This window comes from Anser brachyrhynchus (genome assembly GCF_964034855.1).
Source record: "Anser brachyrhynchus genome assembly, contig: SCAFFOLD_246, whole genome shotgun sequence".
NCBI lineage: Eukaryota > Metazoa > Chordata > Aves > Anseriformes > Anatidae > Anser > Anser brachyrhynchus.
In genome coordinates, this window is record NW_027663494.1 from 73,994 (window position 1) to 144,999 (window position 71,006).

The 71,006-nt window shown below is 50.3% G+C and overlaps 1 protein-coding gene and 1 long non-coding RNA gene across 8 annotated transcripts; one reads left to right on the forward strand and one right to left on the reverse strand.

Moving 5' to 3' along the window:
- The first annotated feature begins 5,506 nt into the window (after window positions 1–5,506).
- LOC308187387 lies at window positions 5,507–30,387 on the forward strand. 2 transcript variants are annotated; one of them, XR_013944650.1, is made up of 3 exons: window positions 5,507–6,667; window positions 17,933–18,281; window positions 29,997–30,387. It is a non-coding gene; the product is annotated as an uncharacterized lncRNA (long non-coding RNA). The 2 variants fall into 2 exon arrangements; XR_013944651.1 differs by lacking the exon at window positions 29,997–30,387 and adding an exon at window positions 29,628–29,644.
- A 13,581-nt stretch (window positions 30,388–43,968) lies between these two features.
- On the reverse strand, window positions 43,969–58,378 carry LOC308187388 (uncharacterized protein). 6 transcript variants are annotated; one of them, XM_080609545.1, is made up of 20 exons: window positions 56,714–56,848; window positions 56,230–56,462; window positions 55,966–56,053; window positions 53,295–53,581; window positions 53,059–53,193; window positions 52,925–52,975; window positions 52,736–52,795; window positions 52,582–52,635; window positions 51,127–52,097; window positions 50,932–50,986; window positions 50,480–50,580; window positions 49,171–49,238; window positions 48,953–49,005; window positions 48,801–48,853; window positions 48,644–48,700; window positions 48,466–48,559; window positions 48,202–48,289; window positions 46,614–46,846; window positions 46,350–46,437; window positions 43,969–44,337 (listed from the first exon to the last, which is right to left on the reverse strand). In XM_080609545.1, exons 11-16 carry the CDS (start codon window positions 50,523–50,525, stop codon window positions 48,519–48,521), a joined length of 318 nt encoding a protein of 105 aa, XP_080465671.1. In that variant the 5' UTR covers window positions 50,526–50,580; window positions 50,932–50,986; window positions 51,127–52,097; window positions 52,582–52,635; window positions 52,736–52,795; window positions 52,925–52,975; window positions 53,059–53,193; window positions 53,295–53,581; window positions 55,966–56,053; window positions 56,230–56,462; window positions 56,714–56,848; the 3' UTR covers window positions 43,969–44,337; window positions 46,350–46,437; window positions 46,614–46,846; window positions 48,202–48,289; window positions 48,466–48,518. The 6 variants fall into 6 exon arrangements, 5 of the variants coding, with proteins under 5 accessions (XP_080465671.1, XP_080465670.1, XP_080465674.1 ...); XM_080609544.1 differs by having other exon boundaries at window positions 48,466–48,700; XR_013944652.1 differs by adding exons at window positions 52,122–52,213; window positions 58,342–58,378 and having other exon boundaries at window positions 48,466–48,876; window positions 48,953–50,580; window positions 51,127–51,500; window positions 52,586–52,635; window positions 56,714–58,267.
- Between the last annotated feature and the right edge of the window lie 12,628 nt (window positions 58,379–71,006).

Below are 71,006 nucleotides of genomic sequence, written 5' to 3' on the forward strand. Positions count from 1 at the left end.
GAGGGACCCTTGAAATATAGGATAGGCCGTGAGGCAGGTGTGTCCAGGCTTAGATTGTGGGACCCCCGAGATCACTGGGAATAGCCACCTGTGAGGTAACCCCGGAAAAAATAAGAGGAACCAGAGGCGCCAAAAAGCTGGAACATGCCGCGATTACGCATTGAGAAGGTGAAAGTACTCACAGATGCCACTTTGAAGGGCAAGGAGGGGTGAGTGAACCCAATGGATGGCCCTGACCGAGGAACCAGAGGCGCAAAAATGTGAGGAGTTTTTTTGCCGAGTTCCTTTCACAGATTTTAATCGCTCTTATAGGCGCTCCTGAGTCGGGTTAACAGGGTTAGTTAATACGTGGTCTTGTAGGGGTTTTTGTATCTGTCTAGGTCTGTTAATAATGTTTCTATGTAAGCTTGCGCCGTTAGAGGGGTGTGGCCCTGTACATGAGGGGCCTAGGATGATTCCTAGGATTGTTATGAGGATGGCAGCGGTTTTGGTGATAAGGGGTATGGTTATTGGGGGGGTTTTGGTTGGTGTGATGAAAGAGGTAATGATTATTCCTGCTGTAATGCTGCCTAGGGCGAGTCGGGTTAGGGGGGCGGTGATTAGTGGGTTGTTTTCGTTTATTGATACTATTGGGGGGATTCGGGTTTGTCCAGCTTGGACTAGGATGGTTATGCGGATGCTGTAGGTTGCGGTGAATGCTGTGGCTATAAGGGTTAGGAGTAGGGCTCAAGTATTTAGGTATGATGTGTTTAAGCTTTCGATGATGAGGTCTTTTGAGTAGAATCCGGCTAGGAATGGGGTTCCTATCAGCGCCAGGTTTCCGATGGTTAGGCAGGAAGTAGTGACTGGGAGTATTTTCTGTAGGCCTCCTATCTTTCGGATATCTTGTTCTCCGTTTAGGTTGTGGATGATAGACCCTGAGCATAGGAATAGTATGGCTTTAAAGAAGGCATGGGTTGAGATGTGTAGGAAGGCTAGTTGTGGGAGGTTTAGTCCGATAGTGACTATTATTAGTCCTAGTTGGCTGGATGTTGAGAAAGCAATGATTTTTTTGATGTCATTTTGGGTTAGGGCGCATGTGGCAGCGAATAGGGTTGATAGAGCACCTAGGCATAGGCAGGCAGTTAGGGCTGTCTGGTTGGTGGCTAGCAGGGGGTGCATGCGGATGAGCAGGAAGATTCCGGCTACTACTATGGTACTGGAGTGCAGTAGGGCTGATACTGGGGTGGGGCCTTCTATTGCTGCGGGCAGTCATGGGTGGAGTCCAAATTGGGCGGATTTTCCTGCGGCTGCGAGGATTAATCCTATGAGGGGGAGGATTGGGGTTTGGTGGGGGTGTACGGCTTGTTGGATCTCTCAGGTGTTGAATGTTGAAGCTAGTCATGCTATGCTCAGGATCAGTCCGATGTCTCCGATTCGGTTGTAGATTACGGCTCGTAGGGCGGCGGTGTTGGCATCTGCTCGGCCTTGTCATCAGCCGATGAGAAGGAAGGACATGATTCGTACTCCTTCCCAGCCTACGAATAGGAGGAATATGTTGTTTGCGGTTGTTAGGAGGAGTATGGCGACTAGGAATGTCAGTAGGTAGGTGAAAAATTTTGTTACGTATGGCTCTGAGGCCATGTATCATATGGCGAATTGTAGGATTGATCATGTTACAAATAGGGCGATTGGAAGAAATGTTATTGAGTATTGGTCTATTTTTAGGCTCAGGGGGATTTTAAAGTTTATAATGAATTTTCACTCCCAGTGGCAGGTGACAGATTCTACTCCCGAGTAGATGAATGCGGTTGTAGGGGCTAGGCTAATTAGGAATGCGGTTTTAACAGCGCGGGTGGTGGCTTGTGGGGTGTTTTTAAAGTTTTTAAATAGAAATGGCAGGATGATTGGGGTTAGGAGGATTGTCAGCGTGAGTAGTGTGAGGGAGTTGATTAGTAGTGTGGGGTTCACTACTTTTACTTGGATTTGCACCAAGATGGGTGGTTCCTAAGACCAGTGGATTGCTGTTATCCTTTAAAAGTAAGGGGGCTGAGGTTTTAGGCTCAGATGTAAGAGTTAGCAGCTCTTGTTGGTTAAACCCTCCCCTCGGCAGGTAAGAAGGTTTGAACTTCTATTCTTAGAATCACAGTCTAATGTTTGGTTTAAACTATACTTGCATGAGGGGATTCCGGAGATCAGTTCGGGTTTGAGGATTAGGAGGAATATTGGGATAATGTGGAGTGTTATGAGCAGGTGTTCTCGCGTGGTTGAGTTTTGCATAGATGTGATGTGGGAGGGGATTGAGCCTCGTTGGGTCATTAGTAGTATGAATAAGGTGTAGGAGGCGGTTAGTAGGGTTGCGATTCCTGTTAGGATGATCGTGAAGGCAGATCAGTTGAATAAGGTGATTATAATGGTTAGCTCTGCTATGAGGTTTGTTGTTGGGGGTAAGGCTATGTTTGTTAGATTGGCCAGCAATCATCAGGTAGCTATGAGTGGTAGGAGAGGTTGTAGGCCTCGTGTGAGTAGTAGAATTCGGCTGTGCGTACGTTCATAGTTTGTGTTGGCTAGGCAGAATAGTATGGAGGAAGTTAGTCCATGGGAAATTATTAGGATCATTGCCCCTGAGAATGATCAGTGGGTTTGGATTATTCCTGCGGCGATAACTAGGCCTATGTGGCTAACGGATGAATAAGCGATTAGTGATTTTAGGTCTGTCTGTCGTAGGCAGATTGAGCTAGTCATTAGGGCGCCTCATAGGGCCAGGGTTAGGAAGGGGTAGTGCAGGAGGTTGGACAGTGGGCCCATAAATAGAGTGACTCGTATAATTCCGTATCCTCCTAGCTTTAGTAGTAGGGCGGCGAGGAGTATTGAGCCTGCGATGGGTGCTTCTACGTGGGCTTTTGGCAGTCAGAGGTGTAGGCCGTATAGTGGGGCTTTTACTATGAATGCTATGAGCAGTGCTAGACCTGATAGTATTCCTGTCCATGAGGTGGATAGGGTTGGGTGGGTTAGTTGTAGGGTTGGCAGGTGCAGGGTGCCAATTTTCACGTATAGGTGTATGATTGTGATTAGCAGGGGTAGAGAGCTTACTGGCGTGTAGAATAGCAGGTAGATGCCAGCGCTTAGGCGTTCTGGTTGGTTCCCCCATCGGGTGATTAAGATTAGGGTGGGAATGAGGGTTGCTTCAAATGAGATGTAAAATAGTGCTAGTTCTGTGGTGGAAAAGGCTAGTAGGATGAATGGCTGGACTGCGACTAAGGTTGAGATAAAGATTCGTTTGCGTTGTAGGGGTTCTTGTTGCAGGTGGTTTTGGCTTGCTATGATTATGAGTGGGAGTAGTCAGCAGGATAGTACTAGGAGGGGGGATGAGATTTGGTCAATTCCTGTTCAGTTGGATAAAAATTTGTAGGGGTAGTAGGTTGGGATTAATCACTGTAGGCTTAGGGCAGCGATTAGGAGGCTGTATAAGGTGGTGTTAGTCCATAGAAATTTTGGTGGAGACAGCAGGGCTGTTGGAAGAAGTATGATTGTGGGTAGGATGATTTTTAGCATTGCAGGAGGTTTAGGTTGTGTAGATGGTCGGAGCCATGTGTGCGGGTGGAGGCTACTAGGATGGCCAGGCCTGTGCCCGCCTCACACGCTGCGAAGGTTAGCATGAGAATTGGTACCATGGTGAATGAGGAGACTTGGTTTTCGATGGATCATATTGATAGGCCTACGAATATCGATAATATTATGCTTTCAAGGCATAGTAGGGCGGATACTAGGTGGGTTCGGTGGAAGGCTAGCCCTAGTCCGCTGAAAATGAAGGCTGAGTAGAAGCTTAAATGTAGGGGCGACATAAGAAAGTTACAGGGTTGGCTGTAATCTGCTGGGTCGAAACCAGCTATCTTTTAGGTTAGACTAACTTTCTGTTATTCTGCTCATTCTAGGCCCCCTTGAATTCACTCGTAGGCCAGTCCGAGTGTTAGGAGAAGGAGGATCACTACAGTTCAGGTGAGGGTCATTAGGGGGGATTGGAGTTGGACGGCTCATGGCAGGGGGAGTAGGAGGGCGATTTCTAGGTCGAATAGGACGAACAGGATGGCTACTGAGGAAGAATCGGACTGAGAATGGTAATCGAGCAGATCCAAGTGGGTCGAATCCACATTCGTACGGTGAGAGTTTCTCTGAGTCGGGGTTTATTTGGGCGAGTCAGAAGTTTAATGCGGTTAGGGCGGCGCTTAGGATTGATGATAGGGCAAATATGAACATGAGTGCGTTCATTGCTCTCCTCTGGGTTTATACCAGATTCTAGAGATTGGAAGTCAATTGTAATTAATATACTAGAAGAGCAAGATCCTCATCAGTAGATGGTTATGTAGAGGAATAGTCAGATGACGTCTACGAAGTGTCAGTATCAGGCTGCTGCCTCGAATCCGAAGTGGTGGTCTGATGTAAAGTGGAACTTGATCAGTCGGAAGAGGCAGACGGTCAGGAAGGAGGATCCGATGATTACGTGGAGTCCGTGGAATCCAGTGGCAACGAAGAAGGTAGATCCGTAGACGCTATCGGCGATTGAGAATGGGGCTTCGTGGTATTCTATTGCTTGTAGGGCTGTGAAGTAGAATCCCAAGAGGATCGTTAGGGTTAGGGCGTGGATGGCATGTTTTCGGTTTCCTTCTGTGATGCTGTGATGGGCTCACGTTACGGTAACGCCTGAGGCTAGTAGGATGGCTGTGTTTAGTAGGGGGACTTCTATCGGGTTGAGTGGTTTAATTCCTGTTGGGGGTCATTGGCCTCCTAGTTCTGGGGTTGGGGCCAGGCTCGAGTGGAAGAACGCTCAGAAGAACCCTAAGAAGAAGAATGCTTCGGATGTGATGAAAAGGATTATGCCGTATCGTAGGCCTTTTTGGACTGTGGGAGTGTGATGGCCTTGGAAGGTGCTTTCTCGTACAATGTCTCGTCATCATTGGAGTATTACTAGGAGTATTGAGATGAGGCCTAGGGTTAGTAGTATGGATGAGTTGTAGTGGAATCACATGATTAATCCTGAGGTTGTGAGTAGGGCGGCGGCTGCCCCAAAGATTGGTCAAGGGCTTGGGTCAACTATGTGGTATGAGTGTGCTTGGTGTGCCATTAGATGTTTTCTTGTAAGTATAGGCTTAGAAGGAGCACGAAGACGTAGGCCTGGATTATGGCTACTGCTACTTCTAGGATGGTTAGGAGTAGTAGGATGATTATTGTTAGGATGGATACTGCAGGAAGGGTGGGTATTAATGCAATGGAGGCTGTAGAGATGAGTTGGATGAGTAAGTGTCCTGCTGTAAGGTTGGCTGTAAGGCGGACTCCGAGGGCTAGGGGGCGGATTAGTAGGCTGGTTGTTTCGATCAGGATTAGTGCGGGGATTAGGGGTGTAGGGGTACCTTCGGGTAATAGGTGGGCTAAAGAGGCTGATGGTTGGTTTCGTAGGCCTGTTAGTAGTGTGGCGAGCCATAGTGGGAAGGCTAGGGCTATGTTCATAGATAGTTGGGTGGTTGGGGTGAATGTATATGGAAGGAGGCCTAGAAGGTTGATTGTAAGAAGTATGATTATTAGGGATGTAAATATTATGGCTCATTTGTGGCCATTTTTGTTGAGTGGGACTATTAGTTGTTTTGTGATTAGGTGAAGGAGTCATGTTTGGATAGTAGAAAGGCGGTTGTTGATTCATCGGTTGTTTGGGGACGGGAATAGTAGGGCTGGGAAGAGTAGGGATAGTAGGATTAAGGGGATGCCAAATAGATTGGGGCTGGAAAATTGGTCAAAGAAGCTTAGGTTCATGGTCAGGATCATGGTGTGGGTTTGGTAGTGAGGGAGGTCTTATTTGATGGGGGGTTGGTTGTGGTGAAGGCTAGTAGTTTTGGTTGGATGAGGAGTGCTAGGGTTAATCAGGTTATACTTATGATTGAAAATCATGGTGCGGGGTTAAGCTGTGGCATATCATTAAGGAGGGGGAAGTCCCTCTTTGGCTAGCTTAAAAGGCTAGTGCTGTTGCATAGCTTCTTAATGATTAGGATGATGATAGAAGGGACGATCAGGCCTCGAAATGTGGGAGTGGGGTTGATTCTACTACAATGGGTATGTAGCTGTGATTAGCCCCGCAAATTTCTGAGCATTGTCCGTAAAAAATCCCAGGCCGGGTGGTAATGAATGAAGTTTGGTTTAGTCGGCCTGGGATTGCGTCTGTTTTAACTCCGAGCGTTGGGACTGCTCAGGAGTGGAGTACGTCTCCTGCAGTAATGATCACGCGGATGGGGGATTCTATTGGGATAACTACGCGGTGGTCAACTTCTAGCAGTCGGAAGTGGCCGTTGGATAAGTCTGGGGTGGGCACTATGTAGGAGTCGAATGATAGGTCTTTGAAGTCTGTGTATTCGTAGCTTCAGTATCATTGGTGGCCGATGGCTTTTAGGGTGAGGTCTGGTTCATCGATTTTGTCCATTATGTAGAGGATTTGTAGGGATGGGAGGGCGAGGAGTACCAGGACGATAGCAGGTAGGATTGTCCAGATCAGCTCTACTTCTTGGGCGTCTACAGCATTGGACGAGAGTTTTTCTGTTAGTATGTGGGCTAAAAGGTAGAGAACTAGGCTGCAGATAGCTAGGGCAACGATTAGGGCGTGGTCGTGGAATTCAACGAGTTCTTCTATGATGGGTGATGAGGCGTCTTGGAATCCTAGTTGGGAGTGGTTGGCCGCATGAGATGTACAGGATTTTTACCTGTGATTTAGTCTTGACAAGGCTATGTAATTGGTTTACTAACGTCTCATAAGAAAGAAGCATGAGCAGTTAATGCAGTTGGCTTGAAACCAGCATGTGAGGGTTCGATTCCTTCCTTTCTTGTACTTGGACGAAGGCCGGTTCCTCGAAAGTATGGTATGGGGGAGGGCAGCCGTGGATTCATTCAACGTTTGTGGTAGTTAGTTCTGGTTGTAGGACTTTTCGTTTGGCCGGAAAGGCTTCTCAGATGATGAATATTAGTATGATTACGGCTACTATTGAGATTAGGGAGCCGATGGAGGAAATGGTGTTTCATAGTGTGTAGGCGTCGGGATAGTCCGAGTATCGTCGGGGTATTCCTGCTAGGCCTAGGAAGTGCTGGGGGAAGAACGTTAGGTTTACTCCTGTAAATATTACCCCGAAGTGGGCTTTTGCTCATGTTTGGTGTAGGGTAAACCCAGTGAGTAGTGGGAATCAGTGAGTAAATCCTGCTAGAATGGCAAAGACGGCGCCTATGGATAGGACGTAGTGGAAGTGGGCAACTACGTAGTACGTGTCGTGCAGGGCGATGTCTAGGGAAGAGTTTGCAAGAACGATTCCTGTTAATCCTCCGATGGTAAATAGGAAGATAAATCCTAGAGCTCATAGTATTGGGGGGGTCTCATTTGATTGTTCCTCCGTGCAGGGTGGCTAGTCAGCTAAATACTTTGATTCCGGTAGGGATGGCAATGATTATAGTGGCTGATGTAAAGTAGGCTCGGGTATCAACGTCTATTCCTACTGTAAACATGTGGTGAGCTCAGACGATGAATCCTAGGAAGCCGATGGATAGTATGGCTCAGACTATTCCCATGTAGCCGAAGGGCTCCTTTTTGCCTGAGTAGTACGTGGCTACGTGTGAGATGATTCCAAACCCCGGTAGGATCAGAATATAGACTTCTGGGTGTCCGAAGAATCAGAATAGGTGTTGGTACAGGATTGGGTCTCCTCCTCCAGCGGGGTCGAAGAATGTGGTGTTTAGGTTTCAATCAGTTAGTAATATTGTAATACCGGCGGCGAGTACGGGGAGTGATAGAAGGAGTAGGATGGCGGTAATTAGTACGGATCAGACAAATAGTGGGGTTTGGTATTGTGAGAGTGCGGGGGGTTTTATGTTGATGGCTGTGGTGATAAAGTTGATGGCCCCAAGGATGGAGGAGATACCGGCTAAGTGGAGTGAGAAGATAGCCAGGTCTACTGAAGCTCCGGCGTGGGCAAGGTCACCTGCTAGGGGAGGGTAGACAGTTCAGCCTGTGCCGGCGCCAGCTTCTACAGTGGATGAGGCTAGTAGGAGGAGGAATGATGGGGGGAGGAGTCAAAAGCTTATGTTGTTTATTCGCGGGAATGCTATGTCGGGGGCACCGATTATGAGGGGGACTAATCAGTTGCCGAATCCTCCGATCATGATGGGTATGACTATAAAGAAGCTTATTACAAAGGCGTGAGCGGTAACGATTACATTGTAAATTTGGTCGTCGCCTAGGAGAGTTCCTGGTTGTCCTAGTTCTGCGCGGATTAATAGGCTGAGTGCGGTGCCGACTATTCCTGCTCATGCCCCGAAGATGAGGTACAGGGTGCCAATATCCTTATGGTTAGTGGAAAATAGTCATCGGTTGATGAAGGTGACGGGTAAGATGGCTGAGTGTTGAAGCGTTAGGCTGTAGTCCTTTTTACAGAGGTTTAATTCCTCTTCTTATCGGCTCTGTAGTGAAATTCATGTTGAGTTGCAAGCTCATCGATGCGCACTAGGGTGCGTCAGGGTCTTTGTAGGCAGAAGCCAATTGGTTTAGGCATTTAGCTGTTAACTAGAGTTTTGTGGGATCGAAGCCCATCTGTCTAGGGAGGCTTTAGCTTAATTAAAGCGTCTGACTTGCATTCAGAAGATACAGGTTAATATTCTGTAAGTCTTAATGTGCAGAAACTAAGAGGGTTTAACTCTTATTTAAGGCTTTGAAGGCCTTCGGTTTGGGGTGTTATCCTAAGTTTCTAGACAATGGCATGTATTATTGGGGACAGGGGAAGTAAGAGGATTGATAGTGAGGCAAGGACCGCAGTAGGTGTGCTTGGGGCTTTGCTAGTGTATCATTGTTTTATGTGGTTAGAGGAGTTGGGGGGAAGGGTAATTGTTGAGTGGTATGCGAGGCGTAGGTAGAAGAAGAGGCTGAGCAGTGATAGCATGGCAATTGCCATGGCTGCTGGTGTTATTTCCTGTTTAGTTAGTTCTTGGATGATAAGTCACTTTGGTATAAAGCCTGTTAATGGGGGGAGGCCTGCTAGGGATAAAAGTACTAGTATTAGGGTGGCGTTTAGCACTGGGGTTTTTGTTCATGAGGTTGTGATCATGGATAGGTTAAGGGCTTTGATTTTGTTAAGGGCTAGGAATACGGCTGATGTTATGATTGTGTATAGGTAGAAGGTAAGTAAGGCCAATTTGGGGCTGTAAACTAGGATGATGGCGATTCAGCCTAAGTGGGAGATGGACGAGAAGGCTAGAATTTTGCGTGTTTGTGTTTGGTTCAGTCCTATTCAGCCTCCTAGTGCTGTTGAGGCTAGGGCCATGGCGGTGAGTAGAGCTGGGTCGAGGGATTTGGATGTTAGTAGGAGCAGGGTTAGTGGGGGGAATTTTATGAGGGTCGAGAGTAGCAGGGCTGTTATTAGTGGCGATCCTTGTAGTACTTCTGGGAATCAGAAGTGAAATGGCACTAGGCCCAGTTTAATAGCGATTGCTGCTGTCAGTAGTAGACAGGAGGTTGGGTGGTTTATTTGTGTGATGTCTCATTGGCCGGTGACTCAGGCATTGGTTATGCTAGAGAATAGGACCAGGGCGGAAGCAGCTGCTTGGGTTAGGAAGTATTTCGTTGCGGCTTCTACTGCTCGTGGGTGGTGGGATTTGGCAATTAGGGGAATGATGGCTAGTGCGTTGATCTCCAGTCCTGTCCAGGCCAGAACTCAGTGGTTGCTGGAAATTGTGATTGTGGTGCCCAAGATGAGGCTGAAGGTTATGATTGGGGTCGCGTAAGGGTTCATTAGTAGAGGAGGGGGTTAAACCATCATTTTCGGGGTATGGGCCCGATAGCTTGATTAGCTGACTCTACTAGAAAATAATATAAGGGAAGTATGGAGAATTTTGATTTCTCTTGTGTGGGTTCAATTCCTACTTTTCTAAGGTCAACAGGAAATGAGAGGGCTGTTATACCTCTATGTTCACTTTATCATAGTGACCCTTTGTAGTTCAGGCACATTTCCTTATGTAAGGAGGTAGGCCTGCATAGCAGATAGGTATGCTGATGTGTCAGAGGCACAGAGCTAGTGTGAGGGGTAGGAAGTTTTTTCATAGTAGGTGCATTAGTTGGTCATATCGGAATCGTGGGTATGAAGCTCGGACCCATAAGAAACCAGAAGATAGTAGGAGGACTTTTGTGGCTAGGATGACGGGGAATAGTTCTGTGGGTGGCCCTAGGGCGCTTGGGTTTAGGAATATGATGGCTGTAAGTGTATTTATTAGCATAATGTTCGCATATTCAGCTAGGAAGAATAAGGCGAAGGGTCCTGCGGCGTATTCAACGTTAAACCCTGAGACTAGCTCAGATTCACCCTCTGTGAGGTCAAAAGGAGCTCGGTTTGTCTCTGCTAGGGTGGATACGTATCATATTATTGCTAGGGGTCATGAGGAGAAAATGAAGTATAGAGGCTCCTGTGCGATGGCAAAGGAGCTGAGTGTGTAGCTTCCGCTTAGTATGATTATTGATAGCAGGATTATGGCCAGTGTCACTTCGTATGAAATGGTCTGTGCTACTGCCCGTAGGGCTCCGATTAGTGCGTATTTTGAGTTCGAGGCTCAGCCTGATCATAGGACTGAGTAGACGGCTAGGCTTGACATGGCTATTAGGAAGAGAACTCCGAGGTTTAGATCTGCTAGGGGAAATGGGAGTGGTAGTGGTGCTCAAGTGGTGAGGGCTAGGACAAGGGCTAGTATTGGTATCAGAATGAATAGAAGTGGGGAAGAGGTAGAGGGTCGGATGGGCTCTTTGGTAAATAGTTTCAGTCCGTCCGCAAATGGTTGAAGTAGGCCAAAAGGCCCGACAACGTTAGGGCCTTTGCGGGATTGTATGTAGCTTAGGATTTTCCGTTCTACTAGGGTTAGGAAGGCTACGGCAATCAGGATTGGGATGATGTATAGGAGGGATATAACGAGGCAGCTTAGTGTTGTTATTTGAATCATGGGTGAAGCTAGGGAGAGGATTTGAACCTCTGGGGAAAGGGCTTAAGCCTTCTGCACTTGCCGGGCTCTGCCACTCTAGCTGGTCCTTTTCTAGGATTGAAAGTGGTGGGGGAAGGCCCTCTTCACGGTTTAGTTGGTTTCACTGCTTAGAGGGGGGGGGCGTGCTTGTGGTATTGGCCCCACTTTCCCGGTCCTTTCGTACTGGGGAGAGTGTGTCATAGATAGAAACCGACCTGGATTGCTCCGGTCTGAACTCAGATCACGTAGGACTGTTAATCGTTGAACAAACGAACCCTTAATAGCGGCTGCACCATTAGGATGTCCTGATCCAACATCGAGGTCGTAAACCCCCCTGTCGATATGGGCTCTTGAGGGGGATTGCGCTGTTATCCCTGGGGTAGCTTGGTCCATTAATCAATTATATTGGGTCTGGTCACTGTTAGCACTTTGAGGGGTAGCTCTAGGTAAAGAGGTATGGTCTTGTTTTTGGAGGATTTGTTCTCCTCCAAGGTCGCCCCAACCGAAAAATATCGACCAGGCTCTGCGATGGTAGTGGCCCCAGTGGGGTTGATTGAGGATTCGCGGTGGTCGTTGATTTTTAAGTTCCACAGGGTCTTCTCGTCTTATGTTCACATCCCCGCTTTTGCACGGGGAGATCAATTTCACTGATTATCTGTGAGAGACAGTTAAGACCTCGTTTAGCCATTCATACAAGTCTCGATTTATGGGACAATTGATTGCGCTATCTTTGCACGGTTAGGATACCGCGGCCGTTAAACCTAAGTCACCGGGCAGGCATCACCTTCAATACTTGTTTAATTTGCTGAAGGCTATGTTTTTGGTAAACAGTCGGGCCTTATTAATTTGCCGAGTTCCTTTCACAGATTTTAATCGCTCTTATAGGCGCTCCTGAGTCGGGTTAACAGGGTTAGTTAATACGTGGTCTTGTAGGGGTTTTTGTATCTGTCTAGGTCTGTTAATAATGTTTCTATGTAAGCTTGCGCCGTTAGAGGGGTGTGGCCCTGTACATGAGGGGCCTAGGATGATTCCTAGGATTGTTATGAGGATGGCAGCGGTTTTGGTGATAAGGGGTATGGTTATTGGGGGGGTTTTGGTTGGTGTGATGAAAGAGGTAATGATTATTCCTGCTGTAATGCTGCCTAGGGCGAGTCGGGTTAGGGGGGCGGTGATTAGTGGGTTGTTTTCGTTTATTGATACTATTGGGGGGATTCGGGTTTGTCCAGCTTGGACTAGGATGGTTATGCGGATGCTGTAGGTTGCGGTGAATGCTGTGGCTATAAGGGTTAGGAGTAGGGCTCAAGTATTTAGGTATGATGTGTTTAAGCTTTCGATGATGAGGTCTTTTGAGTAGAATCCGGCTAGGAATGGGGTTCCTATCAGCGCCAGGTTTCCGATGGTTAGGCAGGAAGTAGTGACTGGGAGTATTTTCTGTAGGCCTCCTATCTTTCGGATATCTTGTTCTCCGTTTAGGTTGTGGATGATAGACCCTGAGCATAGGAATAGTATGGCTTTAAAGAAGGCATGGGTTGAGATGTGTAGGAAGGCTAGTTGTGGGAGGTTTAGTCCGATAGTGACTATTATTAGTCCTAGTTGGCTGGATGTTGAGAAAGCAATGATTTTTTTGATGTCATTTTGGGTTAGGGCGCATGTGGCAGCGAATAGGGTTGATAGAGCACCTAGGCATAGGCAGGCAGTTAGGGCTGTCTGGTTGGTGGCTAGCAGGGGGTGCATGCGGATGAGCAGGAAGATTCCGGCTACTACTATGGTACTGGAGTGCAGTAGGGCTGATACTGGGGTGGGGCCTTCTATTGCTGCGGGCAGTCATGGGTGGAGTCCAAATTGGGCGGATTTTCCTGCGGCTGCGAGGATTAATCCTATGAGGGGGAGGATTGGGGTTTGGTGGGGGTGTACGGCTTGTTGGATCTCTCAGGTGTTGAATGTTGAAGCTAGTCATGCTATGCTCAGGATCAGTCCGATGTCTCCGATTCGGTTGTAGATTACGGCTCGTAGGGCGGCGGTGTTGGCATCTGCTCGGCCTTGTCATCAGCCGATGAGAAGGAAGGACATGATTCGTACTCCTTCCCAGCCTACGAATAGGAGGAATATGTTGTTTGCGGTTGTTAGGAGGAGTATGGCGACTAGGAATGTCAGTAGGTAGGTGAAAAATTTTGTTACGTATGGCTCTGAGGCCATGTATCATATGGCGAATTGTAGGATTGATCATGTTACAAATAGGGCGATTGGAAGAAATGTTATTGAGTATTGGTCTATTTTTAGGCTCAGGGGGATTTTAAAGTTTATAATGAATTTTCACTCCCAGTGGCAGGTGACAGATTCTACTCCCGAGTAGATGAATGCGGTTGTAGGGGCTAGGCTAATTAGGAATGCGGTTTTAACAGCGCGGGTGGTGGCTTGTGGGGTGTTTTTAAAGTTTTTAAATAGAAATGGCAGGATGATTGGGGTTAGGAGGATTGTCAGCGTGAGTAGTGTGAGGGAGTTGATTAGTAGTGTGGGGTTCACTACTTTTACTTGGATTTGCACCAAGATGGGTGGTTCCTAAGACCAGTGGATTGCTGTTATCCTTTAAAAGTAAGGGGGCTGAGGTTTTAGGCTCAGATGTAAGAGTTAGCAGCTCTTGTTGGTTAAACCCTCCCCTCGGCAGGTAAGAAGGTTTGAACTTCTATTCTTAGAATCACAGTCTAATGTTTGGTTTAAACTATACTTGCATGAGGGGATTCCGGAGATCAGTTCGGGTTTGAGGATTAGGAGGAATATTGGGATAATGTGGAGTGTTATGAGCAGGTGTTCTCGCGTGGTTGAGTTTTGCATAGATGTGATGTGGGAGGGGATTGAGCCTCGTTGGGTCATTAGTAGTATGAATAAGGTGTAGGAGGCGGTTAGTAGGGTTGCGATTCCTGTTAGGATGATCGTGAAGGCAGATCAGTTGAATAAGGTGATTATAATGGTTAGCTCTGCTATGAGGTTTGTTGTTGGGGGTAAGGCTATGTTTGTTAGATTGGCCAGCAATCATCAGGTAGCTATGAGTGGTAGGAGAGGTTGTAGGCCTCGTGTGAGTAGTAGAATTCGGCTGTGCGTACGTTCATAGTTTGTGTTGGCTAGGCAGAATAGTATGGAGGAAGTTAGTCCATGGGAAATTATTAGGATCATTGCCCCTGAGAATGATCAGTGGGTTTGGATTATTCCTGCGGCGATAACTAGGCCTATGTGGCTAACGGATGAATAAGCGATTAGTGATTTTAGGTCTGTCTGTCGTAGGCAGATTGAGCTAGTCATTAGGGCGCCTCATAGGGCCAGGGTTAGGAAGGGGTAGTGCAGGAGGTTGGACAGTGGGCCCATAAATAGAGTGACTCGTATAATTCCGTATCCTCCTAGCTTTAGTAGTAGGGCGGCGAGGAGTATTGAGCCTGCGATGGGTGCTTCTACGTGGGCTTTTGGCAGTCAGAGGTGTAGGCCGTATAGTGGGGCTTTTACTATGAATGCTATGAGCAGTGCTAGACCTGATAGTATTCCTGTCCATGAGGTGGATAGGGTTGGGTGGGTTAGTTGTAGGGTTGGCAGGTGCAGGGTGCCAATTTTCACGTATAGGTGTATGATTGTGATTAGCAGGGGTAGAGAGCTTACTGGCGTGTAGAATAGCAGGTAGATGCCAGCGCTTAGGCGTTCTGGTTGGTTCCCCCATCGGGTGATTAAGATTAGGGTGGGAATGAGGGTTGCTTCAAATGAGATGTAAAATAGTGCTAGTTCTGTGGTGGAAAAGGCTAGTAGGATGAATGGCTGGACTGCGACTAAGGTTGAGATAAAGATTCGTTTGCGTTGTAGGGGTTCTTGTTGCAGGTGGTTTTGGCTTGCTATGATTATGAGTGGGAGTAGTCAGCAGGATAGTACTAGGAGGGGGGATGAGATTTGGTCAATTCCTGTTCAGTTGGATAAAAATTTGTAGGGGTAGTAGGTTGGGATTAATCACTGTAGGCTTAGGGCAGCGATTAGGAGGCTGTATAAGGTGGTGTTAGTCCATAGAAATTTTGGTGGAGACAGCAGGGCTGTTGGAAGAAGTATGATTGTGGGTAGGATGATTTTTAGCATTGCAGGAGGTTTAGGTTGTGTAGATGGTCGGAGCCATGTGTGCGGGTGGAGGCTACTAGGATGGCCAGGCCTGTGCCCGCCTCACACGCTGAGAAGGTTAGCATGAGAATTGGTACCATGGTGAATGAGGAGACTTGGTTTTCGATGGATCATATTGATAGGCCTACGAATATCGATAATATTATGCTTTCAAGGCATAGTAGGGCGGATACTAGGTGGGTTCGGTGGAAGGCTAGTCCTAGTCCGCTGAAAATGAAGGCTGAGTAGAAGCTTAAATGTAGGGGCGACATAAGAAAGTTACAGGGTTGGCTGTAATCTGCTGGGTCGAAACCAGCTATCTTTTTGGTTAGACTAACTTTCTGTTATTCTGCTCATTCTAGGCCCCCTTGAATTCACTCGTAGGCCAGTCCGAGTGTTAGGAGAAGGAGGATCACTACAGTTCAGGTGAGGGTCATTAGGGGGGATTGGAGTTGGACGGCTCATGGCAGGGGGAGTAGGAGGGCGATTTCTAGGTCGAATAGGACGAACAGGATGGCTACTGAGGAAGAATCGGACTGAGAATGGTAATCGAGCAGATCCAAGTGGGTCGAATCCACATTCGTACGGTGAGAGTTTCTCTGAGTCGGGGTTTATTTGGGCGAGTCAGAAGTTTAATGCGGTTAGGGCGGCGCTTAGGATTGATGATAGGGCAAATATGAACATGAGTGCGTTCATTGCTCTCCTCTGGGTTTATACCAGATTCTAGAGATTGGAAGTCAATTGTAATTAATATACTAGAAGAGCAAGATCCTCATCAGTAGATGGTTATGTAGAGGAATAGTCAGATGACGTCTACGAAGTGTCAGTATCAGGCTGCTGCCTCGAATCCGAAGTGGTGGTCTGATGTAAAGTGGAACTTGATCAGTCGGAAGAGGCAGACGGTCAGGAAGGAGGATCCGATGATTACGTGGAGTCCGTGGAATCCAGTGGCAACGAAGAAGGTAGATCCGTAGACGCTATCGGCGATTGAGAATGGGGCTTCGTGGTATTCTATTGCTTGTAGGGCTGTGAAGTAGAATCCCAGGAGGATCGTTAGGGTTAGGGCGTGGATGGCGTGTTTTCGGTTTCCTTCTGTGATGCTGTGATGGGCTCACGTTACGGTAACACCTGAGGCTAGTAGGATGGCTGTGTTTAGTAGGGGGACTTCTATCGGGTTGAGTGGTTTAATTCCTGTTGGGGGTCGTTGGCCTCCTAGTTCTGGGGTTGGGGCCAGGCTCGAGTGGAAGAACGCTCAGAAGAACCCTAAGAAGAAGAATGCTTCGGATGTGATGAAAAGGATTATGCCGTATCGTAGGCCTTTTTGGACTGTGGGAGTGTGATGGCCTTGGAAGGTGCTTTCTCGTACAATGTCTCGTCATCATTGGAGTATTACTAGGAGTATTGAGATGAGGCCTAGGGTTAGTAGTATGGATGAGTTGTAGTGGAATCACATGATTAATCCTGAGGTTGTGAGTAGGGCGGCAGCTGCCCCGAAGATTGGTCAAGGGCTTGGGTCAACTATGTGGTATGAGTGTGCTTGGTGTGCCATTAGATGTTTTCTTGTAAGTATAGGCTTAGAAGGAGCACGAAGACGTAGGCCTGGATTATGGCTACTGCTACTTCTAGGATGGTTAGGAGTAGTAGGATGATTATTGTTAGGATGGATACTGCAGGAAGGGTGGGTATTAATGCAATGGAGGCTGTAGAGATGAGTTGGATGAGTAAGTGTCCTGCTGTAAGGTTGGCTGTAAGGCGGACTCCGAGGGCTAGGGGGCGGATTAGTAGGCTGGTTGTTTCGATCAGGATTAGTGCGGGGATTAGGGGTGTAGGGGTACCTTCGGGTAATAGGTGGGCTAAAGAGGCTGATGGTTGGTTTCGTAGGCCTGTTAGTAGTGTGGCGAGCCATAGTGGGAAGGCTAGGGCTATGTTCATAGATAGTTGGGTGGTTGGGGTGAATGTATATGGAAGGAGGCCTAGAAGGTTGATTGTAAGAAGTATGATTATTAGGGATGTAAATATTATGGCTCATTTGTGGCCATTTTTGTTGAGTGGGACTATTAGTTGTTTTGTGATTAGGTGAAGGAGTCATGTTTGGATAGTAGAAAGGCGGTTGTTGATTCATCGGTTGTTTGGGGACGGGAATAGTAGGGCTGGGAAGAGTAGGGATAGTAGGATTAAGGGGATGCCGAATAGATTGGGGCTGGAAAATTGGTCAAAGAAGCTTAGGTTCATGGTCAGGATCATGGTGTGGGTTTGGTAGTGAGGGAGGTCTTATTTGATGGGGGGTTGGTTGTGGTGAAGGCTAGTAGTTTTGGTTGGATGAGGAGTGCTAGGGTTAATCAGGTTATAATTATGATTGAAAATCATGGTGCGGGGTTAAGCTGTGGCATATCATTAAGGAGGGGGAAGTCCCTCTTTGGCTAGCTTAAAAGGCTAGTGCTGTTGCATAGCTTCTTAATGATTAGGATGATGATAGAAGGGACGATCAGGCCTCGAAATGTGGGAGTGGGGTTGATTCTACTACAATGGGTATGTAGCTGTGATTAGCCCCGCAAATTTCTGAGCATTGTCCGTAAAAAATCCCAGGCCGGGTGGTAATGAATGAAGTTTGGTTTAGTCGGCCTGGGATTGCGTCTGTTTTAACTCCGAGCGTTGGGACTGCTCAGGAGTGGAGTACGTCTCCTGCAGTAATGATCACGCGGATGGGGGATTCTATTGGGATAACTACGCGGTGGTCAACTTCTAGCAGTCGGAAGTGGCCGTTGGGTAAGTCTGGGGTGGGCACTATGTAGGAGTCGAATGATAGGTCTTTGAAGTCTGTGTATTCGTAGCTTCAGTATCATTGGTGGCCGATGGCTTTTAGGGTGAGGTCTGGTTCATCGATTTTGTCCATTATGTAGAGGATTTGTAGGGATGGGAGGGCGAGGAGTACCAGGACGATAGCAGGTAGGATTGTCCAGATCAGCTCTACTTCTTGGGCGTCTACAGCATTGGACGAGAGTTTTTCTGTTAGTATGTGGGCTAAAAGGTAGAGAACTAGGCTGCAGATAGCTAGGGCAACGATTAGGGCGTGGTCGTGGAATTCAACGAGTTCTTCTATGATGGGTGATGAGGCGTCTTGGAATCCTAGTTGGGAGTGGTTGGCCACATGAGATGTACAGGATTTTTACCTGTGATTTAGTCTTGACAAGGCTATGTAATTGGTTTACTAACGTCTCATAAGAAAGAAGCATGAGCGGTTAATGCAGTTGGCTTGAAACCAGCATGTGAGGGTTCGATTCCTTCCTTTCTTGTACTTGGACGAAGGCCGGTTCCTCGAAAGTATGGTATGGGGGAGGGCAGCCGTGGATTCATTCAACGTTTGTGGTAGTTAGTTCTGGTTGTAGGACTTTTCGTTTGGCCGGAAAGGCTTCTCAGATGATGAATATTAGTATGATTACGGCTACTATTGAGATTAGGGAGCCGATGGAGGAAATGGTGTTTCATAGTGTGTAGGCGTCGGGATAGTCCGAGTATCGTCGGGGTATTCCTGCTAGGCCTAGGAAGTGCTGGGGGAAGAACGTTAGGTTTACTCCTGTAAATATTACCCCGAAGTGGGCTTTTGCTCATGTTTGGTGTAGGGTAAACCCAGTGAGTAGTGGGAATCAGTGAGTAAATCCTGCTAGAATGGCAAAGACGGCGCCTATGGATAGGACGTAGTGGAAGTGGGCAACTACGTAGTACGTGTCGTGCAGGGCGATGTCTAGGGAAGAGTTTGCAAGAACGATTCCTGTTAATCCTCCGATGGTAAATAGGAAGATAAATCCTAGAGCTCATAGTATTGGGGGGGTCTCATTTGATTGTTCCTCCGTGCAGGGTGGCTAGTCAGCTAAATACTTTGATTCCGGTAGGGATGGCAATGATTATAGTGGCTGATGTAAAGTAGGCTCGGGTATCAACGTCTATTCCTACTGTAAACATGTGGTGAGCTCAGACGATGAATCCTAGGAAGCCGATGGATAGTATGGCTCAGACTATTCCCATGTAGCCGAAGGGCTCCTTTTTGCCTGAGTAGTACGTGACTACGTGTGAGATGATTCCAAACCCCGGTAGGATCAGAATATAGACTTCTGGGTGTCCGAAGAATCAGAATAGGTGTTGGTACAGGATTGGGTCTCCTCCTCCAGCGGGGTCGAAGAATGTGGTGTTTAGGTTTCAATCAGTTAGTAATATTGTAATACCGGCGGCGAGTACGGGGAGTGATAGAAGGAGTAGGATGGCGGTAATTAGTACGGATCAGACAAATAGTGGGGTTTGGTATTGTGAGAGTGCGGGGGGTTTTATGTTGATGGCTGTGGTGATAAAGTTGATGGCCCCAAGGATGGAGGAGATACCGGCTAAGTGGAGTGAGAAGATAGCCAGGTCTACTGAAGCTCCGGCGTGGGCAAGGTTACCTGCTAGGGGAGGGTAGACAGTTCAGCCTGTGCCGGCGCCAGCTTCTACAGTGGATGAGGCTAGTAGGAGGAGGAATGATGGGGGGAGGAGTCAAAAGCTTATGTTGTTTATTCGCGGGAATGCTATGTCGGGGGCACCGATTATGAGGGGGACTAATCAGTTGCCGAATCCTCCGATCATGATGGGTATGACTATAAAGAAGCTTATTACAAAGGCGTGAGCGGTAACGATTACATTGTAAATTTGGTCGTCGCCTAGGAGAGTTCCTGGTTGTCCTAGTTCTGCGCGGATTAATAGGCTGAGTGCGGTGCCGACTATTCCTGCTCATGCCCCGAAGATGAGGTACAGGGTGCCAATATCCTTATGGTTAGTGGAAAATAGTCATCGGTTGATGAAGGTGACGGGTAAGATGGCTGAGTGTTGAAGCGTTAGGCTGTAGTCCTTTTTAGAGAGGTTTAATTCCTCTTCTTATCGGCTCTGTAGTGAAATTCATGTTGAGTTGCAAGCTCATCGATGCGCACTAGGGTGCGTCAGGGTCTTTGTAGGCAGAAGCCAATTGGTTTAGGCATTTAGCTGTTAACTAGAGTTTTGTGGGATCGAAGCCCATCTGTCTAGGGAGGCTTTAGCTTAATTAAAGCGTCTGACTTGCATTCAGAAGATACAGGTTAATATTCTGTAAGTCTTAATGTGCAGAAACTAAGAGGGTTTAACTCTTATTTAAGGCTTTGAAGGCCTTCGGTTTGGGGTGTTATCCTAAGTTTCTAGACAATGGCATGTATTATTGGGGACAGGGGAAGTAAGAGGATTGATAGTGAGGCAAGGACCGCAGTAGGTGTGCTTGGGGCTTTGCTAGTGTATCATTGTTTTATGTGGTTAGAGGAGTTGGGGGGAAGGGTAATTGTTGAGTGGTATGCGAGGCGTAGGTAGAAGAAGAGGCTGAGCAGTGATAGCATGGCAATTGCCATGGCTGCTGGTGTTATTTCCTGTTTAGTTAGTTCTTGGATGATAAGTCACTTTGGTATAAAGCCTGTTAATGGGGGGAGGCCTGCTAGGGATAAAAGTACTAGTATTAGGGTGGCGTTTAGCACTGGGGTTTTTGTTCATGAGGTTGTGATCATGGATAGGTTAAGGGCTTTGATTTTGTTAAGGGCTAGGAATACGGCTGATGTTATGATTGTGTATAGGTAGAAGGTAAGTAAGGCCAATTTGGGGCTGTAAACTAGGATGATGGCGATTCAGCCTAAGTGGGAGATGGACGAGAAGGCTAGGATTTTGCGTGTTTGTGTTTGGTTCAGTCCTATTCAGCCTCCTAGTGCTGTTGAGGCTAGGGCCATGGCGGTGAGTAGAGCTGGGTCGAGGGATTTGGATGTTAGTAGGAGCAGGGTTAGTGGGGGGAATTTTATGAGGGTCGAGAGTAGCAGGGCTGTTATTAGTGGCGATCCTTGTAGTACTTCTGGGAATCAGAAGTGAAATGGCACTAGGCCCAGTTTAATAGCGATTGCTGCTGTCAGTAGTAGACAGGAGGTTGGGTGGTTTATTTGTGTGATGTCTCATTGGCCGGTGACTCAGGCATTGGTTATGCTAGAGAATAGGACCAGGGCGGAAGCAGCTGCTTGGGTTAGGAAGTATTTCGTTGCAGCTTCTACTGCTCGTGGGTGGTGGGATTTGGCAATTAGGGGAATGATGGCTAGTGCGTTGATCTCCAGTCCTGTCCAGGCCAGAACTCAGTGGTTGCTGGAAATTGTGATTGTGGTGCCCAAGATGAGGCTGAAGGTTATGATTGGGGTCGCGTAAGGGTTCATTAGTAGAGGAGGGGGTTAAACCATCATTTTCGGGGTATGGGCCCGATAGCTTGATTAGCTGACTCTACTAGAAAATAATATAAGGGAAGTATGGAGAATTTTGATTTCTCTTGTGTGGGTTCAATTCCTACTTTTCTAAGGTCAACAGGAAATGAGAGGGCTGTTATACCTCTATGTTCACTTTATCATAGTGACCCTTTGTAGTTCAGGCACATTTCCTTATGTAAGGAGGTAGGCCTGCATAGCAGATAGGTATGCTGATGTGTCAGAGGCACAGAGCTAGTGTGAGGGGTAGGAAGTTTTTTCATAGTAGGTGCATTAGTTGGTCATATCGGAATCGTGGGTATGAAGCTCGGACCCATAAGAAACCAGAAGATAGTAGGAGGACTTTTGTGGCTAGGATGACGGGGAATAGTTCTGTGGGTGGCCCTAGGGCGCTTGGGTTTAGGAATATGATGGCTGTAAGTGTATTTATTAGCATAATGTTCGCATATTCAGCTAGGAAGAATAAGGCGAAGGGTCCTGCGGCGTATTCAACGTTAAACCCTGAGACTAGCTCAGATTCACCCTCTGTGAGGTCAAAAGGAGCTCGGTTTGTCTCTGCTAGGGTGGATACGTATCATATTATTGCTAGGGGTCATGAGGAGAAAATGAAGTATAGAGGCTCCTGTGCGATGGCAAAGGAGCTGAGTGTGTAGCTTCCGCTTAGTATGATTATTGATAGCAGGATTATGGCCAGTGTCACTTCGTATGAAATGGTCTGTGCTACTGCCCGTAGGGCTCCGATTAGTGCGTATTTTGAGTTCGAGGCTCAGCCCGATCATAGGACTGAGTAGACGGCTAGGCTTGACATGGCTATTAGGAAGAGAACTCCGAGGTTTAGATCTGCTAGGGGAAATGGGAGTGGTAGTGGTGCTCAAGTGGTGAGGGCTAGGACAAGGGCTAGTATTGGTATCAGAATGAATAGAAGTGGGGAAGAGGTAGAGGGTCGGATGGGCTCTTTGGTAAATAGTTTCAGTCCGTCCGCAAATGGTTGAAGTAGGCCAAAAGGCCCGACAACGTTAGGGCCTTTGCGGGATTGTATGTAGCTTAGGATTTTCCGTTCTACTAGGGTTAGGAAGGCTACGGCAATCAGGATTGGGATGATGTATAGGAGGGATATAACGAGGCAGCTTAGTGTTGTTATTTGAATCATGGGTGAAGCTAGGGAGAGGATTTGAACCTCTGGGGAAAGGGCTTAAGCCTTCTGCACTTGCCGGGCTCTGCCACTCTAGCTGGTCCTTTTCTAGGATTGAAAGTGGTGGGGGAAGGCCCTCTTCACGGTTTAGTTGGTTTCACTGCTTAGAGGGGGGGGGCGTGCTTGTGGTATTGGCCCCACTTTCCCGGTCCTTTCGTACTGGGGAGAGTGTGTCATAGATAGAAACCGACCTGGATTGCTCCGGTCTGAACTCAGATCACGTAGGACTGTTAATCGTTGAACAAACGAACCCTTAATAGCGGCTGCACCATTAGGATGTCCTGATCCAACATCGAGGTCGTAAACCCCCCTGTCGATATGGGCTCTTGATGGGGATTGCGCTGTTATCCCTGGGGTAGCTTGGTCCATTAATCAATTATATTGGGTCTGGTCACTGTTAGCACTTTGAGGGGTAGCTCTAGGTAAAGAGGTATGGTCTTGTTTTTGGAGGATTTGTTCTCCTCCAAGGTCGCCCCAACCGAAAAATATCGACCAGGCTCTGCGATGGTAGTGGCCCCAGTGGGGTTGATTGAGGATTCGCGGTGGTCGTTGATTTTTAAGTTCCACAGGGTCTTCTCGTCTTATGTTCACATCCCCGCTTTTGCACGGGGAGATCAATTTCACTGATTATCTGTGAGAGACAGTTAAGACCTCGTTTAGCCATTCATACAAGTCTCGATTTATGGGACAATTGATTGCGCTATCTTTGCACGGTTAGGATACCGCGGCCGTTAAACCTAAGTCACCGGGCAGGCATCACCTTCAATACTTGTTTAATTTGCTGAAGGCTATGTTTTTGGTAAACAGTCGGGCCTTATTAATTTGCCGAGTTCCTTTCACAGATTTTAATCGCTCTTATAGGCGCTCCTGAGTCGGGTTAACAGGGTTAGTTAATACGTGGTCTTGTAGGGGTTTTTGTATCTGTCTAGGTCTGTTAATAATGTTTCTATGTAAGCTTGCGCCGTTAGAGGGGTGTGGCCCTGTACATGAGGGGCCTAGGATGATTCCTAGGATTGTTATGAGGATGGCAGCGGTTTTGGTGATAAGGGGTATGGTTATTGGGGGGGTTTTGGTTGGTGTGATGAAAGAGGTAATGATTATTCCTGCTGTAATGCTGCCTAGGGCGAGTCGGGTTAGGGGGGCGGTGATTAGTGGGTTGTTTTCGTTTATTGATACTATTGGGGGGATTCGGGTTTGTCCAGCTTGGACTAGGATGGTTATGCGGATGCTGTAGGTTGCGGTGAATGCTGTGGCTATAAGGGTTAGGAGTAGGGCTCAAGTATTTAGGTATGATGTGTTTAAGCTTTCGATGATGAGGTCTTTTGAGTAGAATCCGGCTAGGAATGGGGTTCCTATCAGCGCCAGGTTTCCGATGGTTAGGCAGGAAGTAGTGACTGGGAGTATTTTCTGTAGGCCTCCTATCTTTCGGATATCTTGTTCTCCGTTTAGGTTGTGGATGATAGACCCTGAGCATAGGAATAGTATGGCTTTAAAGAAGGCATGGGTTGAGATGTGTAGGAAGGCTAGTTGTGGGAGGTTTAGTCCGATAGTGACTATTATTAGTCCTAGTTGGCTGGATGTTGAGAAAGCAATGATTTTTTTGATGTCATTTTGGGTTAGGGCGCATGTGGCAGCGAATAGGGTTGATAGAGCACCTAGGCATAGGCAGGCAGTTAGGGCTGTCTGGTTGGTGGCTAGCAGGGGGTGCATGCGGATGAGCAGGAAGATTCCGGCTACTACTATGGTACTGGAGTGCAGTAGGGCTGATACTGGGGTGGGGCCTTCTATTGCTGCGGGCAGTCATGGGTGGAGTCCAAATTGGGCGGATTTTCCTGCGGCTGCGAGGATTAATCCTATGAGGGGGAGGATTGGGGTTTGGTGGGGGTGTACGGCTTGTTGGATCTCTCAGGTGTTGAATGTTGAAGCTAGTCATGCTATGCTCAGGATCAGTCCGACGTCTCCGATTCGGTTGTAGATTACGGCTCGTAGGGCGGCGGTGTTGGCATCTGCTCGGCCTTGTCATCAGCCGATGAGAAGGAAGGACATGATTCGTACTCCTTCCCAGCCTACGAATAGGAGGAATATGTTGTTTGCGGTTGTTAGGAGGAGTATGGCGACTAGGAATGTCAGTAGGTAGGTGAAAAATTTTGTTACGTATGGCTCTGAGGCCATGTATCATATGGCGAATTGTAGGATTGATCATGTTACAAATAGGGCGATTGGAAGAAATGTTATTGAGTATTGGTCTATTTTTAGGCTCAGGGGGATTTTAAAGTTTATAATGAATATTCACTCCCAGTGGCAGGTGACAGATTCTACTCCCGAGTAGATGAATGCGGTTGTAGGGGCTAGGCTAATTAGGAATGCGGTTTTAACAGCGCGGGTGGTGGCTTGTGGGGTGTTTTTAAAGTTTTTAAATAGAAATGGCAGGATGATTGGGGTTAGGAGGATTGTCAGCGTGAGTAGTGTGAGGGAGTTGATTAGTAGTGTGGGGTTCACTATTTTTACTTGGATTTGCACCAAGATGGGTGGTTCCTAAGACCAGTGGATTGCTGTTATCCTTTAAAAGTAAGGGGGCTGAGGTTTTAGGCTCAGATGTAAGAGTTAGCAGCTCTTGTTGGTTAAACCCTCCCCTCGGCAGGTAAGAAGGTTTGAACTTCTATTCTTAGAATCACAGTCTAATGTTTGGTTTAAACTATACTTGCATGAGGGGATTCCGGAGATCAGTTCGGGTTTGAGGATTAGGAGGAATATTGGGATAATGTGGAGTGTTATGAGCAGGTGTTCTCGCGTGGTTGAGTTTTGCATAGATGTGATGTGGGAGGGGATTGAGCCTCGTTGGGTCATTAGTAGTATGAATAAGGTGTAGGAGGCGGTTAGTAGGGTTGCGATTCCTGTTAGGATGATCGTGAAGGCAGATCAGTTGAATAAGGTGATTATAATGGTTAGCTCTGCTATGAGGTTTGTTGTTGGGGGTAAGGCTATGTTTGTTAGATTGGCCAGCAATCATCAGGTAGCTATGAGTGGTAGGAGAGGTTGTAGGCCTCGTGTGAGTAGTAGAATTCGGCTGTGCGTACGTTCATAGTTTGTGTTGGCTAGGCAGAATAGTATGGAGGAAGTTAGTCCATGGGAAATTATTAGGATCATTGCCCCTGAGAATGATCAGTGGGTTTGGATTATTCCTGCGGCGATAACTAGGCCTATGTGGCTAACGGATGAATAAGCGATTAGTGATTTTAGGTCTGTCTGTCGTAGGCAGATTGAGCTAGTCATTAGGGCGCCTCATAGGGCCAGGGTTAGGAAGGGGTAGTGCAGGAGGTTGGACAGTGGGCCCATAAATAGAGTGACTCGTATAATTCCGTATCCTCCTAGCTTTAGTAGTAGGGCGGCGAGGAGTATTGAGCCTGCGATGGGTGCTTCTACGTGGGCTTTTGGCAGTCAGAGGTGTAGGCCGTATAGTGGGGCTTTTACTATGAATGCTATGAGCAGTGCTAGACCTGATAGTATTCCTGTCCATGAGGTGGATAGGGTTGGGTGGGTTACTTGTAGGGTTGGCAGGTGCAGGGTGCCAATTTTCACGTATAGGTGTATGATTGTGATTAGCAGGGGTAGAGAGCTTACTGGCGTGTAGAATAGCAGGTAGATGCCAGCGCTTAGGCGTTCTGGTTGGTTCCCCCATCGGGTGATTAAGATTAGGGTGGGAATGAGGGTTGCTTCAAATGAGATGTAAAATAGTGCTAGTTCTGTGGTGGAAAAGGCTAGTAGGATGAATGGCTGGACTGCGACTAAGGTTGAGATAAAGATTCGTTTGCGTTGTAGGGGTTCTTGTTGCAGGTGGTTTTGGCTTGCTATGATTATGAGTGGGAGTAGTCAGCAGGATAGTACTAGGAGGGGGGATGAGATTTGGTCAATTCCTGTTCAGTTGGATAAAAATTTGTAGGGGTAGTAGGTTGGGATTAATCACTGTAGGAGGCGATTAGGAGGCTGTATAAGGTGGTGTTAGTCCATAGAAATTTTGGTGGAGACAGCAGGGCTGTTGGAAGAAGTATGATTGTGGGTAGGATGATTTTTAGCATTGCAGGAGGTTTAGGTTGTGTAGATGGTCGGAGCCATGTGTGCGGGTGGAGGCTACTAGGATGGCCAGGCCTGTGCCCGCCTCACACGCTGAGAAGGTTAGCATGAGAATTGGTACCATGGTGAATGAGGAGACTTGGTTTTCGATGGATCATATTGATAGGCCTACGAATATCGATAATATTATGCTTTCAAGGCATAGTAGGGCGGATACTAGGTGGGTTCGGTGGAAGGCTAGTCCTAGTCCGCTGAAAATGAAGGCTGAGTAGAAGCTTAAATGTAGGGGCGACATAAGAAAGTTACAGGGTTGGCTGTAATCTGCTGGGTCGAAACCAGCTATCTTTTTGGTTAGACTAACTTTCTGTTATTCTGCTCATTCTAGGCCCCCTTGAATTCACTCGTAGGCCAGTCCGAGTGTTAGGAGAAGGAGGATCACTACAGTTCAGGTGAGGGTCATTAGGGGGGATTGGAGTTGGACGGCTCATGGCAGGGGGAGTAGGAGGGCGATTTCTAGGTCGAATAGGACGAACAGGATGGCTACTGAGGAAGAATCGGACTGAGAATGGTAATCGAGCAGATCCAAGTGGGTCGAATCCACATTCGTACGGTGAGAGTTTCTCTGAGTCGGGGTTTATTTGGGCGAGTCAGAAGTTTAATGCGGTTAGGGCGGCGCTTAGGATTGATGATAGGGCAAATATGAACATGAGTGCGTTCATTGCTCTCCTCTGGGTTTATACCAGATTCTAGAGATTGGAAGTCAATTGTAATTAATATACTAGAAGAGCAAGATCCTCATCAGTAGATGGTTATGTAGAGGAATAGTCAGATGACGTCTACGAAGTGTCAGTATCAGGCTGCTGCCTCGAATCCGAAGTGGTGGTCTGATGTAAAGTGGAACTTGATCAGTCGGAAGAGGCAGACGGTCAGGAAGGAGGATCCGATGATTACGTGGAGTCCGTGGAATCCAGTGGCAACGAAGAAGGTAGATCCGTAGACGCTATCGGCGATTGAGAATGGGGCTTCGTGGTATTCTATTGCTTGTAGGGCTGTGAAGTAGAATCCCAGGAGGATCGTTAGGGTTAGGGCGTGGATGGCGTGTTTTCGGTTTCCTTCTGTGATGCTGTGATGGGCTCACGTTACGGTAACGCCTGAGGCTAGTAGGATGGCTGTGTTTAGTAGGGGGACTTCTATCGGGTTGAGTGGTTTAATTCCTGTTGGGGGTCGTTGGCCTCCTAGTTCTGGGGTTGGGGCCAGGCTCGAGTGGAAGAACGCTCAGAAGAACCCTAAGAAGAAGAATGCTTCGGATGTGATGAAAAGGATTATGCCGTATCGTAGGCCTTTTTGGACTGTGGGAGTGTGATGGCCTTGGAAGGTGCTTTCTCGTACAATGTCTCGTCATCATTGGAGTATTACTAGGAGTATTGAGATGAGGCCTAGGGTTAGTAGTATGGATGAGTTGTAGTGGAATCACATGATTAATCCTGAGGTTGTGAGTAGGGCGGCAGCTGCCCCGAAGATTGGTCAAGGGCTTGGGTCAACTATGTGGTATGAGTGTGCTTGGTGTGCCATTAGATGTTTTCTTGTAAGTATAGGCTTAGAAGGAGCACGAAGACGTAGGCCTGGATTATGGCTACTGCTACTTCTAGGATGGTTAGGAGTAGTAGGATGATTATTGTTAGGATGGATACTGCAGGAAGGGTGGGTATTAATGCAATGGAGGCTGTAGAGATGAGTTGGATGAGTAAGTGTCCTGCTGTAAGGTTGGCTGTAAGGCGGACTCCGAGGGCTAGGGGGCGGATTAGTAGGCTGGTTGTTTCGATCAGGATTAGTGCGGGGATTAGGGGTGTAGGGGTACCTTCGGGTAATAGGTGGGCTAAAGAGGCTGATGGTTGGTTTCGTAGGCCTGTTAGTAGTGTGGCGAGCCATAGTGGGAAGGCTAGGGCTATGTTCATAGATAGTTGGGTGGTTGGGGTGAATGTATATGGAAGGAGGCCTAGAAGGTTGATTGTAAGAAGTATGATTATTAGGGATGTAAATATTATGGCTCATTTGTGGCCATTTTTGTTGAGTGGGACTATTAGTTGTTTTGTGATTAGGTGAAGGAGTCATGTTTGGATAGTAGAAAGGCGGTTGTTGATTCATCGGTTGTTTGGGGACGGGAATAGTAGGGCTGGGAAGAGTAGGGATAGTAGGATTAAGGGGATGCCGAATAGATTGGGGCTGGAAAATTGGTCAAATTGGTCTATTATCTTCCTATTTACCATCGGAGGATTAACAGGAATCGTTCTTGCAAACTCTTCCCTAGACATCGCCCTGCACGACACGTACTACGTAGTTGCCCACTTCCACTACGTCCTATCCATAGGCGCCGTCTTTGCCATTCTAGCAGGATTTACTCACTGATTCCCACTACTCACTGGGTTTACCCTACACCAAACATGAGCAAAAGCCCACTTCGGGGTAATATTTACAGGAGTAAACCTAACGTTCTTCCCCCAGCACTTCCTAGGCCTAGCAGGAATACCCCGACGATACTCGGACTATCCCGACGCCTACACACTATGAAACACCATTTCCTCCATCGGCTCCCTAATCTCAATAGTAGCCGTAATCATACTAATATTCATCATCTGAGAAGCCTTTTTGGCCAAACGAAAAGTCCTACAACCAGAACTAACTACCACAAACGTTGAATGAATCCACGGCTGCCCTCCCCCATACCATACTTTCGAGGAACCGGCCTTCGTCCAAGTACAAGAAAGGAAGGAATCGAACCCTCACATGCTGGTTTCAAGCCAACTGCATTAACCGCTCATGCTTCTTTCTTATGAGACGTTAGTAAACCAATTACATAGCCTTGTCAAGACTAAATCACAGGTAAAAATCCTGTACATCTCATGTGGCCAACCACTCCCAACTAGGATTCCAAGACGCCTCATCACCCATCATAGAAGAACTCGTTGAATTCCACGACCACGCCCTAATCGTTGCCCTAGCTATCTGCAGCCTAGTTCTCTACCTTTTAGCCCACATACTAACAGAAAAACTCTCGTCCAATGCTGTAGACGCCCAAGAAGTAGAGCTGATCTGGACAATCCTACCTGCTATCGTCCTGGTACTCCTCGCCCTCCCATCCCTACAAATCCTCTACATAATGGACAAAATCGATGAACCAGACCTCACCCTAAAAGCCATCGGCCACCAATGATACTGAAGCTACGAATACACAGACTTCAAAGACCTATCATTCGACTCCTACATAGTGCCCACCCCAGACTTACCCAACGGCCACTTCCGACTGCTAGAAGTTGACCACCGCGTAGTTATCCCAATAGAATCCCCCATCCGCGTGATCATTACTGCAGGAGACGTACTCCACTCCTGAGCAGTCCCAACGCTCGGAGTTAAAACAGACGCAATCCCAGGCCGACTAAACCAAACTTCATTCATTACCACCCGGCCTGGGATTTTTTACGGACAATGCTCAGAAATTTGCGGGGCTAATCACAGCTACATACCCATTGTAGTAGAATCAACCCCACTCCCACATTTCGAGGCCTGATCGTCCCTTCTATCATCATCCTAATCATTAAGAAGCTATGCAACAGCACTAGCCTTTTAAGCTAGCCAAAGAGGGACTTCCCCCTCCTTAATGATATGCCACAGCTTAACCCCGCACCATGATTTTCAATCATAATTATAACCTGATTAACCCTAGCACTCCTCATCCAACCAAAACTACTAGCCTTCACCACAACCAACCCCCCATCAAATAAGACCTCCCTCACTACCAAACCCACACCATGATCCTGACCATGAACCTAAGCTTCTTTGACCAATTTTCCAGCCCCAATCTATTCGGCATCCCCTTAATCCTACTATCCCTACTCTTCCCAGCCCTACTATTCCCGTCCCCAAACAACCGATGAATCAACAACCGCCTTTCTACTATCCAAACATGACTCCTTCACCTAATCACAAAACAACTAATAGTCCCACTCAACAAAAATGGCCACAAATGAGCCATAATATTTACATCCCTAATAATCATACTTCTTACAATCAACCTTCTAGGCCTCCTTCCATATACATTCACCCCAACCACCCAACTATCTATGAACATAGCCCTAGCCTTCCCACTATGGCTCGCCACACTACTAACAGGCCTACGAAACCAACCATCAGCCTCTTTAGCCCACCTATTACCCGAAGGTACCCCTACACCCCTAATCCCCGCACTAATCCTGATCGAAACAACCAGCCTACTAATCCGCCCCCTAGCCCTCGGAGTCCGCCTTACAGCCAACCTTACAGCAGGACACTTACTCATCCAACTCATCTCTACAGCCTCCATTGCATTAATACCCACCCTTCCTGCAGTATCCATCCTAACAATAATCATCCTACTACTCCTAACCATCCTAGAAGTAGCAGTAGCCATAATCCAGGCCTACGTCTTCGTGCTCCTTCTAAGCCTATACTTACAAGAAAACATCTAATGGCACACCAAGCACACTCATACCACATAGTTGACCCAAGCCCTTGACCAATCTTCGGGGCAGCTGCCGCCCTACTCACAACCTCAGGATTAATCATGTGATTCCACTACAACTCATCCATACTACTAACCCTAGGCCTCATCTCAATACTCCTAGTAATACTCCAATGATGACGAGACATTGTACGAGAAAGCACCTTCCAAGGCCATCACACTCCCACAGTCCAAAAAGGCCTACGATACGGCATAATCCTTTTCATCACATCCGAAGCATTCTTCTTCTTAGGGTTCTTCTGAGCGTTCTTCCACTCGAGCCTGGCCCCAACCCCAGAACTAGGAGGCCAACGACCCCCAACAGGAATTAAACCACTCAACCCGATAGAAGTCCCCCTACTAAACACAGCCATCCTACTAGCCTCAGGCGTTACCGTAACGTGAGCCCATCACAGCATCACAGAAGGAAACCGAAAACACGCCATCCACGCCCTAACCCTAACGATCCTCCTGGGATTCTACTTCACAGCCCTACAAGCAATAGAATACCACGAAGCCCCATTCTCAATCGCCGATAGCGTCTACGGATCTACCTTCTTCGTTGCCACTGGATTCCACGGACTCCACGTAATCATCGGATCCTCCTTCCTGACCGTCTGCCTCTTCCGACTGATCAAGTTCCACTTTACATCAGACCACCACTTCGGATTCGAGGCAGCAGCCTGATACTGACACTTCGTAGACGTCATCTGACTATTCCTCTACATAACCATCTACTGATGAGGATCTTGCTCTTCTAGTATATTAATTACAATTGACTTCCAATCTCTAGAATCTGGTATAAACCCAGAGGAGAGCAATGAACGCACTCATGTTCATATTTGCCCTATCATCAATCCTAAGCGCCGCCCTAACCGCATTAAACTTCTGACTCGCCCAAATAAACCCCGACTCAGAGAAACTCTCACCGTACGAATGTGGATTCGACCCACTTGGATCTGCTCGATTACCATTCTCAGTCCGATTCTTCCTCAGTAGCCATCCTGTTCGTCCTATTCGACCTAGAAATCGCCCTCCTACTCCCCCTGCCATGAGCCGTCCAACTCCAATCCCCCCTAATGACCCTCACCTGAACTGTAGTGATCCTCCTTCTCCTAACACTCGGACTGGCCTACGAGTGAATTCAAGGGGGCCTAGAATGAGCAGAATAACAGAAAGTTAGTCTAACCAAAAAGATAGCTGGTTTCGACCCAGCAGATTACAGCCAACCCTGTAACTTTCTTATGTCGCCCCTACATTTAAGCTTCTACTCAGCCTTCATTTTCAGCGGACTAGGACTAGCCTTCCACCGAACCCACCTAGTATCCGCCCTACTATGCCTTGAAAGCATAATATTATCGATATTCGTAGGCCTATCAATATGATCCATCGAAAACCAAGTCTCCTCATTCACCATGGTACCAATTCTCATGCTAACCTTCTCAGCGTGTGAGGCGGGCACAGGCCTGGCCATCCTAGTAGCCTCCACCCGCACACATGGCTCCGACCATCTACACAACCTAAACCTCCTGCAATGCTAAAAATCATCCTACCCACAATCATACTTCTTCCAACAGCCCTGCTGTCTCCACCAAAATTTCTATGGACTAACACCACCTTATACAGCCTCCTAATCGCTGCCCTAAGCCTACAGTGATTAATCCCAACCTACTACCCCTACAAATTTTTATCCAACTGAACAGGAATTGACCAAATCTCATCCCCCCTCCTAGTACTATCCTGCTGACTACTCCCACTCATAATCATAGCAAGCCAAAACCACCTGCAACAAGAACCCCTACAACGCAAACGAATCTTTATCTCAACCTTAGTCGCAGTCCAGCCATTCATCCTACTAGCCTTTTCCACCACAGAACTAGCACTATTTTACATCTCATTTGAAGCAACCCTCATTCCCACCCTAATCTTAATCACCCGATGGGGGAACCAACCAGAACGCCTAAGCGCTGGCATCTACCTGCTATTCTACACGCCAGTAAGCTCTCTACCCCTGCTAATCACAATCATACACCTATACGTGAAAATTGGCACCCTGCACCTGCCAACCCTACAACTAACCCACCCAACCCTATCCACCTCATGGACAGGAATACTATCAGGTCTAGCACTGCTCATAGCATTCATAGTAAAAGCCCCACTATACGGCCTACACCTCTGACTGCCAAAAGCCCACGTAGAAGCACCCATCGCAGGCTCAATACTCCTCGCCGCCCTACTACTAAAGCTAGGAGGATACGGAATTATACGAGTCACTCTATTTATGGGCCCACTGTCCAACCTCCTGCACTACCCCTTCCTAACCCTGGCCCTATGAGGCGCCCTAATGACTAGCTCAATCTGCCTACGACAGACAGACCTAAAATCACTAATCGCTTATTCATCCGTTAGCCACATAGGCCTAGTTATCGCTGCAGGAATAATCCAAACCCACTGATCATTCTCAGGGGCAATGATCCTAATAATTTCCCATGGACTAACTTCCTCCATACTATTCTGCCTAGCCAACACAAACTATGAACGTACGCACAGCCGAATTCTACTACTCACACGAGGCCTACAACCTCTCCTACCACTCATAGCTACCTGATGATTGCTGGCCAATCTAACAAACATAGCCTTACCCCCAACAACAAACCTCATAGCAGAGCTAACCATTATAATCACCTTATTCAACTGATCTGCCTTCACGATCATCCTAACAGGAATCGCAACCCTACTAACCGCCTCCTACACCTTATTCATACTACTAATGACCCAACGAGGCTCAATCCCCTCCCACATCACATCTATGCAAAACTCAACCACGCGAGAACACCTGCTCATAACACTCCACATTATCCCAATATTCCTCCTAATCCTCAAACCCGAACTGATCTCCGGAATCCCCTCATGCAAGTATAGTTTAAACCAAACATTAGACTGTGATTCTAAGAATAGAAGTTCAAACCTTCTTACCTGCCGAGGGGAGGGTTTAACCAACAAGAGCTGCTAACTCTTACATCTGAGCCTAAAACCTCAGCCCCCTTACTTTTAAAGGATAACAGCAATCCACTGGTCTTAGGAACCACCCATCTTGGTGCAAATCCAAGTAAAAGTAGTGAACCCCACACTACTAATCAACTCCCTCACACTACTCACGCTGACAATCCTCCTAACCCCAATCATCCTGCCATTTCTATTTAAAAACTTTAAAAACACCCCACAAGCCACCACCCGCGCTGTTAAAACCGCATTCCTAATTAGCCTAGCCCCTACAACCGCATTCATCTACTCGGGAGTAGAATCTGTCACCTGCCACTGGGAGTGAAAATTCATTATAAACTTTAAAATCCCCCTGAGCCTAAAAATAGACCAATACTCAATAACATTTCTTCCAATCGCCCTATTTGTAACATGATCAATCCTACAATTCGCCATATGATACATGGCCTCAGAGCCATACGTAACAAAATTTTTCACCTACCTACTGACATTCCTAGTCGCCATACTCCTCCTAACAACCGCAAACAACATATTCCTCCTATTCGTAGGCTGGGAAGGAGTACGAATCATGTCCTTCCTTCTCATCGGCTGATGACAAGGCCGAGCAGATGCCAACACCGCCGCCCTACGAGCCGTAATCTACAACCGAATCGGAGACGTCGGACTGATCCTGAGCATAGCATGACTAGCTTCAACATTCAACACCTGAGAGATCCAACAAGCCGTACACCCCCACCAAACCCCAATCCTCCCCCTCATAGGATTAATCCTCGCAGCCGCAGGAAAATCCGCCCAATTTGGACTCCACCCATGACTGCCCGCAGCAATAGAAGGCCCCACCCCAGTATCAGCCCTACTGCACTCCAGTACCATAGTAGTAGCCGGAATCTTCCTGCTCATCCGCATGCACCCCCTGCTAGCCACCAACCAGACAGCCCTAACTGCCTGCCTATGCCTAGGTGCTCTATCAACCCTATTCGCTGCCACATGCGCCCTAACCCAAAATGACATCAAAAAAATCATTGCTTTCTCAACATCCAGCCAACTAGGACTAATAATAGTCACTATCGGACTAAACCTCCCACAACTAGCCTTCCTACACATCTCAACCCATGCCTTCTTTAAAGCCATACTATTCCTATGCTCAGGGTCTATCATCCACAACCTAAACGGAGAACAAGATATCCGAAAGATAGGAGGCCTACAGAAAATACTCCCAGTCACTACTTCCTGCCTAACCATCGGAAACCTGGCGCTGATAGGAACCCCATTCCTAGCCGGATTCTACTCAAAAGACCTCATCATCGAAAGCTTAAACACATCATACCTAAATACTTGAGCCCTACTCCTAACCCTTATAGCCACAGCATTCACCGCAACCTACAGCATCCGCATAACCATCCTAGTCCAAGCTGGACAAACCCGAATCCCCCCAATAGTATCAATAAACGAAAACAACCCACTAATCACCGCCCCCCTAACCCGACTCGCCCTAGGCAGCATTACAGCAGGAATAATCATTACCTCTTTCATCACACCAACCAAAACCCCCCCAATAACCATACCCCTTATCACCAAAACCGCTGCCATCCTCATAACAATCCTAGGAATCATCCTAGGCCCCTCATGTACAGGGCCACACCCCTCTAACGGCGCAAGCTTACATAGAAACATTATTAACAGACCTAGACAGATACAAAAACCCCTACAAGACCACGTATTAACTAACCCTGTTAACCCGACTCAGGAGCGCCTATAAGAGCGATTAAAATCTGTGAAAGGAACTCGGCAAATTAATAAGGCCCGACTGTTTACCAAAAACATAGCCTTCAGCAAATTAAACAAGTATTGAAGGTGATGCCTGCCCGGTGACTTAGGTTTAACGGCCGCGGTATCCTAACCGTGCAAAGATAGCGCAATCAATTGTCCCATAAATCGAGACTTGTATGAATGGCTAAACGAGGTCTTAACTGTCTCTCACAGATAATCAGTGAAATTGATCTCCCCGTGCAAAAGCGGGGATGTGAACATAAGACGAGAAGACCCTGTGGAACTTAAAAATCAACGACCACCGCGAATCCTCAATCAACCCCACTGGGGCCACTACCATCGCAGAGCCTGGTCGATATTTTTCGGTTGGGGCGACCTTGGAGGAGAACAAATCCTCCAAAAACAAGACCATACCTCTTTACCTAGAGCTACCCCTCAAAGTGCTAACAGTGACCAGACCCAATATAATTGATTAATGGACCAAGCTACCCCAGGGATAACAGCGCAATCCCCCTCAAGAGCCCATATCGACAGGGGGGTTTACGACCTCGATGTTGGATCAGGACATCCTAATGGTGCAGCCGCTATTAAGGGTTCGTTTGTTCAACGATTAACAGTCCTACGTGATCTGAGTTCAGACCGGAGCAATCCAGGTCGGTTTCTATCTATGACACACTCTCCCCAGTACGAAAGGACCGGGAAAGTGGGGCCAATACCACAAGCACGCCCCCCCCCTCTAAGCAGTGAAACCAACTAAACCGTGAAGAGGGCCTTCCCCCACCACTTTCAATCCTAGAAAAGGACCAGCTAGAGTGGCAGAGCCCGGCAAGTGCAGAAGGCTTAAGCCCTTTCCCCAGAGGTTCAAATCCTCTCCCTAGCTTCACCCATGATTCAAATAACAACACTAAGCTGCCTCGTTATATCCCTCCTATACATCATCCCAATCCTGATTGCCGTAGCCTTCCTAACCCTAGTAGAACGGAAAATCCTAAGCTACATACAATCCCGCAAAGGCCCTAACGTTGTCGGGCCTTTTGGCCTACTTCAACCATTTGCGGACGGACTGAAACTATTTACCAAAGAGCCCATCCGACCCTCTACCTCTTCCCCACTTCTATTCATTCTGATACCAATACTAGCCCTTGTCCTAGCCCTCACCACTTGAGCACCACTACCACTCCCATTTCCCCTAGCAGATCTAAACCTCGGAGTTCTCTTCCTAATAGCCATGTCAAGCCTAGCCGTCTACTCAGTCCTATGATCAGGCTGAGCCTCGAACTCAAAATACGCACTAATCGGAGCCCTACGGGCAGTAGCACAGACCATTTCATACGAAGTGACACTGGCCATAATCCTGCTATCAATAATCATACTAAGCGGAAGCTACACACTCAGCTCCTTTGCCATCGCACAGGAGCCTCTATACTTCATTTTCTCCTCATGACCCCTAGCAATAATATGATACGTATCCACCCTAGCAGAGACAAACCGAGCTCCTTTTGACCTCACAGAGGGCGAATCTGAGCTAGTCTCAGGGTTTAACGTTGAATACGCCGCAGGACCCTTCGCCTTATTCTTCCTAGCTGAATATGCGAACATTATGCTAGTAAATACACTTACAGCCATCATATTCCTAAACCCAAGCGCCCTAGGGCCACCCACAGAACTATTCCCCGTCATCCTAGCCACAAAAGTCCTCCTACTATCTTCTGGTTTCTTATGGGTCCGAGCTTCATACCCACGATTCCGATATGACCAACTAATGCACCTACTATGAAAAAACTTCCTACCCCTCACACTAGCTCTGTGCCTCTGACACATCAGCATACCTATCTGCTATGCAGGCCTACCTCCTTACATAAGGAAATGTGCCTGAACTACAAAGGGTCACTATGATAAAGTGAACATAGAGGTATAACAGCCCTCTCATTTCCTGTTGACCTTAGAAAAGTAGGAATTGAACCCACACAAGAGAAATCAAAATTCTCCATACTTCCCTTATATTATTTTCTAGTAGAGTCAGCTAATCAAGCTATCGGGCCCATACCCCGAAAATGATGGTTTAACCCCCTCCTCTACTAATGAACCCTTACGCGACCCCAATCATAACCTTCAGCCTCATCTTGGGCACCACAATCACAATTTCCAGCAACCACTGAGTTCTGGCCTGGACAGGACTGGAGATCAACGCACTAGCCATCATTCCCCTAATTGCCAAATCCCACCACCCACGAGCAGTAGAAGCCGCAACGAAATACTTCCTAACCCAAGCAGCTGCTTCCGCCCTGGTCCTATTCTCTAGCATAACCAATGCCTGAGTCACCGGCCAATGAGACATCACACAAATAAACCACCCAACCTCCTGTCTACTACTGACAGCAGCAATCGCTATTAAACTGGGCCTAGTGCCATTTCACTTCTGATTCCCAGAAGTACTACAAGGATCGCCACTAATAACAGCCCTGCTACTCTCGACCCTCATAAAATTCCCCCCACTAACCCTGCTCCTACTAACATCCAAATCCCTCGACCCAGCTCTACTCACCGCCATGGCCCTAGCCTCAACAGCACTAGGAGGCTGAATAGGACTGAACCAAACACAAACACGCAAAATCCTAGCCTTCTCGTCCATCTCCCACTTAGGCTGAATCGCCATCATCCTAGTTTACAGCCCCAAATTGGCCTTACTTACCTTCTACCTATACACAATCATAACATCAGCCGTATTCCTAGCCCTTAACAAAATCAAAGCCCTTAACCTATCCATGATCACAACCTCATGAACAAAAACCCCAGTGCTAAACGCCACCCTAATACTAGTACTTTTATCCCTAGCAGGCCTCCCCCCATTAACAGGCTTTATACCAAAGTGACTTATCATCCAAGAACTAACTAAACAGGAAATAACACCAGCAGCCATGGCAATTGCCATGCTATCACTGCTCAGCCTCTTCTTCTACCTACGCCTCGCATACCACTCAACAATTACCCTTCCCCCCAACTCCTCTAACCACATAAAACAATGATACACTAGCAAAGCCCCAAGCACACCTACTGCGGTCCTTGCCTCACTATCAATCCTCTTACTTCCCCTGTCCCCAATAATACATGCCATTGTCTAGAAACTTAGGATAACACCCCAAACCGAAGGCCTTCAAAGCCTTAAATAAGAGTTAAACCCTCTTAGTTTCTGCACATTAAGACTTACAGAATATTAACCTGTATCTTCTGAATGCAAGTCAGACGCTTTAATTAAGCTAAAGCCTCCCTAGACAGATGGGCTTCGATCCCACAAAACTCTAGTTAACAGCTAAATGCCTAAACCAATTGGCTTCTGCCTACAAAGACCCTGACGCACCCTAGTGCGCATCGATGAGCTTGCAACTCAACATGAATTTCACTACAGAGCCGATAAGAAGAGGAATTAAACCTCTCTAAAAAGGACTACAGCCTAACGCTTCAACACTCAGCCATCTTACCCGTCACCTTCATCAACCGATGACTATTTTCCACTAACCATAAGGATATTGGCACCCTGTACCTCATCTTCGGGGCATGAGCAGGAATAGTCGGCACCGCACTCAGCCTATTAATCCGCGCAGAACTAGGACAGCCAGGAACTCTCCTAGGCGACGACCAAATTTACAATGTAATCGTTACCGCTCACGCCTTTGTAATAAGCTTCTTTATAGTCATACCCATCATGATCGGAGGATTCGGCAACTGATTAGTCCCCCTCATAATCGGTGCCCCCGACATAGCATTCCCGCGAATAAACAACATAAGCTTTTGACTCCTCCCCCCATCATTCCTCCTCCTACTAGCCTCATCCACTGTAGAAGCTGGCGCCGGCACAGGCTGAACTGTCTACCCTCCCCTAGCAGGTAACCTTGCCCACGCCGGAGCTTCAGTAGACCTGGCTATCTTCTCACTCCACTTAGCCGGTATCTCCTCCATCCTTGGGGCCATCAACTTTATCACCACAGCCATCAACATAAAACCCCCCGCACTCTCACAATACCAAACCCCACTATTTGTCTGATCCGTACTAATTACCGCCATCCTACTCCTTCTATCACTCCCCGTACTCGCCGCCGGTATTACAATATTACTAACTGATCGAAACCTAAACACCACATTCTTCGACCCCGCTGGAGGAGGAGACCCAATCCTGTACCAACACCTATTCTGATTCTTCGGACACCCAGAAGTCTATATTCTGATCCTACCGGGGTTCGGAATCATCTCACACGTAGTCACGTACTACTCAGGCAAAAAGGAGCCCTTCGGCTACATGGGAATAGTCTGAGCCATACTATCCATCGGCTTCCTAGGATTCATCGTCTGAGCTCACCACATGTTTACAGTAGGAATAGACGTTGATACCCGAGCCTACTTTACATCAGCCACTATAATCATTGCCATCCCTACCGGAATCAAAGTATTTAGCTGACTAGCCACCCTGCACGGAGGAACAATCAAATGAGACCCCCCCAATACTATGAGCTCTAGGATTTATCTTCCTATTTACCATCGGAGGATTAACAGGAATCGTTCTTGCAAACTCTTCCCTAGACATCGCCCTGCACGACACGTACTACGTAGTTGCCCACTTCCACTACGTCCTATCCATAGGCGCCGTCTTTGCCATTCTAGCAGGATTTACTCACTGATTCCCACTACTCACTGGGTTTACCCTACACCAAACATGAGCAAAAGCCCACTTCGGGGTAATATTTACAGGAGTAAACCTAACGTTCTTCCCCCAGCACTTCCTAGGCCTAGCAGGAATACCCCGACGATACTCGGACTATCCCGACGCCTACACACTATGAAACACCATTTTCTCCATCGGCTCCCTAATCTCAATAGTAGCCGTAATCATACTAATATTCATCATCTGAGAAGCCTTTCCGGCCAAACGAAAAGTCCTACAACCAGAACTAACTACCACAAACGTTGAATGAATCCACGGCTGCCCTCCCCCATACCATACTTTCGAGGAACCGGCCTTCGTCCAAGTACAAGAAAGGAAGGAATCGAACCCTCACATGCTGGTTTCAAGCCAACTGCATTAACCGCTCATGCTTCTTTCTTATGAGACGTTAGTAAACCAATTACATAGCCTTGTCAAGACTAAATCACAGGTAAAAATCCTGTACATCTCATGTGGCCAACCACTCCCAACTAGGATTCTGTCCTGGTTCCAGTTAGGACAGAGTTAAGTAGCTCATAGTAGCTGGTAGGGTGCTATGTTTTGGATTAGGATGAGAAGAGCGCTGATAACATGCTGATGTTTTAATTGTTGCAGAGCAGTGTTTACACCAGGCCAAGGACTTTTCGGCTTCTTGCTCTGTCCTGCCAGCGAGCAGGCTGGGGGTGCAGCAGGAGCTGGGAGGGGACAGACCCAGGACAGCTGACCCAAACTGGCCAAAGGGGTATTCCATACCATCTGACGTCATGCTAAACAATATATAGGGGTGGCTGGCCGGGGTGGGGGGGCCGGCTGCTCGGGAATAGGCTGGGCATCGGTCAGCGGGTGGTGAGCAATTGCATTGTGCATCACTTGTTTTCTTACACATTATTATTGTTAATACTATTACCATTATCACTATTATTATTATTATTGTTATTATTATTTTCCTGTCTTAAAAAACTGTCTTTATCTCAACTCACAGGCTTCACTTTCCCGTTTCTCTCCCCCATCCCAGAGAGGGAGGGGGGAGGGTGAGCGAACGGCTGTGTGGTGTTTAGCTGCCAGCCGGGTTAAACCACAACAGTCTTTTTGGCGCCCAACGTGGGGCCCGAAGGGTTGAGATATCGACAAATCTGACCAGAGTGTGTTAAACTAATATTGGTATAAGTATTGGACCTGCTTAATAGTTGCTAGTCACGATGTTGATTGCCTTAATCTCCAGTCTGCTGTACCTGTATTCCAAATTGAGTTTTATGGTGCGTTACTTTCTGTATGTGCTCCCTGTTGCACTGTTTATCCTTTCCGGGCCCTGGTTTAAGATTGTTATGGTACTGTGCGGTGTAGCAATGGCTTATGAAATGATGAAATATCTGGTCATGACTTTAACCTGGTATTTGTACTCAGCACTGACATCGACTCTATACTTTGGAACCCATATCTCGGAAACTATTAGCAATTACACCTATTGCCTGTTTTCGTTAGGGAGCCAATCTGTGAAGGGGACAGGGGAAGACATGTTTCCCTACCTGTTCACTCTCCCTTTCTCCTTCACCACCACCCTCTTATCCCCCGAGTTAGTTACGGTGGTTCTCCGAGATGTTGAATATCCTTGGGATACTCAGACCAGCCTGCTCTTGTTGTTATGTCTCCTGAATGCGCTTCAGATTTTGTGGAGGGTTAAACAACTACTTAGGAATCTCATCCGGAGATCTGTCTTGAGGCGGGATAGTTGCGAGTGGCAGGGAGTGTGGGAGGATATGGGCAGGTTTCTAGAGCAGTGGTCACCTCCAGTGTTTTGGACATTCACCCCTGAACAACTGCAAAATCCTAAAAAGCTGGCAGAATGCTTGAAAAAAAGGTGTCATGACTCTGGCAGTTCCAAAGTGACACAAATCACTGTAGCGTGCTGGGGTCTGGCTTGTGCCTATCGAGCTGCAATTGATGCTACTAGCAACCTAGCTCCAGCTCCTGTAGCCGTTCCAGCTGCAGCTCCTGCAGCCACTCCAGCTGCAGCTCCTGCAGCCGCTCCAGCTGCAGCTCCTGCAGCCGCTCCAGCTGCAGCTCCTGTAGCCGTTCCAGCTCCAGCTCCTGCAGCCGCTCCAGCTCCTGCAGCCGCTCCAGCTCCTGCAGCCGCTCCAGCTCCTGCAGCCGCTCCAGCTCCTGCAGCCGCTCCAGTTCCAGATCCTGCAGCTACTCCAGCTCCAGCTCCTGCAGCCGTTCCAGTTCCAGCTCCTGCAGCCGCTCCAGCTCCTGCAGCCGGATCCAAAGTAGGATCCAACCCTAACCCCTACCCCAACAAACCCTAGAAACCCTAACCCTAAAAACCCTTACAGCCCTAACCCGATAAAATTTACCACACTAAACCCCTGAAGAGTGTTCTGGGGGGTCCACATTCAATTCTGGAATTTCACACTTCCATTTAAGTCTTCTTCCCCCCCAATTTGGGGGTTCGCCCACCCAATTTTGGGGGTTCCTCCCCTAATTGGGGGGGGACACAACCAATTTTGGGGGGGACACAACCAATTTTGGGGGGGACACAACCAATTTTGGGGGGGACACAACCAATTTTGGGGGGGACACAACCAATTTTAGAGTCCCCCACCCTCCTTTTTTGGGTTTCCCCCAATATTAAGAGCTCTTCCGCCCAATTTTGGGGGACCCCACTATTTTGACGTTCCTTCCCCTAACTTGGGGCTTCAACCCTTCGATTTTGGGGGGGCTCCCACCCTCTTATTTTGGCCTTCCGCCCTAATATGAGGCCTAACCCCTCAGAACCTTGACCCCTAAGCCTACGGCAACCACCGATCTAACCCTAACCCCTACCCCAAAAAACCCTAGAAACCCTAACCCTAAAAACCCTTACAGTCCTAACCCGATAAAATTTACCACACTAGACCTATGCCTAAAAGCCCTAACCCTAAAAATTAAGACCCTCTAAACCCTAACCCAAAAAGTAAAGATTCTCAAAGCCCTAACCCTGGAGACCCTAACCTTAATTTTTTTTTTTAAGACCTTAAAACCCTAACTCTAAATACCTGACCATAACTAAAACCCTAAGACCCTAACCCTAAAAACCCTATCAACACTAAAACCACAAAATATTTTAAAACCTTAACACACCAACCCCCAACCCCTAACCCTTATAACTCCAGCCCTAACAACCTTAAAAACCTAACCCTAAACCCTGGAAACCCTAACCCTGAAACCCAACCCTAGTGCCTTAGCCCTGAAACCTTAAAACCCTAACATCTTGTTAGAAACACTCTGTAACCAATAACATAGGCTCAGACAAGGATCTCAGTGAAGTAGCATTTTTATTCACGATTGCAATGGCAGGCGTCCCACAAACTACCTACTAGTTCCATAACACAGTTTATATAAATTTTTTTTTCCTCTCGGTGACCAGGACCCTCCCCAGTTTCCCCATTGACTGGGTAATCCAGGTTCACGATCTATCCGGTGCTTCACTGAAAATACACAGCTGCTGGCCTGTTACAAGTCAATTTTCTTTTTTCCTTGACTGTTTTCCTCTTTGAGGTGGTAATGTTTCTTACACCGTGATTTCCACCCAATTGCTCTAAGGATTCTGGTTGTCTGCATTTCACAAGGTTGTCTGGTAAGCTTTCTTCTCACTGCAAGCATATCTCAATACCACCTTCCTTCCCTCTAAACGATGTAACTCTGTGCTAAAACATTTTTATTCCCACAACCTTGATCCCCTTACCCTAAAAATCCTTATTCCCTTTAACCCTAACAACTCTAACCACAACCCTAACCCTTCGTATCAACCCCCCGACGCTAATGACACTGACTAATGATCCAAACCCCAAACTGCCCCTAACCCCAGGCAACCGACAAAGAAACTGACACAAAGCTGAAAACTACAAAAAAGGCAAAACCCTGGATACAGACCCCAAATCACAAACACGCGACCAAAATGCTACAGAAAAGCCCCAGACGCAGGCCCCAAGCACTACAGCTAGGCCCCAGAAGCTCAAGACACATCCCAAAGCCAAAATGCAAGCCCCAAACGCTACAGAAAAGCCCCCAAACACCAGACACAGGCTGCAGAAGTCTACACGCAGGCCACGACCCACCCCCAGACACAGGCCCCAACCACACCCAGATGCAGACCCCAACTGTCCACAAGCAGCTCCCAACCCTCCCCCCATGAACTGGACCCCACCCCACCCAGATGCAGGCCCCAGCCCCAGCCCGCACGCCCCAAACTCAGGCCCCAAAGGTGTACAACCAGCTCCCAACTGCCCCCCTCAAAGGGAGGCTCCAAAGCCCGCCAGAGGACCCTAGAGTGTACAAGCAGCTCCCAACCCCCCCCAGCACAGGCCCCAACCCCCCCCCAGACACAGGCCCCAAAGGTGTACAAGCAACTCCCCGCCCTCCCCAGAGGCACGCCCCAAAGGTATACAAACAGCCCCAACCCCCCAAGACCCAGACCCCTACAGCATAGAAGCAGCTCCCAACCCCATCCCCCAAGGCACATGCCCCAACCCCCCCCCCCCAAGGCAGGCCCTAACAGTGTACAAGCAGCTCCCACCCCCCCCCCAGGCGCAGGCCCCAAAGGTGTACAAGCAGCTCACAACCACCCCCCCCCCCCCAGAGGCAGGCCCCAACCCCCTCCAGAGGCAATCCCGAAAGGTGTACAACCAGCTCCAAACTCCCCCCCCCAGACGCAGGCGCCAAACCCCCCCCAGACACAGGCCCCGAAGGGGTACAAGCAACTCCCTCCCCACCCTCCCTCCCCAGAGGCAGGCCCCAGAGGTGTACAACCAGCACCCGACCCCCCCCCCCAGATGCAAGCCCCAAAGGTGCACAAGGCAGCTCCAAACCTCCCCCCCCCAACCCAGGCGTCCAGTGTACGAGCAGCTCCCAACCCCCCCCCAACGCAGGCTCCTATACTGTACAACCAGCTCTGAACCCCCACCCCCCCGCTCCCCAGACGGAAGCACCAAGCCCCCACAGAGGCAGGCCCCAAGGGTGTGCAAGCAGCTCCCAACCACCCCCCCCACGAGGCAAGCACCAAAGCCCCATAGAGGGAAGCCCCTAGCATGTACAAGCATCTCACAACCCCTCCCAGCTGCAGGCCCCAGAAGTGTACAAGCAGCTCCCAACTCCCCAGACATGGGCACCTACAGTGGACAAGTACCTCTCAACCACCCCCCAGCTGCAGACCCCAAAGCTGTACAAGCAGCTACAAACCATGCCCAAGGCAGGACCCTGCAGTGTACAAGCAGCTCTCAACCCCCCCCAGATACAAGTCCCAAAGATGTACAAGCAGCTCCCAACCCACTCCAGATGCAAGTCCAAAAGGTGTACAAGCAGCTCCCAACCACCCCCCAGATGCAAGTCCCAAAGGTGGACAAGCAGTTCCCAACCCCCTCCAGATGTAGATCCCTGCAGTGTACAAGCAGCTCCCAACCCCCACAGATACAGATCCCTACATTCTAGGAACAGCTTCCAACCCGCCCAGATGCAGGCCCTGACCCCCCCCCCCAAAACACAGTCCCCAAAGGTGTACAAGCAGCTCCACAAACCCCCAAGACACAGGCCCCAAAAGCCTAAACATATGCCAAGCAAGTACTAATGCAGGTGCCAAACGCTACAGACAGGCCCAAAAGCACAGGCACACGCCCCAGATGCTCGAGGCCGAGACGTAACTTGGCTTTCTGAATTACTGGAAAGCGGCTTTCGTTCTCAGCGAGGTGTGCGCAGGCTAGACAGGATGGGGCTCCAGGCACCTCTTCACCTGTGGAAACACACTGCCATCAGGCACTGCCATGCCAGACAAGCTTTTTCTGTTAAAACACCCTTCTCAGATGCCCCGTGGCATTCAAGTGACCTGCTTTGCTCCGATTCTAAAGACTACTGTCACAGCCCACCTTGCCTGTGGCACCTGATCAACAGAAGAGAAAGCAACCATACCGTTTGGAAACCGTCACTGCACGTGCCGCTCCTTGATGCTCTGTAACCTCTTCTCAAATCCTCAGCCACTTCTGTGTAGAGCCTGCCATGGCACCTGCAAAGCAAGATGGATACCCTTCGCAGTCACCTTGCGCAACTTGGCCATTCTGCTCCAACCCCACTCACGACCAGCCTGCCCTTCTCGTGCTGCTCTTCAGAGTGCAGCTTGGCCCCTCTGAGTCTGTGCAAGGCACCTGCGAAAGAAAAAGAAAAGCATAGGCCCCCAAGACCCAGACCCCTACAGCATAGAAGCAGCTCCCAACCCCAACCCCCCAAGGCACATACCCCAACCCCCACCCCCCAAGGCATGCCCTAACAGTGTACAAGCAGCTCCCACCCCCCCCAGACACAGGCCCCAAAGGTGTACAAGCAGCTCACAACCACCCCCCCAGAGGCAGGCCCCAAAGGTGTACAACCAGCACCCGACCCCCCCCAGATGCAAGTCCCAAAGGTGCACAAGCAGCTCCAAACCTCCCCCCCCATCCCAGGCGTCCAGTGTATGAGCAGCTCCCACCCCCCCCCCCAACGCAGGCTCCTTTACTGTACAACCAGCTCTGAACCCCCCCCACTCCCCAGATGCAAGCACCAAGCCCCCGCAGAGGCAGGCCCCAAGGGTGTGCAAGCAGCTCACAACCACCCACCCCCCCCAGAGGCAGGCCCCAACCCCCCCCCCAGATGCAAGCCCCAAAGGTGCACAAGCAGCTCCAAACCTCCCCCCCCCCCAAACCAGGCTTCCAATGTACAAGCAGCTCCCAACCCCCCCCCAACGCAGGCTCCTACACTACAACCAGCTCTGAAACCCCCCCCCCCCCCCACACTCACCAGACGCAGGCACCAAGCCCCCGCAGAGGCAGGCCCCAAGGGTGTGCAAGCAGCTTCCAACCCCTCCCCCCCCCGAGGCAGGCCCCAAAGCCCCACAGAGGGAAGCCCCTAGCATGTACAAGCAACTCCCCACCCTCCCCAGAGGCACGCCCCAAAGCTGTAAACACAGCCCCAACCCCCCAAGACCCAGACCCCTACAGCTTAGAAGCAGCTCCCAACCCCACCCCCAAGGCACATGCCCCAACCCACCCCCCCCAAGGCAGGCCCTAACAGTGTACAAGCAGCTCCCAACCCCCTCCAGATGCAAGCCCGAAAGATGTACAAGCAGCTCCCAACCCCCCCAGATGCAAGTCCCAAAGGTGTACAAGCAGCTCCCAACCCCCCCCAGATGCAAGCCCCAAAGGTGCACAAGCAGCTCCCAACCCCCCCCAGATGCAAGCCCCAGAGGTGTACAAGCAGCTCCCAACCCCCCCAAGATGCAAGCCCCAGAGGTGTACAAGCAGCTCCCAACCCCCCCCAGATGCAAGCCCCAGAGGTGTACAAGCAGCTCCCAACCCCCCCCAGATGCAAGCCCCAAAGGTGTACAAGCAGCTCCACACCCCCCCCCAAGACACAGGCCCCAAAAGCCTAAACATATGCCAAGCAAGTACTAATGCAGGTGCCAAACGCTACAGACAGGCCCAAAAGCACAGGCACACGCCCCAGATGCTCGAGGCCGAGACGTAACTTGGCTTTCTGAATTACTGGAAAGCGGCTTTCGTTCTCAGCGAGGTGTGCGCAGGCTAGACAGGATGGGGCTTCAGGCACCTCTTCACCTGTGGAAACACACTGCCATCAGGCACTGCCATGCCAGACAAGCTTTTTCTGTTAAAACACCCTTCTCAGATGCCCCGCGGCATTCAAGTGACCTGCTTTGCTCTGATTCTAAAGACTAGTGTCACAGCCCACCTTGCCTGTGGCACCTGACCAACAGAAGAGAAAGCAACCATACCGTTTGGAAACCGTCACTGCACGTGCCGCTCCTTGATGCTCTGTAACCTCTTCTCAAATCCTCAGCCACTTCTGTGTAGAGCCTGCCATGGCACCTGCAAAGCAAGATGGAAACCCTTCGCAGTCACCTTGCGCAACTTGGCCATTCTGCTCCACTGCTCCACTCACGACCAGCCTGCCCTTCTCGTGCTGCTCTTCAGAGTGCAGCTTGGCCCCTCTGAGTCTGTGCAAAGCACCTGCGACAGAAAACAGAAAAGCATAGGCCGCGGCAGCATCCAAAGCCGCAGCACAGCTAGGACAGGTACTCTCACCTGCTCCCTTACTCTGCCCCCTCACCTGCCCTCGACGCAGATGCTTCCATCTGCTCTCTTAAGCCAGCTACACCACCTCTGGAATATAAACAGGACTTTAACTGTATTTTGTGTAGTTAAGTAACTGCAGTGACAACCGCACCCCTAAAATAACTGCTACATCTGTTCATCGCTCACCTTGCCAAAACCAGCTCTGGTCGTGAAGTCCCAGGTTGTACGCTGTGTTTCAGCTTTAACAAATGAAAACAGTCAGAAGATAATCATTCAGCTGCCAGCATTAGCACCCATCCCTCAACAACACAAGGGACCCCATGGCTAATTTTATCATTTCAAAACAGCAGCCCCCTTGCCTCAGCACCTGGAAAGTAGATCAAGCCAGTCACCGGGTTGCCTACCGAGTCCTTGACAGTTCCAAAAGGAGCTCTTTCCTGTGACCAGTTCCTCCTAAGGTTTACCCCTCCTACTGCGGGGGGGAACGAAATACAAACAAAAAATCAAAACTCCATATCTGCGAGCTTTCAAGATTCAATGACAGACCTCTCCTCTAGCACTATTCAAGCACTATGCAAACAGCTGCTCGCAAGCAGCTCAGGTCTCCCCCTCCACATTTGCCAAACACCACAGAGATGACTCTGTGCCAGCTGCCCTTCAGTACGTGCCCAGAGGCAGACCGGATGTCTTTGCCAAAACAGTCCGGACAATGTATTAGTACACCGATGGACCGCCACGTTAGTTACCATCACTAACTGCCAGGCAGGACAGCTCCAGGCCAAACACACACACACAGGCACGCTACAAACATTACGAACAAAACACAGAACACAAGGCGCAAAAAAAAAGAGGACTCCCAGAGGGAAGCCCTACAGCAAGTCAGAACAGGTGCTCTGCAGCAGACCCAAGGAGAGACTCAAATGTCACGACATGCGACTGGAAGCAACTGCCAGAACTGGGATGATGGAGGCATAAAAAGCCTGCCTTCAAGACAAGAGACCAGAAGGATGGGGAGTGCAAACCCCAGAAGAAAAATGCTTCGGAAATGAACTCCCAAGACAGAGCTCCTGATGAAGCCCACATGACTTCCGCAACAGCGAGGATGGAAACAGATGCCATCTGAAACCGAATATGATGCACAAGACCTGAAACACATCTGCGCTTCAGGCTGTGACTGCAAGACAAGAAGTGCTCAGATCAGCCCTACAATGATGAAACAAGCATTTAGGACCTTTGGTGTGGCTAACAAGTTGCCCATCTAATCCGTCCAGTGGAAAAAGGCAATGAGGATATCAAGACCTGAGGAGCGCGTAACATATGATGATCGCATCAAGAAACATTTGATACAAAAAAAATTACACGCACAGAAGAAATGATCTCTTTAAGCTCCCACTGCAAGACAAGAAATGCTCAGCTTCCGTTTGAGCATCAGCATTATTCCAGTGAGGTCAAGTGTTCAACACCCTCAGGACGGCTTCCCCAGGGCCTGCCAAGCACCAGGAGCAACAGCACAGACAACACAGAACACAGACACCAAGCTGGAACTGCCCTGCCTGGCACGTGCTCAAGCAATACCTGACAGAATCCCACGCCTCCACACACTCTGTCTGACCGTGATCAATCCTAAAAGGCCCCATCCACAGCAATGACTTAAAAGCACAGACCCTCGCCCTATGTGTGCATTCAAAACCCGAAAGCAAACATAGCACTTGCCCCACAACTTAGCATGGGAATGACGGGAGGCAGGTTCCATCCTCATCAAGGAACACGAAGGCTAGCCAGGACATTGCTTCCGGCACGAGGCTCCTCTTCACCTGCAGAAATAAAGCGCCATCAGGCACTGGCACACCAGCCAAACTTCTTCTAGTGAAACACCCACCTCAAAAACAAAACAGTAGTCCGCTGACCTGCTCTGCTACTGAAGTCAGATAGACCAACTCCAGACAACTGCCCGCCTTCCCCTGCCAACCACCCCCAAACACACAGTATTTGCCCCTGGACTTAATTCTCAGGGGTCACAATCCATCCTCAAGGTGGACCACAGAGGCCAACTAGGATGTTCCCACTATCTTCTTCGTCCCCGGAAAAGAGGAGTCACCCAGAGGTGGGACCAATAGACTACCAAACCAAAACCAATGCCCTTTTCCCAACTTTTCTCCACTCACCTTCCCGATCCAGGCTTAGCGCTTCCATTTACTGTACTGAGCCAAGGTCACGTGGCTTAGACCAAGGAGAAAGAACAAACAAAAATGACAATCCACAAAACAGTCTATACCCACTCCTCTTCTTTCCTCCCCTACCCCAACAGCCAAGAAGCCCCAGACACATGTTCCCCAACCCAGTACCACCGCTTCGCTCACCTAACATCCCAAGGAGATGCATCATCCTCGTGCCTCATTCAAGTGTCTGTGCCCATGCCCTGGGATACAAGAAACAGAAAGAGAAGGTCATATCCGTGATGGATACGCAAACAGTACAGCTCCTTGCAGAGGACTCAAACACAGAGACGAGAGCCAGAAAAAAAAAAAACACGCCCTCAGGTCCACAAATGCCAAAAGGCCATGAATGCACAGCAGCCCCAACAGGGGTAATCACAGACTTCTCCTTTACAGATGAGAACGGTGACCCTGCTCAGTCTTTCCATAATACTGCACTTATGCGGTCAAGCCCCTTCGGGTGCGTACTGAAGCTCCTTGTGAAGCCTCTGGACAGTTATGCAAATGGCTTGATATACCTAGAGATTAAAAGGTAACTCAAAAAAAAGGAACCGTACCCCACCATTTCCCAAAAACAAGTTAGCCAGCAACACCTCCTAAGCACACCTCTATTACGTGAATTCCAAGCACTTAAAAACTAGAAGGCTGCAACATCTGAAGACTCTACAGCCACACAAACCACAGGCAAAAGCTCCAAAAATATAACAAACTGTCCCTAACCCTGAAAAAGACTACCCCTTACATGCCTACTGCTGCTCTTTTCAGACACATGCTTACACAGGGAGCTTCGATGATACTTATCTCCTAAACTCTGCTCCATCACTTTGCCACCAAGGTTGTAACTTTGATAATATTTGCCTTAATTCTGCAGAAATCATAAGGGACCCAGAACCACAAAGCAAACACACAAAGTAACATTGACATCCTATCCATAAACATGCTATAACAATTACTCACCTGAAGAAGAGCTGCATGCAATACAGGCACCTATTACTAGATTGGTTTACTCTAACAGGTCCTACTAGTTGTTACCCCACAAAGATGGGCGTACCAGTCTCTACTTGGAAACGCATCAGTCTGTAGACTCTGACCCACCTAAAGACCCCTGCAACTGACTGAAGGAAAAACAAAGCACTTACCCCAAAGTGCAGCCCAGGCAGAATGAGCTCTCTGATGGGATGCCTGTGACTCAATTACCACTAGGCCCTGCCTGGGACCCAAAGCCAATCACCTGGGAAAGGGGAGGGGCAAAGCACAAAGTAGAAAGAGGAGAAGCAACACCTGTGGTTTATGTATCTATTTATATGGCTTAGCTCAACAGCATGCAGGGTGCAGACAAGAGAACTGGGTTGTTTCTAGAAGCAACAATCCCCATGTTTTGGCTTCAGCTTTGAATATTGAAAGCTTTTCTCCTCTACAACACCTGCCTCAGGAACCAAACAGCATTGCAGTGACCTGCATTGCTCCTATTCTAAAGACTATCACAGCCCACCTTGCCTGTGGCACCTGATAAGCAGAAGAGAAGGCAACCACAGCAATAAAAGACACTGCACCCTCAGGACAGTTACTCTCATCCCCTCCTTTACCTCAGCTGCTTACCTACCCCACATGGCAGATGCTTCCACCCGTTCTCTGAAGCCGCCTATAGCACCTCTAAAAGAGAAACTGGAATTTTACTCTATCTGATGTAGTTAAAAAAATTGCAACGACAGCCGCACCCCAAAAATAACAGCTACCTCTGTTCATCACTCACCAGAGTCACTCCAGAGGCAGCTCGGGTCGTGACGTCCTGTACTGCACACTGCGTTTCAGCCTGAACAAAGGAAAACACAGTCAGACCATGAACATTCAGCTGACAGCATTAGCACCCATCCCTCAACAACAGAAGTCACCCCATATTTAATGTTTTCATTTCAAAACAACAGTCCACTTGCCTCTGTACCTGCAAGTTAGATCCAAGCTCGAAAGGAACGGCCACCATCACCCATGCCACCTGGGAACACAGAAGGACAAAATGATCGCTCTGCTTGCAAGCCTCCACCTGCCACATTGCTCCTCTGTCCCAAACAGCCTCACCTCAGACCCTCAGAGGGAAACACCTGAATGTCTTCCCTTTGCTTCAGATCAGGGATCACCAGGCTGATAGAACTCTCACCTTCCCTCACTGCTCCGTGTCATGGGGATTTCCCTGTCCAAGACTGCATGAAGCCCCTGCAGAGACAAGAGAAAAGCACACCCTGAGGCACCTCACAGCCACAGCGTACCTGCTGCAATACCTCTCTCTTCCCAGCTCCTTTACTTCAGCTCCTCACCAGCTCTGAGATTCTTCGCTTCAGTTTCCCCATTGACTGGGTAATCCAGGTTCACGATCTATCCGGTGCTTCACTGAAAATACACAGCTGCTGGCCTGTTACAAGTCAATTTTCTTTTTTCCTTGACTGTTTTCCTCTTTGAGGTGGTAATGTTTCTTACACCGTGATTTCCACCCAATTGCTCTAAGGATTCTGGTTGTCTGCATTTCACAAGGTTGTCTGGTAAGCTTTCTTCTCACTGCAAGCATATCTCAATACCACCTTCCTTCCCTCTAAACAAGGTAACTCTGTGCAAAAACATTTTTATTCCCACAACCTTGATCCCCTTACCCTAAAATCCTTATTCCCTTTAGCCCTAACAACTCTAACCACAACCCTAACCCTTCATATCAACCCCCCGACGCTAATGACACTGACTAATGATCCAAACCCCAAACTGCCCCAACCCCAGGCAACCCACAAAGAAACTGACACAAAGCTGAAAACTACAAAAAAAGGCAAAACCCTGGATACAGACCCCAAATCACAAACACGCGACCAAAATGCTACAGAAAAGCCCCAGACGCATGCCCCAAGCACTACAGCTAGGCCCCAGAAGCTCAAGACACATCCCAAAGCCAAAATGCAAGCCCCAAACGCTACAGAAAAGCCCCCAAACACCAGACACCCTCCCCAGAGGCACGCCCCAAAGGTGTACAAACAGCCCCAACCCCCCAAGACCCAGACCCCTACAGCATAGAAGCAACTCCCAACCCCACCCCCCCAAGGCACATGCCCCAACCCCCCCCCCCCCCAAGGCAGGCCCTAACAGTGTGCAAGCAGCTCCCACCCCCCCCCCAGGCGCAGGCCCCAAAGGTGTACAAGCAGCTCACAACCACCCCCCAGAGGCAGGCCCCAACCCCCTCCAGATGCAAGCCCGAAAGGTGTACAACCAGCTCCAACCCCCCCCCCCAGACGCAGGCCCCAAGCCCCTCCAGACACAGGCCCCAAAGGTGTACAAGCAATTCCCCACCCTCCCTCCCCAGAGGCAGGCCCCAAAGGGATACAACCAGCACCCGACCCCCCCACACATACAAGTCCCAAAGCTGCACAAGCAGCTCCAAACCTCCCCCCCATCCCAGGCGTCCAGTGCACGAGCAGCTCCCAACCCCCCTCAGCCCAACGCAGGTTCCTATACTGTACAACCAGCTCTGAACCCCCCCACTCCCCAGACACAGGCACCAAGCCCCCCCAGAGGCAGGCCCCAACCCCCCCCAGATGCAAGCCCCAAAGGTGCACAAGCAGCTCCAAACCTCCCCCCCCCCAACCCAGGCTTCCAGTGTACGAGCAGCTCCCAACCCCCCCTCAACGCAGGCTCCTACACTACAACCAGCTCTGAACCCCCCCCCCCACTCACCAGACGCAGGCACCAAGCCCCCGCAGAGGCAGGCCCCAAGGGTGTGCAAGCAGCTTCCAACCCCTCCCCCCCCCGAGGCAGGCCCCAAAGCCCCATAGAGGGAAGCCCCTAGCGTATACAAGCAACTCCCCACCCTCCCCAGAGGCACGCCCCAAAGCTGTAAACACAGCCCCAACCCCCCAAGACCCAGACCCCTACAGCGTAGAGGCAGCTCCCAACCCCACCCCCAAGGCAGGCCCTAACAGTGTACAAGCAGCTCCCAACCCCCCCCAGATGCAAGTCCCAGAGGTGTACAAGCAGCTCCCAACCCCCTCCCAGCTGCAAGCCCCAAAGGTGCACAAGGCAGCTCCAAACCTCCCCCCCCCAACCCTGGCGTCCAGTGTACGAGCAGCTCCCAACCCCCCCCCAACGCAGGCTCCTATACTGTACAACCAGCTCTGAACCCCCCCACTCCCCAGACACAGGCACCAAGCCCCCGCAGAGGCAGGCCCCAAGGGTGTGCAAGCAGCTCACAACAACCCCCCCCCCAGAGGCAGGCCCCAAAGCCCCGTAGAGGGAAGCCCCTAGCATGTACAAGCATCTCACAACCCCTCCCAGCTGCAGGCCCCAAAAGTGTACAAGCAGCTCCCAACTCCCCAAACGTGGGCACCTACAGTGGACAAGCACCTCTCAACCACCCCCCAGCTGCAGACCCCAAAGCTGTACAAGCAGCTACAAACCATGCCCAAGGCAGGACCCTGCAATGTACAAGCAGCTCCCAACCCCCCCCCCAGATACAAGTCCCAAAGATATACAAGCAGCTCCCAACCCCCCCCAGATGCAAGTCCCAAAGGTGGACAAGCAGCTCCCACCCCCCCCCAGATGCAAGTCCCAAAGGTGGACAAGCAGCTCCCTACCCCCTCCAGATGCAGATCCCTGAATTGTACAAGCAGCTCCAGCTCCCAACACCCACCCCCAAACGCAAGCCCATACTGTGTACAAGCAGCTCCCAACCACCACAGACACAGATCCCTACATTGTAGGAGCAGCTTCCAACCCCCCCAGATGCAGGCCCTGACCCCTCCCCCAGACACAGTCCCCAAAGGTGTTCAAGCAACTCCCCCCCCCCCCCAGATGCAAGCCCCAAAGGTGTACAAGCAGCTCCACACCCCCCCCAAGACACAGGCCCCAAAAGCCTAAAGATACGCCAAGAAACTACTAATGCAGGTGCCAAACGCTACAGACAGGCCCAAAAGCACAGGCACGAGCCCCAGATGCTCGAGGCCGAGACGTAACTTGGCTTTCTGAATTACTGGAAAGCGGCTTTCGTTCTCAGCGAGGTGTGCACAGGCTAGACAGGATGGGGCTTCAGGCACCTCTTCACCTGTGGAAACACACTGCCATCAGGCACTGCCATGCCAGACAAGCTTTTTCTGTTAAAACACCCTTCTCAGATGCCCCGCGGCATTCAAGTGACCTGCTTTGCTCCGATTCTAAAGACTAGTGTCACAGCCCACCTTGCCTGTGGCACCTGACCAACAGAAGAGAAAGCAACCATACCGTTTGGAAACCGTCACTGCACGTGCCGCTCCTTGATGCTCTGTAACCTCTTCTCAAATCCTCAGCCACTTCTGTGTAGAGCCTGCCATGGCACCTGCAAAGCAAGATGGAAACCCTTCGCAGTCACCTTGCGCAACTTGGCCATTCTGCTCCAACCCCACTCACGACCAGCCTGCCCTTCTCGTGCTGCTCTTCAGAGTGCAGCTTGGCCCCTCTGAGTCTGTGCAAGGCACCTGCGAAAGAAAAAGAAAAGCATAGGCCGCGGCAGCATCCAAAGCTGCAGCACAGCTAGGACAGGTACTCTCACCTGCTCCCTTACTCTGCCTCCTCACCTGCCCTCGAGGCAGATGCTTCCATCTGCTCTCTTAAGCCAGCTACACCACCTCTGGAATATAAACAGGACTTTAACTGTATTTTGTGTAGTTAAGTAACTGCAGTGACAACCGCACCCCTAAAATAACTGCTACATCTGTTCATCGCTCACCTTGCCAAAACCAGCTCTGGTCGTGAAGTCCCAGGTTGTACGCTGTGTTTCAGCTTTAACAAATGAAAACAGTCAGAAGATAATCATTCAGCTGCCAGCATTAGCACCCATCCCTCAACAACACAAGGGACCCCATGGCTAATTTTATCATTTCAAAACAGCAGCCCCCTTGCCTCAGCACCTGGAAAGTAGATCAAGCCAGTCACCGGGTTGCCTACCGAGTCCTTGACAGTTCCAAAAGGAGCTCTTTCCTGTGACCAGTTCCTCCTAAGGTTTACCCCTCCTACTGCGGGGGGGAACGAAATACAAACAAAAAATCAAAACTCCATATCTGCGAGCTTTCAAGATTCAATGACAGACCTCTCCTCTAGCACTATTCAAGCACTATGCAAACAGCTGCTCGCAAGCAGCTCAAGTCTCCCCCTCCACATTTGCCAAACACCACGGAGATGACTCTGTGCCAGCTGCCCTTCAGTACGTGCCCAGAGGCAGACCGGATGTCTTTGCCAAAACAGTCCGGACAATGTATTAGTACACCGCCACGTTAGTTACCATCACTAACTGCCAGGCAAGACAGCTCCAGGCCAAACACACACACACAGGCACGCTACAAACATTACGAACAAAACACAGAACACAAGGCGCAAAAAAAAAGAGGACTCCCAGAGGGAAGCCCTACAGCAAGTCAGAACAGGTGCTCTGCAGCAGACCCAAGGAGAGACTCAAATGTCACGACATGCGACTGGAAGCAACTGCCAGAACTGGGATGATGGAGGCATAAAAAGCCTGCCTTCAAGACAAGAGACCAGAAGGATGGGGAGTGCAAACCCCAGAAGAAATCTCTTAGGAAATGAATTCCCAAGACAGAGCTCCTGATGCGACCCAGATGACTTCTGCAAGAGTGAGTATGGAAACAGATGCCATCTGAAACCGAATATGATGCACAAGACCTGAAACACATCCGAGCTTTAAGCTGCGACTGCAATACAAGAAGTGCTCGGATCAGACCCATGATGACAAAACAAGCTTTTAGGACCTTTGGTACGGCTAACAAGTTGCCTTTCTAGTCTGTCCAGTGCAAAAAGCAATGAGGATATCAAGACCTGAGGAGCACGTAACATGATGATCACATCAAGAAACATTTGATACAAAGACCCGAGGCGTGCATGACACAGAACACACCCTGCAGAAGCAGCACTACAAGACAAATAAACAGATGGGAACTGTCCTGCCTGGCACATACACTCACACTACAAAATACCCCCTGCTCCTTCTATTAGCCTGGTGACCCAGCCTCAAGCAGCCTGAAGGTGACGCAGCCTCAACCACCCTCACAGTGCCACGAAGTATATTCAGCCGGCTGGCTCCATGCTGCTCCGGCTCCCAGCTCCCATCAGCCACACCACATATGCAAATACCAGGTGCCCCTCAACTTAGCTCTCAGATTGCTGGATGGTAAATTCCCTCCACCTCAAGAAATGCACAGACACTGAGAGACATCTTAGTCCATGGCCAGGCTCATCATCATCTGCAAAAACAGCGTACCAGCATTCACTAGCACACCGGCCCTGATGCCCACCTCCTCCGCAATACTGACTACCGCTGAAGCAACATACGGTTGTGCTCACCCGTTCCTCTCTGAGTCCAAGCTCCAACAGTACAGCCGGTATCACCCACACCACCTGGGAAAACAAAGGGATAAAATGATCGTTGTGTTCTCAAGTAATCACCCACCACACTGCTCCTCTATCCCACCCAGCCTCACCTCAGACCCTCAGCAGATTCTGAGGAAGGCCTGCTGCAGCACCTGCTAAACCAGGGGAAACACTTCAAGGACTTGCCTTAGGGGGACCTTGCTTAGGGACACTGACTGGGCTGACGACCCTCTCGTCTTTCCTCAGCACTCCACAATGTGGGGATTCACCTCTCCAAGGCTGCAGGAAGCACCCACAAAAGAAAAAAAAGAAAAGGCAGATCCTCAGGCACCTCACAGGCACAGCCTACCTGCTGCAATACCTCTCTTTCACTAGCTCTTTTTCTTCAGCTGCTCACATGCTCCAACTCGGCCGGGCCGGCACCACGGACTGGTGGTGCTTTCCACACTGCTGGAAAGCAGGCTTTATCCTCAAGGCACGTGCAGGCTAGATGAGATGGGGCTCCAGGCACCTCTTCACCTGTGGAAACACACTGCCATCAGACACCGCCATGCCAGACAAACTTTTCCTGTTAAAACACCCTTCTCAGATGCCCTGTGGCATTCCAGTGACCTGCTTTGCTCTGATTCTAAAGACTGATGTCACAGCCCACCTTGCCTGTGGCACCTGACCAACAGAAGAGAAAGCAACCGCAGCGCTTGGAAACCATCCCTGCACGTACTGCTCCTTGTCACTCTCCGGCCTCATCTCAAATCCTCAGCCACTTCTGTGGAGAGCCTGCCATGGCACCTGCAAAGCAAGACAGAGACCTTTCATAGTCACCTCGTGCTACTTGGCCATTCCGCTCCAACCCAGCTCATGACCAGCCCCCCTACTTAAGCAGCTCTTCAGAATGCAGTTTGCTCCTTTGAGCCTGTGCGAGACACCTGTGAAAGAGGAAGAAAAGCATAGGCTAAGGCAGCATCCTAAGCCGCAGCACAGCTAGGACAGTTACTCTCATCTGCTGCCTTACCTCTACCCGCTTACCTACCCCGAGGCAGATGCTTCCATCTACCCTCTTAAGCCAGCTACAACACCTCTAAAACAGAAAAGAGGGGTCACTTAGAGTGACAGTGAGAACCGCAACCCAACTATTACTGCTCCATCTGTTCATCGCTCACCTTGCCAGAGGCAGCTCTGGGTACGAAGTCCCAGGTTGTACGCTGTGTTTCAGCTTTAACAAACGAAAACATAGAAGGTAATCATTCAGCTGCCAGCATTAGCACCCATCCCTCAACAACACAAGGGACCCCATGGCTAATTTTATCATTTCAAAACAGCAGCCCCCTTGCCTCAGCACCTGGAAAGTAGATCAAGCCAGTCACCGGGTTGCCTACCGAGTCCTTGACAGTTCCAAAAGGAGCTCTTTCCTGTGACCAGTTCCTCCTAAGGTTTACCCCTCCTACTGCGGGGGGGAACGAAATACAAACAAAAAATCAAAACTCCATATCTGCGAGCTTTCAAGATTCAATGACAGACCTCTCCTCTAGCACTATTCAAGCACTATGCAAACAGCTGCTCGCAAGCAGCTCAAGTCTCCCCCTCCACATTTGCCAAACACCACGGAGATGACTCTGTGCCAGCTGCCCTTCAGTACATGCCCAGAGGCAGACCGGATGTCTTTGCCAAAACAGTCCGGACAATGTATTAGTACACCGCCACGTTAGCTACCATCACTAACTGCCAGGCAGGACAGCTCCAGGCCAAACACACACACACAGGCACGCTACAAACATTACGAACAAAACACAGAACACAAGGCGCAAAAAAAGGACTCCCAGAGGGAAGCCCTACAGCGACAGCAAGTCAGAACAGGTGCTCTGCAGCAGACCCAAGGAGAGACTCAAATGTCACGACATGCGACTGGAAGCAACTGCCAGAACTGGGATGATGGAGGCATAAAAAGCCTGCCTTCAAGACAAGAGACCAGAAGGATGGGGAGTGCAAACCCCAGAAGAAATCTCTTAGGAAATGAATTCCCAAGACAGAGCTCCTGATGCGACCCAGATGACTTCTGCAAGAGTGAGTATGGAAACAGATGCCATCTGAAACCGAATATGATGCACAAGACCTGAAACATATCTGCGCTTTAAGCTGCGACTGCAAGACAAGACGTGCTCAGATCAGCCCTACGATGATGAAACAAGCATTTAGGACTTTTGGTGTGGCTAACAAGTTGCCCATCTAATCTGTCCAGTGGAAAAAGGCAATGAGGATATCAAGACCTGAGGAGCGCGTAACATATGATGATCGCATCAAGAAACATTTGATACAAAAAAATTACACGCACAGAAGAAATGATCTCTTTAAGCTCCCACTGCAAGACAAGAAATGCTCAGCTTCCGATTGAGCATCAGCATTATTCCAGTGAGGTCAAGTGTTCAACACCCTCAGGAAGGCTTCCCCAGGGCCTGCCAAGCACCAGGAGCAACAGCACAGCACAGACAACACAGAACACAGACACCAAGCTGGAACTGCCCTGCCTGGCACGTGCTCAAGCCCTACCTGACAGAATCCCATGCCCCCATACACTGTCTGACCGTGATCAATCCTAAAAGGCCCCATCCACAGCAATGACTTAAAAGCACAGACCCTCGCCCTATGTGTGCATTCAAAACCCGAAAGCAAACATAGCACTTGCCCCACAACTTAGCATGGGAATGACGGGAGGCAGGTTCCATCCTCATCAAGGAACACGAAGGCTAGCCAGGACATTGCTTCCGGCACGAGGCTCCTCTTCACCTGCAGAAATAAAGTGCCATCGGGCACTGGCACACCAGCCAAACTTCTTCTAGTGAAACACCCACCTCAAAAACAAAACAGTAGTCCACTGACCTGCTCTGCTACTGAAGTCAGATAGACCAACTCCAGACAACTGCCCGCCTTCCCCTGCCAACCACCCCCAAACACACAGTATTTGCCCCTGGACTTAATTCTCAGGGGTCACAATCCATCCTCAAGGTGGACCACAGAGGCCAACTAGGATGTTCCCACTATCTTCTTCGTCCCCGGAAAAGAGGAGTCACCCAGAGGTGGGACCAATAGACTACCAAACCAAAACCAATGCCCTTTTCCCAACTTTTCTCCACTCACCTTCCCGATCCAGGCTTAGCGCTTCCATTTACTGTGCTGAGCCAAGGTCACGTAGCTTAGACCAAGGAGAAAGAACAAACAAAAATGACAATCCACAAAACAGTCTATACCCACTCCTCTTCTTTCTTCCCCTACCCCAACAGCCAAGAAGCCCCAGACCCACTTTCCCCAACCCAGTACCACCGCTTTGCTCACCTAACATCCCAAGGAGATGCATCACGCTCCCAGCTCCTCTTGTGCTCCGAGCATCTCCAGCATTTCAGGAACTGGAACCGCTGACGCCTGGCGCGCCTCAGGAACGTGGCAGGAGATGTACTCTGCTCTTTCAAGGTGCTTCCAAAGCCTGCATAACAGGCAAAGCAGACTAACACAATCCACTGACCAACTCAGGGCCCACACTGCCGTCCACTCACCCTCGTGCCTCATTCAAGTGTCCGGGCCCATGCCCTGGGATACAAGAAACAAAAAGAGAAGGTCATATCCGTGATGGACACACAAACAGTACAGCTCCTTGCAGAGGACTCAAACAGAGACGAGAGCCGAAAAAAAAAAAACACACCCTCAGGTCCACAAATGCCAAAAGGCCATGAATGCACAGCAGCCCCAACAGGGGTAATCACAGACTTCTCCTTTACAGATGAGAACGGTGACCCTGCTCAGTCTCTCCGTAATACTGCACTTATGCGGTCAAGCCCCTTCGGATGCGTACTGAAGCTCCTTGTGAAGCCTCTGGACAGTTATGCAAATGACTTGATATACCTAGAGATTAAAAGATAACTCAAAAAAAAAGGAACCGTACCCCACCATTTCCCAAAAACAAGTTAGCCAGCAACACCTCCTAAGCACACCTCTATTACGTGAATTCCAAGCACTTAAAAACTAGAAGGCTGCAACATCTAAAGACTCTACAGCCACACAAACCACAGGCAAAAGCTCCAAAACTATAACAAACTGTCCCTAACCCTGAAAAAGACTACCCCTTACAGGCCTACTGCTACTCTTTTCAGACGCATGCTTACACAGGGAGCTTCGATGATACTTATCTCCTAAACCCTGCTCCATCACTTTGCCACCAAGGTTATAACTTTGATAATATTTGCCTTAATTCAGCAAAAATCATAAGGGACCCAGAACCAAAAGCAAACACACAAAGTAGCACTGCCATCCTATCCGTAAACATGCTATAACAATTACTCACCTGAAGAAGAGCTGCATGCAATACAGGCACCTATTACTGGATTGGTTTACTCTAACAGATCCTACCAGTTGTTACCTCACAAAGATGGGCGTACCGGTCTCTACTTGGAAACGCATCAGTCCATAGACTCTTAACCACCTAAAGAAACCTCCAACTCACTGAAGGAAAAACAAAGCACTTACCCCAAAGTGCAGCCCAGGCATAATGAGCTCTCTGAAGGGATGCCTGTGACTCAATGACCACTAGGCCCTCCCTGGAACCCAAAGCCAATCACCTGGGAAAGGGGAGGGGCAAAGCACAAGTAGAAAGAGAAGCAACAGCTGTGGTTTATTTATTTTTGCTTCAGCTTTAAATATTGAAAGCTTTTCTCCTCTACAACTCCTGTCTCAGGAACCAAACAGCATTCCAGTGACCTGCTTTGCTCCTTTTCCAAAGACTATCACAGCCCACCTTGCCTGTGGCACCTGATAAGCAGAAGAGAAAGCAACCACAGCAGCAAAAGCCACGGCACCCTTAGGACAGTTACTCTCATCCCCTCCTTTACCTCAGCTGCTTACCTACCCCACATGGCAGATGCTTCCACCCGTTCTCTGAAGCCACCTAGAGCACCTCTAAAAGAGAAACTGGAATTTTACTCTATTTGATATAGTTAAAAAAACTGCAGCGACAACCGCACCCCAAAAATAACAGCTACCTCTGTTCATCACTCACCAGAGTCACTCCAGAGGTAGCTCGGGTCGTGACGTCCTGTACTGCACGCTGCGTTTCAGCCTGAACAAAGGAAAACACAGTCAGAAGATAAACATTCAGCTGACAGCATTAGCACCCATCCCTCAACAACAGAAGTGACCCCATATTTAATGTTTTCGTTTCAAATAGCAGTCCACTTGCCTCTGTACCTGCAAGTTAGATCCAAGCTCGAAAGGAACGGCTACCATCACCCATGTGCCACCTGGGAACACAGAAGGACAAAATGACCACTGTGCTTGCAAGCCTCCACCTGCCACACTGCTCCTCTGTCCCAGCCAGCCTCACCTCAGACCCTCAGAGGGAAACACCTGAACGTCTTCCCCTGTGGTGGTTTTACAGGGGTAGGCGACCGAGCTCCACCAAAACCGCTCTCTCACTCTCCCTCCTCAGAGAAGGACAAGGAGAAAATACAAGGAAAAAGGGCTCAAGGGTTGAGATAAGGACGAGGAGATTACACAGTAAATATCGTGATAGGCAAAACACACTCAGCATAGAAAGATAGAAAGATTTATTGCTTATTACTACACAATGTAGAGAAGCGAGAAACAAACGAAAGCAACCAAAAGCACCTTCCCCCCCAACCACCCTCTTCCACCTTCTCCCCCCCAGCGGTACAGGTGATCGGTGTTTATGGTCAGTCTATAGCGCTTCTTTGCCGCCACTCCTTCTCGGACGCCCTCATCCCCTGTGCTGTGGGGTTCCTCCCACAGGATGCAGTCCTTGGTCAACTGATCTGGCATGGCCTTCCCACAGGCAGCAGCTCTTCCAGAACTGTTCCAGATGTAAGTCCATACCACGGGGTCCATCCCTCAGGAGCAAACTGCTCCAACCTGGGTCCCCCACGGGCAGCAGCTCCTGCCAGCTCACCTGCTCCTGCGTGGTCCCCTCTCCACGGTCTACAGGTCCGGCCCGGAATCTGCTCCGGCAAGGGTCTTCCACAGGCCGCAGCCTCCATCAGTGCAGGTCCACCTGCTCCACCGTGGCCTCCTCCACCAGCTGCAGCATGGAACCCTGCTCCACCGTGGTACTCCGTGGGCTGCAGGGGGACAGCCTGCTTCACCATGGTCCTCGCCACAGGCCGCAGGGGACTTCTGCTCCGGCACCTGGAGTACCTCTCCCCCTCCTTCTTCACTGACCTTGGCGCCTGCAAGGCTGTTCCTCACTCCTCTTGCTCTCCCAGCTGCTGCATGGACCAGCGTGGTTTTTTTTTTTTTTTCCTGTCTTAAATATGCTCTCACAGACGCGCAAACAACATCACTTATTGGCTCCGCTCAGCAGCGGGGCCCTTACCTAACATGGGGCAGCTTCTAGATTCTTCGCACAGAAGCCGCCCCTAGAGCTCCCTGCTACCAAAACCTTGCCACATAAACCCCCCACGTCCCTTCACTTCGGTTAAGGAACGACCAGGCTGACAACACGCTCGCCTTCCCTCACTGCTCCGTGACACGGGGATTTCCCTGTCCAAGACTGCACCAAGAACCTGCAGAGACGAGAGAAAAGCACACCCTGAGGCACCTCACAGCCACAGCGTACCTGCTGCAATACCTCTCTCTTCCCAGTTGCTTTACTTCAGCTGCTCGTTAGCTCGATCTAAGATAAATGTGCCCGGGCGGCGCCGCGCCAAAATGTGCCCGGGCGGCGCCGCGCCAAAATGTGCCCGGGCGGCGCCGCGCCAAAATGTGCCCGGGCGGCGCCGCGCCAAAATGTGCCCGGGCGGCGCCGCGCCAAAATGTGCCCGGGCGGCGCCGCGCCAAAATGTGCCCGGGCGGCGCCGCGCCAAAATGTGCCCGGGCGGCGCCGCGCCAAAATGTGCCCGGGCGGCGCCGCGCCAAAATGTGCCCGGGCGGCGCCGCGCCAAAATGTGCCCGGGCGGCGCCGCGCCAAAATGTGCCCGGGCGGCGCCGCGCCAAAATGTGCCCGGGCGGCGCCGCGCCAAAATGTGCCCGGGCGGCGCCGCGCCAAAATGTGCCCGGGCGGCGCCGCGCCAAAATGTGCCCGGGCGGCGCCGCGCCAAAATGTGCCCGGGCGGCGCCGCGCCAAAATGTGCCCGGGCGGCGCCGCGCCAAAATGTGCCCGGGCGGCGCCGCGCCAAAATGTGCCCGGGCGGCGCCGCGCCAAAATGTGCCCGGGCGGCGCCGCGCCAAAATGTGCCCGGGCGGCGCCGCGCCAAAATGTGCCCGGGCGGCGCCGCGCCAAAATGTGCCCGGGCGGCGCCGCGCCAAAATGTGCCCGGGCGGCGCCGCGCCAAAATGTGCCCGGGCGGCGCCGCGCCAAAATGTGCCCGGGCGGCGCCGCGCCAAAATGTGCCCGGGCGGCGCCGCGCCAAAATGTGCCCGGGCGGCGCCGCGCCAAAATGTGCCCGGGCGGCGCCGCGCCAAAATGTGCCCGGGCGGCGCCGCGCCAAAATGTGCCCGGGCGGCGCCGCGCCAAAATGTGCCCGGGCGGCGCCGCGCCAAAATGTGCCCGGGCGGCGCCGCGCCAAAATGTGCCCGGGCGGCGCCGCGCCAAAATGTGCCCGGGCGGCGCCGCGCCAAAATGTGCCCGGGCGGCGCCGCGCCAAAATGTGCCCGGGCGGCGCCGCGCCAAAATGTGCCCGGGCGGCGCCGCGCCAAAATGTGCCCGGGCGGCGCCGCGCCAAAATGTGCCCGGGCGGCGCCGCGCCAAAATGTGCCCGGGCGGCGCCGCGCCAAAATGTGCCCGGGCGGCGCCGCGCCAAAATGTGCCCGGGCGGCGCCGCGCCAAAATGTGCCCGGGCGGCGCCGCGCCAAAATGTGCCCGGGCGGCGCCGCGCCAAAATGTGCCCGGGCGGCGCCGCGCCAAAATGTGCCCGGGCGGCGCCGCGCCAAAATGTGCCCGGGCGGCGCCGCGCCAAAATGTGCCCGGGCGGCGCCGCGCCAAAATGTGCCCGGGCGGCGCCGCGCCAAAATGTGCCCGGGCGGCGCCGCGCCAAAATGTGCCCGGGCGGCGCCGCGCCAAAATGTGCCCGGGCGGCGCCGCGCCAAAATGTGCCCGGGCGGCGCCGCGCCAAAATGTGCCCGGGCGGCGCCGCGCCAAAATGTGCCCGGGCGGCGCCGCGCCAAAATGTGCCCGGGCGGCGCCGCGCCAAAATGTGCCCGGGCGGCGCCGCGCCAAAATGTGCCCGGGCGGCGCCGCGCCAAAATGTGCCCGGGCGGCGCCGCGCCAAAATGTGCCCGGGCGGCGCCGCGCCAAAATGTGCCCGGGCGGCGCCGCGCCAAAATGTGCCCGGGCGGCGCCGCGCCAAAATGTGCCCGGGCGGCGCCGCGCCAAAATGTGCCCGGGCGGCGCCGCGCCAAAATGTGCCCGGGCGGCGCCGCGCCAAAATGTGCCCGGGCGGCGCCGCGCCAAAATGTGCCCGGGCGGCGCCGCGCCAAAATGTGCCCGGGCGGCGCCGCGCCAAAATGTGCCCGGGCGGCGCCGCGCCAAAATGTGCCCGGGCGGCGCCGCGCCAAAATGTGCCCGGGCGGCGCCGCGCCAAAATGTGCCCGGGCGGCGCCGCGCCAAAATGTGCCCGGGCGGCGCCGCGCCAAAATGTGCCCGGGCGGCGCCGCGCCAAAATGTGCCCGGGCGGCGCCGCGCCAAAATGTGCCCGGGCGGCGCCGCGCCAAAATGTGCCCGGGCGGCGCCGCGCCAAAATGTGCCCGGGCGGCGCCGCGCCAAAATGTGCCCGGGCGGCGCCGCGCCAAAATGTGCCCGGGCGGCGCCGCGCCAAAATGTGCCCGGGCGGCGCCGCGCCAAAATGTGCCCGGGCGGCGCCGCGCCAAAATGTGCCCGGGCGGCGCCGCGCCAAAATGTGCCCGGGCGGCGCCGCGCCAAAATGTGCCCGGGCGGCGCCGCGCCAAAATGTGCCCGGGCGGCGCCGCGCCAAAATGTGCCCGGGCGGCGCCGCGCCAAAATGTGCCCGGGCGGCGCCGCGCCAAAATGTGCCCGGGCGGCGCCGCGCCAAAATGTGCCCGGGCGGCGCCGCGCCAAAATGTGCCCGGGCGGCGCCGCGCCAAAATGTGCCCGGGCGGCGCCGCGCCAAAATGTGCCCGGGCGGCGCCGCGCCAAAATGTGCCCGGGCGGCGCCGCGCCAAAATGTGCCCGGGCGGCGCCGCGCCAAAATGTGCCCGGGCGGCGCCGCGCCAAAATGTGCCCGGGCGGCGCCGCGCCAAAATGTGCCCGGGCGGCGCCGCGCCAAAATGTGCCCGGGCGGCGCCGCGCCAAAATGTGCCCGGGCGGCGCCGCGCCAAAATGTGCCCGGGCGGCGCCGCGCCAAAATGTGCCCGGGCGGCGCCGCGCCAAAATGTGCCCGGGCGGCGCCGCGCCAAAATGTGCCCGGGCGGCGCCGCGCCAAAATGTGCCCGGGCGGCGCCGCGCCAAAATGTGCCCGGGCGGCGCCGCGCCAAAATGTGCCCGGGCGGCGCCGCGCCAAAATGTGCCCGGGCGGCGCCGCGCCAAAATGTGCCCGGGCGGCGCCGATCACAGACCTACCCTTTACAGATGAAAAAGGTAACTCTGATACGACCCTGCTCAGTCTCTTGGTAATACTGCGCCTACGTGGTCAAGCCTCTTGTAGTGTGTAATCAAGCTCTTTTTAGTCCTCTGGAGAGTTACACAAGTGCCTTCATACGTCTAGAGATTCAAATATGACCCAAAAACACAAGTGGATCCCACCACCCCAAAAACAAGTGAGCCAGCAACCTCTGCTAAATATCCCTCTAGTAAGTGATTTCCAAGCACTTAAAATCTAAAAATCCATAGATTCCAACCTGCCCAAAGAACCCTGCAACTGACTGAAGGAAAAACAAAGCACTTACCCCAAAGAGGAGCCCAGGCACAATGAACTCCCTAATGGCATACCTGGGGCTCATATACCATTTGGCCCCGCCCAGCACCCAAACCCAATCACCTGGGAAAGGGGAGGTGGTAAAGCACAAGAAAGTAAAAAGAGCACAAGCAGCACAGCAGCTGTGGGGTTTTTTTTTGGTGGTTTTTTTTTAGTTTTGTATTTTGTTTGTTTGTTTTTTGTTTTTCTTTTTTTTTCTTTAATCTGGTTTAGCTCAATAGCATGCAGACTGCAGACAAGAGAACTGGGGTGATTCTAGAAGCAACAATCCCCATGCTTTTGCTGCAGCTTTGAATATTGAAAGGACAATATGACCAAGCAAGTAACTGAAATTTTTTCACCTAGAATTAGCTCAAACCTTTATTTATATAGAAAGAAAAATCTGGGAGCATAACAGATTACATGCCAAAAAAAAAAAATCAATTCCATGTAATAACATCACTCGCAGGAAAAATCACATACTTGAGTAGGCTATCTGAAAACCAAAAGGCTATGCTGATGGGTCAAAACACACTACAGGACAATGGAGCCTGGCCCTCTGCTGCACCAGCTTAAATCCTATCCCTACACTCACCAAGGTGCAACCCCAGCCCAAACACAGACACACCATTTCAGGCTATACGGGATGGGGCTTCAGGCACCGCTTCACCTACTGAAGAAGACCACCATCAGGAGCTGCCACGCCAGACGACCTTTTTCCTCTGAAACACCTTTCTCAGGAACCAAACAGCATTCCAGTGACCTGCTTCGCTCCTATTCTAAAGACTATCACAGCCCACCTTGCCTGTGGCACCTGATAAGCACAAGAGAAAGCAACCACAGCAATAAAAGACACTGCACCCTCAGGACAGTTACTCTCATCCCCTCCTTTACCTCAGCCGCTTACCTACCCCACACGGCAGATGCTTCCACCCGTTCTCTGAAGCTACCTACAGCACCTCTAAAAGAGAAACTGGAATTTACTCTATCTGATGTAGTAAAATAAGTGCAGCGACAACCGCACCCCAAAAATAACACCTACCTCTGTTCATCACTCACCAGAGTCACTCCAGAGGTAGCTCGGGTCGTGACGTCCTGTACTGCACACTGCGTTTCAGCCTGAACAAAGGAAAACACAGTCAGAAGACAAACATTCAGCTGACAGCATTAGCACCCATCCCTCAACAACAGAAGTCACCCCATATTTAATGTTTTCGTTTCAAAACAGCAGTCCACTTGCCTCTGTACCTGCAAGTTAGATCCAAGCTCGAAAGGAACGGCCACCATCACCCATGTGCCACCTGGGAACACAGAAGGACAAAATGATCGCTCTGCTTGCAAGCCTCCACCTGCCACATTGCTCCTCTGTCCCAAACAGCCTCACCTCAGACCCTCAGAGGGAAACACCTGAATGTCTTCCCTTCGCCCTGCCACATTGCTCCTCTGTCCCAAACAGCCTCACCTCAGACCCTCAGAGGGAAACACCTGAATGTCTTCCCTTCGCTTCAGATAAGGGATGACCAGGCTGATAGAACTCTCACCTTCCCTCATTGTTCTGAGACACAGGCATTTCCCTGTCCAAGACTTCACAAAGCCCCTGCAGAGACAAGAGAAAAGCACACCCTGAGGCACCTCACAGCCACAGCGTACCTGCTGCAATGCCTATCTCTTCCCAGATCCTTTGCTTCAGCTGCTCACCAGCTCGAACTGAGATTCTTCGCTCACAGCGCCGCGGCAAACTCTGCCCGGGCCACACAACACACACTGCACAAGCTACATTGTTTAAGACACACGAGCTGGAACATTCCTGCCCAACAATCAGTGGCATCGCACAGGAAGGATGCCGCACGCTCCTAGAAACCAAACCTACCAGTCCTGAACAGCTCCCCTGCCAGACAATTCCCCACCTCCTCCTGCCAACCATGCTCAGCACACACACTATTTGGCCTTAAAAAAAAAAAGTAATAACATACACACACAAAAAAAACTACTGAGCTCCACAAATGCCAAAAAGCCATGCACACACAGCAGCCCCTGCAGGGGTATTCACAGACTTACCCTTTACAGATGAAAAAGGTAACTCTGATACGACCCTGCTCAGTCTCTTGGTAATACTGCGCCTACGTGGTCAAGCCTCTTGTAGTGTGTAATCAAGCTCTTTATAGTCCTCTGGAGAGTTACACAAGTGCCTTCATACGTCTAGAGATTCAAATATAACCCAAAAACACAAGTGGATCCCACCATCCCAAAAACAAGTGAGCCAGCAACCTCTGCTAAATATCCCTCTAGTAAGTGATTTCCAAGCACTTAAAATCTAGAAATCCATAGACTCCAACCTGCCCAAAGAAGCCTGCAACTGACTGAAGGAAAAACAAAGCACTTACCCTAAAGAGGAGCCCAGGCACAATGACCTCTCTAATGGCATACCTGGGGCTCATATACCATTTGGCCCCGCCCAGCACCCAAACCCAATCACCTGGGAAAGGGGAGGGGCAAAGCACAAGAAAGTAAAAAGAGCACAAGCAGCACAGCAGCTGTGGGGTTTTTTTTGGTGTTTTTTTTAGTTTTGTATTTTGTTTGTTTGTTTTTTGTTTTTCTTTTTTTTTTCTTTAATCTGGTTTAGCTCAATAGCATGCAGACTACAGACAAGAGAACTGGGGTGATTCTAGAAGCAACAATCCCCATGCTTTTGCTGCAGCTTTGAATATTGAAAGGACAATATGACCAAGCAAG

Coding starts and splice junctions, on each gene's coding strand:
- LOC308187388 (XM_080609544.1), bottom strand. CDS start 50,525: ATGAGGATGGAACCTGCCTCCCGTCATTCCCATGCTAAGTTGTGGG. Junction 49,006..49,170: donor TTGGAACTGTCAAGGACTCG/GTAGGCAACCCG, acceptor CATTTGTTAAAG/CTGAAACACAGCGTACAACC. Junction 48,854..48,952: donor CCAGAGCTGGTTTTGGCAAG/GTGAGCGATGAA, acceptor TTTATATTCCAG/AGGTGGTGTAGCTGGCTTAA.